The sequence below is a fragment of the Grus americana genome, chromosome 3 (genome assembly GCF_028858705.1).
Source record: "Grus americana isolate bGruAme1 chromosome 3, bGruAme1.mat, whole genome shotgun sequence".
Lineage (NCBI taxonomy): Eukaryota > Metazoa > Chordata > Aves > Gruiformes > Gruidae > Grus > Grus americana.
Genome location: NC_072854.1, coordinates 97964119 through 98036207, shown reverse-complemented (window position 1 = coordinate 98036207; position 72089 = coordinate 97964119). Strand labels below are relative to the sequence as shown.

General features: G+C 41.6%; 1 long non-coding RNA gene across 1 annotated transcript; it reads right to left on the bottom strand.

The window, feature by feature from the left end:
* Positions 1-45699: 45699 nt before the first annotated feature.
* Positions 45700-52430, bottom strand: LOC129204033 (uncharacterized). Its single transcript, XR_008576252.1, has 3 exons — positions 52325-52430; positions 46841-47977; positions 45700-46626 (listed from the first exon to the last, which is right to left on the bottom strand). It is a non-coding gene; the product is annotated as an uncharacterized LOC129204033 (long non-coding RNA).
* Between the last annotated feature and the right edge of the window lie 19659 nt (positions 52431-72089).

The window sequence follows — 72089 nt, the reverse complement described above, 5'->3', positions numbered from 1 at the left end:
CAGTCACATTGAGCAATGCTTTTCTTTTTCCTCTTCTGTAATCACAGTACTGAAGGATAGATCTGACAGGATTTTATTGACAGACTTTTTATAGATCCAGTTAAAAGGTCCCCAGACACTCATTCAGCTTCCTGTACATATAGTACAAAAGCACTGCAGAATCATTGTTAGTGAAAATACATTTTGCTGTGAATAGGCAGGGGAGGAGAGAGGGGAATTCCAAAAGACCTTAACAGACATCACTTCAGTACGGCACACTACCTGTGTTAGTTTGCCATAACCAAACAGAAATACTTTCTCTCATCATTAAGGGAATTGTAAGACATGGCCTCAATTCTTAGCCTTAATCTATCTGATCTTTGGCATATGTCTCCTTCACCTCATTTCCCTATCTCAACAATAAAGACTGGCTCCTTCACTTCATCTATCTTGTCAAATTAGACATGTACACTAACCCTTTCACCCTACATAATGTGGTTGGAATAATGTAAGAGTGCCCTAAAAGCCTCATATCCAGCCACAAAAAGATTCCTGCAGTGAAACACAGAAGCCACAAAGCTACTTACAGAAGTAACATACGACATCATGTAACGGCCTGATCTCAGTTGAACCTCCAGAAATACATGCACTAATTAGATCTGTCATTTCATGGACTTTGAGATCCTTAACTAAAGAATTCAGGCAACTGTCACAGTAACAGCACTGATACTAGTTAAAGTTGGAAAATAATTTCTTCCTTAGCCTCTTGGTTTCACACATTTATCCACTTTTGAAGCTGATTTTTTTATGCTTTAGGGTAAAAACAAAACAAAACACACCAGTACATCTTGCTAAAATGGGAGCAAATTCCCAACAGCTTTTGTGCTATGGAACAGTGGGAAACAAATATACACACACTTTTCCCATTGTAATGAAATTCTAACCATACTTGTTTTTGAATAGGGCAACAGCAAAAACAGCTGAAGTTTGAAATGTGACACTCAGCACACGTACTGTCCTTAATAAGAAGTACATGGTGTGCTGCGTCTGAGGAAGACACGGTTTTTGCGCTTTTTTCTTCAGTACTAATTGGCTGAAAAAAAATCCCTTCCCATTTTAACAAAGCCTATTAAAGCTGTGCCTTTTTGACATCCCAACAGTTACCTCTGCCCAGCTCAACAAGCTCATGGGCTGCTGAAAAGCTTTGTGTGAGGCAAATGTTCGTACATGGATAATATCATATAGTCTGGTTCATAAAATGATAGAAACCTGAGTAAAATCACCTAAGAGTGGTCACCGATCCATAACACAGACCAAAGACTGGCTCTGGCAGCTCAGACTTAACTCGGTTTAAACCTCAGATAAGGTCAGAACATTCATCTCTTCTGGAAAAATTTGTGATCATCTGTGTACTCCACTGTGCCCTGAATTGACTTTGCACCCAGCTGGAGCCCTTCCTTCCCCTTCTCCAGTCATGAAAGATTTGGAAATTATGTTTCTGGATGTCCCACTTCCTTTGCGAGTAAGTTCAAGGCCACTTTCCTACTATTCTGTGTGGAGAAAGAAATGCTGTTTTATACTGGATACTGCTGCTACCACCTTCAACTACCTGCAGAGTGCAGCTGTCTTGCAAAATGGACAACAACAACTTCTACAGTACTCTTCTAGCCTTTAACCTATTTATGGCCACATTTATGCCTTCATCTCTGTGACCACTACAAGGCCACGGCTGTAGTGTATAAAGTCTGATCTTAGTGTGAGAGTGGTCCCAGGGGAACCTCCTTTTCCTTTGGATCAAGAATTTGGATTCAGAGCAGCATATGGGCCATTTACGTGCAGTATATGCCATGTGGACCATCAGGATCCCAGGCCATTATCAGACCAAACCACAGACACTGAAGGTTACATGCAAGACAGCAGGCCAAAACAATATCATGCCTTAAAGGATTTGGAGCTTGGTCATGCGTAATCCAGGAACATAGTCATATAAATCTCTCAATTTATGGGCACCTGCAGGAAGCAGGCTGGCATGGCAGATATCCAGGGACAGATATAGCTTTCAGATGGGAATAGGATAGATGCCCAGGGTGTGGAGGGCTACAGGTCCTGATATCTAGGTCTTGTGTTTCTCTAGAGAGATCAAGTGCAACTCAGATACAAAGGCAGACAAGAGCATTCATTACAATCTAGATGAGTCAGAGCAATCTGTCCAGGCAGAAACAGGAAAGGGGACATATTTACAGCATTGTGAGTGCGTATATCACTCTTATTTGATGTTGGTTTTTAGTCATGGAAGCTTCTCAAGCCTAGTGATGCACCATAAATAGTTGTGATTTCCCCTCCACCCTGCAACCAGTCTAACAACACTTTACAAACTCCCTGTTTTGCCTGCTCCATGCAGCACCACAGTAAAACCTCGACGGCACATTGTCTTTCACTTCCAGATCCTAGCTGGTTAAGTTTTCAGTTTAGCAGATTCAAAAGATTACTAATACGCATAATTTAACATTGCAACAAGCCAAAACCCAGGTTCTAACCACAAAAACAGACACCTCATGCATGCTGTCCTGGATTTCCAGCTCAAATAATTGTTTGTGGCTGCCAACACAGGACACATGAGTAAGACACTGGCACTGAAGTGAGTACTGCAAGATCAGTTATCAGGATTTGCAAACATTTCTCAGCAGCAGGGAAGGCAGCCATCATTTTCCATCTCTACAGGATTTCAGCAGAAACAAGCCTCTGTAACTTTGTGAAGAAGAGCTAGCTTTTCAGCCTTACACAAGATATCATGTATATCATTGTAGTAGTGCTGCCTGAACATAATCGAAAAGTGTAGAGATAAGTGCCCACTACCTCTTCTCTTTCACTTGCTCATTTCCCATCCTGTAGTCACTGACAACTTCAGCTAATTATAGCTACACTTTCTTCTCCTTCTTGCTTCCTTTTGAAACTGTTTCTCAGAAGGTCAAGTCCAACACCACCATTTGGCCGACACCAAAATCCTAGCACCTCCTTGCAGCTCCCAGTCTTAGATGTGTGGCATTGCTGTGAGTCCAGGATAACAGTCCAAGTCCCGATCCTTGCGCTGAAACTTTCCAAACTAAGAGAAAAAAGTACTTTTGTTACTGGTAGGTCATCCAAAGCCTTAAAAATGTTTGTGAGGATTGCATGTCAGAAAAGGATCAGGACTTGAATCTGTAAGGTATGCTCGGACAACTGCATTCTTCATCTGCTGAAACATGTCATTCTGAGGCATCCACTATGGTGCAGTCCTTAGCCAGACTACAGGTTTAAAGGCAAGAAGTGATGCCAGGGATGCTGGCAGGAGGTGTCCCAAGTCTGTGTCTAAGAACGTAGAAATGGCAGCTTTGTGAGATCACGAGGTGATCTTTGACCATTGTCAGTCTTCAGCCAATGCCAGGTTGGTGGCAAAACATGACAAAAAAAATGGGATGAAATACAATGCTGTGGCAAGTGCCACAACTAGCAGTTGACATCATGATTTTTGCCAGCAAAATGCACACCACCTTGATTCTATAGTCTGTAGCTGCACCAGGGATATAAAGAAAGCGAGTAGGCAAGGTCATCAAGGAGAAAGATGTAGTCCACTCACTTCTGTGATCTCTACGAGGCCTGCTAGAAGGGATGTCTATGCAACTTTCCATAGCTACAAACAAGTTACTGAAGCTCAGACATCACGCATTCTACCCTATCTGCCATCACTGAAGGATACAGAAACAGTAGAGCTGTTTTGCGATGGCTCACGGATTGATGGAGAACACCACTCTCCTGTTAATAGAAAACCTCACCAGGTCTACAACAGAGGGACTGTAGACGTGCATACTTTCAGTTCCCCTGGAACAAATGGGTTAAGCCAGATAGGCCACTGCTGGCCCTCACACATCACTGTTTTGCAGATAGCTTAGGCAAGTATCTTTTACAGCTTTCCATGCTTCTCAACAGGCTCCAACCCTTGGCCTCATGATATCAAGTCTTGTCCATAGACAGTTAGAAGTCAGGAACTGCTAGCTTCTGTTGCTGAGTGACAGCTGCATGGTCAATGCCATGAGCACAGTGCTTACCACCATAGCAGATACAGAGTAGGCTGTCATGCACATCTTTCAGTATTCTCAGTAATTATTCCAGCCTTGAAACACAGAAGCAAACTTTACTAGCTAAATTTTCTTTATATCATTCCCAGTCATCTTCACCCCATGATTAAAAATTCAGAGTATAATAGATCCATACCTGTGTTTTTATCCACCACTGGCAGAAAGCTTCATTTTCTGCAGACCTGGAGAGCCACATAAGTGTTACATAAATGGTAAGAAGTATGCTATAATTCTACTGCTGTTGATGATGATTAGTACCTCTGTAACACAGACGGGAATCAAGGAAGTCTCAATCCCAATGTACTGCATAATCTGCAGAAGGCGTTAGTCTTGTCTCTTCCTGGTTTTCCTCTTGTGCTGGCCTTGGAAATAGAAAATTGGGCTGCAGATGCACTCACACTAATCAACCCCGAACTCATAAAGCGAAGGAACACTTCTTCCACCAGGCACTACTGAAGCTCAGATTCAGACATGTCTCAGTTCCAAGCTCTTGCTGCAGCACCAAGCCTCTTTGGTCCAGGAGCTGGACCTATGTCTTGCTTTTAATATCAAAAATGCCCATCAAACTGTAGATAGGTCCTTACATACAGCAGATTTCTCAGAGCCATGGAATCACCTGGGCTTTTGCAAATCAGCACGGCATAGTGCCTTTTGTTTAAAATAAAACACACTCCCTCATTGCTGAAAGACAGCATTTTGATAAGGTCATCTTGATAAGTCTGAATGGAAAGTTCTTAGAAAGAGATATTAAAGACTAATTAAACTCTGGTGCTTCTTCTTGAACTTAGTGGGGGATGAGGATGTTCATCACTTTGCAGATTTCCCCTTATTGTACAGACATGACTGAAGACCAAAAGTGTGCTCACTGAATGATTGTAAAACTTCATTGTTCCTTACAGAGTTTTAACACAGTTTTCACAGAGGGGGATTGAGGGGAAGGTTGTTAGGTTTTGGCTGGAAAACCATATTTCAGAACAATGCTAATCAAACTACTAATGACTATCCCATGGATAAGTGTGGCCAGCATTGTTCTTTGCAAAAAAAAATTTAAAAAAATAAAAAAAAAGTACCAGCATTCTTCAGAGACACTAAACTAGGATTGTTTTGGCTACAATTGACAGCGGAACATTGGTACATAACACCGTTCTGATGGAGAAGGCCTAAAGCTTTGGATGTTTACCTGAATATACTGGTGCTTCCTCACTGGAAACAAAGTTATGAGCAATGCTGCTTTTTGCCAGCCTTTCTTCCTTCCAAGCAAATATGACAGACTGCAAGAACAACTTTTCAGTTCCAGCTAAATGAGCAACAGGTCAGCTCTAAGTATAATAACTATAAGCTCTAAGCATAATAATATAATAAGACATTTCTAAACATCCAAAAGATTGTGTTTCATGAATAAGCTGCTTTAAATGCTATTTAAACAAACTTATCCACCACTAATACCAATGTTGACATTGCCCCAGATTTATAACGCATTTTCAAAGGTCATTAATATTGTCATCATCAAATATCCAGCATTTCTTCTCTGAAAGGAGAGGATTTTTGTTTTCTTATATTTGATCTGATGGTATCAAAGAGAAACATTTCAAAATTATTTTCTGCAAACACTTTTGACTCTCTGTTCTAATTCAGGACAAAAATAAACTACATATATTCTGAAACCTCAAACATCCCACCAGGGAGGAGTTCAGTTTTTTAAGCAATCTTCATCTACTGTAAAGACAAACCATTCTGAATGTTTCTAGGAAGATTTCTAAACGCAAGTTAGCTTGTGCTATCAGAACACTTGGTGGTATGGGAAGAGAATACCAAAGACAAAACACTCAGGCAATTTTCCACATGTACCCTTTTCTTCCCTTCAAGATACGGTAAATGCTTCTACCCTCTCCACCATACTGACACCATACCTTCATTCTGGAGCATATTCAGCCCACCATTATCATAGCTGAGCACCAAAGCAGTTCCTAGGCTTCCTTTATTTGCTCCAGCTATAAAGGAAGGAAACATTATTTCTCCTATGGGGAGCCCACATTGATGTCCCTAATGAACACCCTCTAAGCCACCTGGGAGGATCCCAGGGATGCTGGAGGTGGAAGTGCAGAACACCTGGAGAAGGTTGTAATGGTTGCTATTGTAGCAGGTCTAAGCACAGATGGTGTCATTGGGTTCCTGTAGCCTCCCATCGGACTGATCCTGAACACAAACCTCTTTATGAAGGCAATATGACTTATTTTCACACCAGTTCTCAGTCCCTAATATAATCTCTCCTCTGTAAGAAGGGTGTTTCCATCTGGAGTCCTCTGACAGGTCACAAGGTAGCAAAGGCACGTACTCATTTTAACACTGAAATTCTACAATAAACCAGATGCGCCGATGAGAGCTGTCACTGAGTGGGAGCATCCCAGGCCAGTAATCTGGCATAATTACCCTCGGTACTGTGGGCAGCGGTACCTCCATTCTGATCTCTACCTTGTTTACAACAAGTAATCTTACTACAGTTTGAGAGGAGTGACAATAACATCTACAGAACAAGACTGGAGGTATCAAATATATTCTTAAAAAACACTCTAAAATGCATTAAAGGTGAGATGCACAAAAAGGTGAGAAAATCTGAACAGGGAATCCTAACAAGACTTCAATAACTACTGAAAAAAAATCAGCGCTCTAAGGGAAACAGGGTTAAAATTTGAAAATTTACGCTCTTTCCCTGTGTTTTCAGGTTGTTTCAAAATCAAATTTAAAAAAAAAAAATCTTCCTGATCACTTTGAATAGTTTAAACCAAAACATCACGGGCATTCAAGACTCATGGACACCACCAGTTGAAGACTGGATTCATTTTCTGGTGTTTTCCTTGGAACTAGGATGAAGTTGAAAATTAAATGCTCAACAGAAAAGTCTGTGGGACTTAAAGTCTAATGCATTAGATGCTCAATAAAGAGTTGTAACTGAGATGCCCACTTGACCACAGACCTTTGGCTCACTCAACAGATACTGGAAAAGGTATTACAGAACTTGCAGACTCTTGCAAAAATTCTATTTTGGAAGGCAAATATCTCAGCCTCACACAAGTTTAGAAAAATAACTAGGCCAGTACAAAAGGATGTTTACTGTATTATATTTCCCTTTTAAACGTGAGCCTTGTTTCTTTTATTAAAATAACAGTATGTATGTGCTTTATCTAGGTTAAGTTATCATTTCATAAACAAACAAGTACTGTACATCCTACCCGCCCAACTTTGGAAATAGCCCAAGTAAAAGAAAATAACAGCAATGAAGGAACATCTCCATTTTATTATTTGATTTTTCTGAAGTGCATCTTTTGTGCAACTCACATGCTTAGCCCATAACACCCTTGGAAGCAGACAGGGTGGCTACAAGAATCACAGAATCTGTCTCACGCTTGCCTTTACCCACTTGGCTGTCTCACAGGCAATCCAAGACTTGACACCCCAAGTATACTCATGAAATCTAATAAGCTCAAAAGGGTATACTGCAGCCATTTCAGAAGCTGCTACTCTGGTTTACTTTCAGCACAGCGGGTAAGTCAGGTTTTGACAGTATATAGCACAGAAATATATGTTATGTGTGATATGAAGTTGTTGTTCATGAAGAAGTAGAGGATGGCCATCCACATGGTGCTTAGTCATTCATACCACGAAACCTTCTTTATTCAGAAAGGCATCACAAGGCGAGAGAACAGGAGAGTACAGGGCCACTTCAACTAAAGCAAAAAGATAATGCAAAACCTGAAGTAAAGCTCTAATCTAAAATGCGTAAGTTGGTGTCTAATGAGTATTATGTACATCCTATTGTACGCTACACCAACTGGAATTTTCTTCATTCGGAAGGCTCTTGCTTACTCACATGAATACAGCTCTACATGGTATTAATCAGGGAGGATCACACTTAAGGCAGAGGAACTCCACTGAGGCCATGGAGTTAACACCAGTTGAATTGGGGTGTGAAAGAGATATTGACAACAGGGTCAAGCCTTGTGTTTAAGTCAGTCCACCACAGAAAACCTTGTGCATAATAGCCAAGGGTACAGCACATTAAAAAAACATTGTGAAAGGAGAAAAAATGCTGTGCTTTATTTTGTAGCTACCAAAACCTCCTTTTTCTTCTTTGCCATGTGCAAGTCATTGCTAGAAGAGCCTCTTTGTTCAGGCCAAGAAGGCTGGCATGAGGAAAGGGAGGTGTCTGGTCCCTAAACATGAGATGCCGTTAATATTACTGATAGACTATTCTTTAAAGAGATCCATCTGTTTCTTATTTGGCATATTCAGAATAGTTACATTTTTACAAGAATCTGTGTAATCCAAGAAAAGCAAAACCTCATGTAATGAAAGAAAAAGAGAGAATACTTATTAAAGAATCCCATCCATGCTGTACAACTTAAACATTCATCTCCAAAATGGCTTCAGCCTGTTCCATTCACAGCTGTCAAATTTCTTTGCTTCAGGGGGAAGGGAGTAGAAGGCTACCCATTTCCCTTCAATTTTACAAAATATGCATAAAAGTAACATCTCCTAAACTCCAGAATAAATCTTCTCTCTTCTTGCTAGTCAGTATGAAATGCTGCCCTTCATAGCTGTATTACAAACAACAGGTTCCTTCACTCCTAAGGTGCCCCTGCAAGAATTTAAGCTCAAGGCAGGAGCTGAGGTATGATTAAGTCAGGTCAGGACCAATCTATGATAGCAGGTATCTTTGTTTGGATAACAACAGTTGCAAATATTATTCTGAGCTCAGTGTGGAAGTATAGAAGATGCGCTGCCAAAAGTGGGAAAGAAAAAACTGTCCCAAAGTACAGACTGCATCTTTCTTCAAGTATTAAATATATGATTTTCTAACAACAGAAAGGGCTTGTATTCAGCTTGTAGTATATATAAAAGCTTGCTCAAATGCCTTGAAATAGTCAGGAGCATCATTTCTTAGTGAATGCAGCCAATATAAACTTATTCAGAATCCAGTTCTTCTGTTTTAGCCAAACAAAGAATAAACCTAACTATTCACATGATTTATCAGCACTGTCCCTTCTTCTGGCTGGTACTTAAAACAACACTACAAAATGTTGTATGCCTTCCTGATTTATAAAGTCATTTAATTGTATTCTCAATTTTAAGGATGCATATTTTCTGTTGACAACATCAATACATAAGTAGTTATATACTATTCAAGTACTGCAATGACAGGATGTGGTTGCAACAATCACACCTTCTTCTGAACCAACAGACAGTGAGAATTCAAGACATAAATATGATCAGAGTAAAAAATTAGTACTAAGACTAGGCTCCTGAGAGGTCATTTGATTTTCAGAGGCAATATTATTTTCAACAAGGTTTCTATGTACCATGATGCCTACCACTCGTTTTATGCAGCTGTAGGTTCAGGATACTGCCATGAGTCAGCTGTAAGCAGGCACAGTAGATAATGCAGTTAAATGACATTACCATTAACCTCCAAATAACTGTCTTTTTTAATTGTCATATAACTGTACACAAGAAGCGTTGTTATTCTTTTTATAGAGAAGTACTTATCCCATGGTCATGAAGAAAGATACTAAAACTGATGTCAGATAGAAGCTGCTGAAACTTTCCTGAGTCTGCAGATACTCCAAACTCAAAATCAGCAAAATCAAATAATCATTAGGATTCAGAAACAAGAATTGCCATTGAAACAAATTATTTTAACAGCAGAACCACAAGCTGATGTGCTTCCTTTTCAGTTTCAAAATGAAAGAGCAGTTAGTTACTTTCACGGTGCTCAAGAGATGCACGAAAACCAAATCTCCTCTGCCTTCAACTGCAAACTGCTTGTGCCCGACAGAAAGCAGTGTGCAGTCCTGCCCCCGTCACAAGCCTGCACTCCAAGCACAAAGGGCAGCACCACAAGCCCCCGTTGCTCCCTACTCCACTGCCAAAATCCCTCCATTGATCTTCTACAATGCACTGGTGCTCTGTCAGTCCAAAAATAACACTGGTGTTATGCTTCAAATTTAGGATTTGAAACAATACAAAATGAACTGGATAGCAAAGGAGTGCTACTGATTAGCACAGACAGCAAGGGATGAAACTCAGAGTGCTCTGTTACATGAAGGCTAATACAAGAGTAGGGCATTTAATTTTGGTAATACATTTAGCTAATGGGATATTCCACTAGCTGCTCTTTGTGTGTTGCCAGTTTGCAATATGGGTGAAAGAAGGTCCTGGCACAGAAAATAGAAAAGAACTCTGGTTTCCTAGGCTGAAAGGATAATGGGATGCATCTTTCAAAACTATTACTTGGAAAAAGATGCATCATGAAGCACCATCCCTCTCTGGGACTACAGAGAAGTGCTGATGCTTTGCAGAGACCACTGCTAATTCCTCCAGCGCAGAAGAGTGCTCCTGATAATGTGCAGGATATACAGACACACTGAAATGGAGAAAATGTATTTCCCTTCAGCTGTCTAGCAATGAAGACATCTTGATCCCAGAGACCGTGTTAATCAGTCTCCAGATGGACCTCAGACTATTTGTTACAATTTCAAAACTTTGCTTTAAAAAAAAAAAAAAAGAAAAGAAAGAGTAGAAAGAGACCTGAGAATGCATGTATACATCTTAAAGTGTATCCTTAACATCATCTGAGCTTCAGAATGGGTTGTGCTGGAACTTACTGTGACTGAATAACAGGCTGGAAGCCACACTGAAGGCAGGCATCCCCACACAAGGCCTTCACCACTTTAGATGGAAAACTTGTGATATACGCTATTATGTAAAGATAATATCTGCATTAGGAAATCTCAGGTCCTTCTCAGCTAAGTCTGAAAAAAAAAAAAAGAGTAATGCCATTTTCAAGTCTGAAAAGCTGTAAACATGTACTTAATTTCAGAAAGCTGACGGTTCAAATTGTCACTTTTGGTCCAGCTACGTTATTGTCATACAGCACACCAGAGTCATGTACTTCAAAGTAATACACTACAACAAAGGTAAGATAAAAGGCAGTTTCCAATACCTGCTTTCACCAGAAGCGTGATTCACTCCTGAGAATGAAGGACAGGACCTCTGCCATGAGGAGCCCTTTCCTTCTGGAGTCCAACGCTGCCACGTGAGAATATATTGCTACAAAAGGCTGTGCCTGCTCTATCTGGACACAACGGCAGTATTTCTGCGCACTGTGGGTATGAAGGGCTCACTGCAAACTCTACGCTGGGGTGCAGGCGGGACAGCAGCTCCCTGGAGCAGGGGCACCGGTAGCGCTGGAGGGCTCCCCAGGGCTCCATCAGGGAGATGGCAGGGCCTGTCCCACTGCCCCAGCCAGGAGTGGGCAGCCGGGGGCACTGCGGCAGCCCCAGGCATCAGGCACCTTCCTGGGGAACAATACATTTATGTGCATAAAACACATTTAAAATATTATCAAACAGCAGGATTATGAGCTATTAAAGCTGTTTAAAATGCCAGTCCTTTGTTCATATACAAGGTAACATACATTTACTAACTGGTAGGCATTATACAGTAGCGGTGGGCTGGAGGAGGGAAGGGAAGAACCTGCTGAGTGCAAGGCTGTTTTGGCTTCAGAAAGGAAGAAACCCCTTCTCACTTATTTGATAACTTCCTTATTCAATCCCCGTGAACGAACCCCTCTTTGCAGAGCTCTGAACACCTCAACTTGGATTTCTCTTCTCACATGGGAGAGAAACATAAGGACTTCCACTGGAATAATTTGGCAGTATTTGTGCAGACCTTACCCAGGCCCTGGTGCTGCCGTTCTACCACTGCGGCCTCCTCCATGTCCTGCCTGCAGAGCAGGTGGGTCCTCTGGCTGCAGGGAAATTGGTGCCTTAGCTTCTTCCTAGCAGAACAGACGGTCCATTTGGTCAAATCATGAAAGGAATTTATTTCTAGGGTAATGTAAATATATGCAAATATTGCCATCAAAAGTGAAAAAAATCCAGTGTTCATTTCCAGGTATAAAAGCCATCCAGACTTCTTAAAGCAGGGTTTATTAATAATCCCTCACTGAAGGCATCAAATTTTGTCCCATCAACACAACCGTGGTCATTAGTTATAGGAAAATAATCCTTCTTGACAGATATAACGGAAAAGCACCCTGTATGTTAATGTGTGTTGGGTTTGCGTGGCAGGGTTTTGGTGGTGGGGGGGCTACAGGGGTGGCTTCTGTGAGAAGCTGCTAGAAGCTCCCCCTGTGTCTGATAGAGCCAATGCCAGCCGGCTCTAAGACGGGCCCGCCGCTGGCCAAGGCCAAGCCAATCAGTGCCTCTGTGATAACATATTTAAGAAGAAAAAAAAAAACAGGTAGAGAGGGAGAGCTTTTGCAGCCGGAGAGAGGAGTGAGAAGATGTAAGAAACTCTGCAGACACCAAGGTCAGTGCAGATGGAGGGGGAGGAGGAGCTCCAGGCGCCGGAGCAGAGATCCCCCTGCAGCCCGTGGTGAAGGCCATGGTGAAGCAGGCTGTCCCCCTGCAGCCCATGGAGGAAGGATGAGGGGGTGTAGTGATTCCACCTGCAGCCCGTGGAGGACCCCACGCCAGAGCAGGTGGAGGCACCTGAAGGAGGCTGTGGCCCTGTGTGAAGCCCATGCTGGAGCAAGTTCCAGGCCGGACCGGTGGACCCGTGAAGAGGGGAGCCCACGCCAGGGCAGGTTTGCTGGCAGGACTTGTGACCCCGTGGGGGACCCCACGCTGGAGCAGTTTGCTCCTGAAGGTCTGCACCCCGTGAGAGGGACTCCATGCTGGAGCAGGGGAACGATGAGAGGAGTCCTCCCCCTGAGGATGAAGAAGCGGCAGAAACACCATGTGATGAACTGACTGTAACCCCCATTCCCTGTCCCCCTGTGCCACTGAGGGGGGTGGAGGTTGAAGCCGGGAGTGAAGTTGAGCCCGGGAAGATGGGAGGGGTGGGGTGAAGTGTTTTAAGAGTTGATTTTGTTTCTCATTCCTCTACTCTGTTTGGCCTAGTAATAAATTAGATGAATTCCCTCTCTAAGTTTGGTCTGTTTTGCTCGTGACGATAATTAGTGAGTGATCTCTCCCTGTCCTTATCTCGACCTACAAGCATTTTGTTATGCCTTTTCTCCCCTGTCTGGTAAATGAGGGGAGTGAGAGAGTGGCTCTGGTGGGCACCTGGCCTCCAGCCAGGGTCAACCCACCACATAATGAAATTAATTTCTAGCATACATGTAACTCACGTCTACTTGTTTACAAATTGTGAACTAATAATTGACATGAAACAGTATGCATGTGAAATGTAGAAGCACAAAAAACACAGAACTATTACAATCTCACGTACTTGAAGATGAAGAAGAATCTCAGCTAAGACCATCACAACATTCTCGGTGTTGTCTTATTGCACCAGCGGATAAAGATCGTTGCGCAAAATCTATGTCTCACTCTAATGCATCAGTAAGGTAACTAAGGCAATCATACCTCAGAATTCTGGCAAGTATTGGAAGCCTGAGTGCAGAGTTGGGAGCAAGAACAGGGCTTGCATAGAGAAGATGAGAGATGGTCACAACTGACAATTCATCAAAACTGAAATTATTCCCAGAAGAGCTTCCTGTCCTCAAAGAAATTGGAAAAACAGGTTTTGAAATTCTAGAAATGTGTCATTTCGACATTTTTAAAACAAAAAGTCTTGTTTTTGCGGTTAAAAGCATCTTCTCCCGTTGAAACTTAATTTAGTTTATATTAAAAGGTTAAAAAAGGAAAAAAAAAAGGTCAGCATTAAAATGAAATATGTTTGTTTGTTTGTTTCTGAAGTCACTCATATATTCACTGAGCCCCATGCCAGGCCTAAAATTTCAAAATCAACAGAATCCTTGTGGGACAAGAAAACTGTTTTCTGTATATCCACACAACAAAGGGAACATTAGCAGTTCAAGTTCTTCCCAGTTTCCTTGCAGTGTGGCTCCAAAATTACTTTTGAGAAGTGTCTTGATGAATGGAAACATAGTCTAGACCTCCAGCCTTTCAAGAGTTTAGCGGCTTCTTATTCCCCTCCCCCTTTTTTTATTTTTATTATTATACTTTTAGAAGAGAGCTACACAGTCTTTAGGGGACTAAAACCAAGCAGTTCCTTCAACCAAATCAACTCAAAATTGTTCTAGTAGATTCATGAAATCAAAGTATTAAACGTACACACCTATATTTTACTATGGCCTTTGCACAGCAAATAGATTAGTCACTGTTGATACTGAAACTGTTATGACAAACTGGGTTGTTGGGGTTTTTTAAAGGATAATATATTTGAAAAGTTTAAGAGCAGTCAGAGGCTACTGCTCTTTTTAAGCATCCAGCTTTTCGATCATTTTTTCTCAAGAGCACAAAACATAGTAGCAAGCGAAAGATGAACTTATTTGAATCAGCACAGCTTATAAATTTATGGAACTTAAGGCCAGAAAAGATTGCTCGATAAAGCAATCTGAATGCCTGCATGTGACAAGATATCACATTTCCTCTGGGCTCTCTTCTATTGTCCTCATTCAATGTATCTGAGTAGACACGCTGTGTTTGGCTAAAGCATATCTTGCAGACAGTCCTCCAGCCGAGGGACAGTTGTGATGTTTATTTAGGCACAACGTACATATATAGAAGTAGTGAGCCACAAAGAGAGTTTTAGATACTCACAGAAACAAGGGTAGCTAGCCATTAACTATCATCTAAAAACTAAAAATCTGCCTCTGAAATTATGCATATCCATTCTGGACACAAAATCATCAGCTTTCCCTGAAATAGTTGAAAAGCTATAGCATGTTGTATTTTCAGATCTTTTAGTGTTAGTTAGGACATCCCAACTACGCTGTCCTAGCTATGCTGCCAAACCTACCTCTGTGGGTGGAAAACATACTGGCACAGGAGTAATTTGTCTTATGATTAATGAGATGGTTTAACTATACTGAAGGAACACCTTTTGTGACCATTGTGGTGATTGCTGATAACAGTATACGCTATACATATACTCAAAGCCCTTTGTGGTGTAGGCTACAGGGCTTTTATCAGAGAAACAGTTCAATGGAGTTATAAAGATGATGTTTGAGAGCCATTATGAAATGCCAAGGTCTTTCTTCCAGGCATGTAGTCACTTAATTCCTTCTTTCTTTACAGCAAGAAAAATACGTCTCAACATTGAAGAACTGTTTCTTTTCACGTCCAGCTGTTCAGTCAGCTTTCCCAAACTTGAACCATCCCACCAGATTTAATTTTCTGCAGTGCCCAATGCCCCAAAACACTGGAAATCTGGGGAAAAAAAAAGATTTAGCTGTTCTGAACTGGAGGACTGCTATGGGGAAAAAAAAATAATCTTCTTTTAAGGTTCTCTTTGAAGCAGTGTGCCAGATCACCCTACAAGGAGGAGAAAATTAAAGTGCAGCTTAGAAATGGTCTACAATGAAGAGTATCTTAGAATTTCCTTCATGGATTGTCTTATTTCACTAAGTGAATCTAGCTTGCTTATTTCAGATTTTAATGACTGAAATACATCAGGTAAGGAAGCAGCAGCATACATGCTTACTTGTTTACACACTCTTTCATGAACCAAAGTACACTGAGCTCTTTGGGGGAGAGGAAGGTCTCTTAAGTCCTCAAAAGGGAATTTCCAATATTATAAAATTATGCTAGTAATATGACTTATAGTGGCAGAAACATGTAGAAATAGTAGTACAGTCTATAATTTTTTAAAATACTTTGGAATAATCTACCCCAAATCAGGAGATGGGTTCACATTGCTGCTATGGTCATCATTACTTCTAAGGAGTTCTTTGTAATGGTATTTATGAAATTATAGACCTATAGCTCTTAAGGCTAGAAAGGACCGCATAGAATATCTCATGTTCCCTTCTCTTTAGTACAACCATATAATTTCACCCAGTTGTGTCTCCATTGTTTGCTAAAGCATACCATCCACTCTCAGTCTGAAGACTTCAAGAAATGGTAAGCTCACTGTTCCTCTTAATTATTTGTTCCAAGGGCTGATAACTTCATTGTTAGCAACTGAGGAGTATAACACTAATTTAACAAAAAAATACTGGGAATAACTCTACCTGTTTAAACTATGGTATTTGAGATAATTAATGTCCTTCTTGCCAGGTCTGTTCATCATAAAAGCAACAGGGCTTTAAGAATATTTTTTTTTAAGCAACCACTACTTTGTGAACTTTTCGCATTTGTTTCTCATCATTTGAGTTTCTAGAAGCTTATAAAATTTGGAGGCAAATCCACGTTCTGGTTTCCATCTCCATAGGCCACAATGCTTTCAAACAATGACTGATACTTTCTTCTGCAGCTTTCCGTGATTTCCACGCAGCCTTTTTTCATGATAGAATGGAAGCCTTCTTCTCACAATGAAATTATTCCCATATGGACTCATTGCTGAAAATTCATGAGAACTCCTGCACATGCATAAAAAAGGAATAAGAAATGTGAATACTCTTTGGGATGCTACAAAACACATTTCCAGATAAAATAACAGTTTGCATTTTTGCAGACCTTTCCATCTTCAAAGCATTGGCCATACATTCATCATCGGAAAAGATTAGTGAAATTAAATGTCATAAATGTTATTTTTCTAAGGTTTTGCTTCACCATCACTGTCAGATTTAGCTGCCGCAGTTCAAGGGGTGATAAAACTATTACGTACGACTGACAGACTTAGCCTCTGTAGTGCACCCAACTTTGACAAGTACATCGCCAGCAGAATTCTTGGAAATCTCACTCCCTGGAACAGGGTTAGGATATGGAAAGAGCGTGTCACACAAAGGCTGACTGCTACCATATATTAAGACCAGGTGGTCTTAATGGGTGGGCTACAACCCTCTTATCTGCCCTCCCTCTGTAAATCTGTACTTACTTTGAAGCTTTACCCTTACAAGTTCTGAGTCCTTTATTAGAAGCTGAGGCTCAGCATCACAGAGGATTAGCCTTTATTGTCTCAGGCCTGTCTGAAGGCCCTTTTTTCTGTAAGAGGTGCTTATTGATGGCAGAAGTCCTGTGGAGGATAATTCCCAGAATACATCTGTACACGGCAATGGACCACAGCGCAGAGACTCCTGAGCAAACCTAACAGCTGAGATGATAGTCCCACAGCGTACTGCAGCACGATGCAGAGAAGCTGCTAAGGTCCCAAAAGCAGCTCAGCCATGTCTTTATGGCCCTGCACCCAACAAAGTCAGCTCTAGCTCTAGTTCAGAGTCACCTTGATGCAGCTCTACCAGTTCAATGCCCACCTCACCATGACTGCAGCACCTCCGTAACAGTGACACATGGCTTGGAACCGCCCACTGCAGTGGATTGTTATAGCAGTCAGCACTTCAGAAATGAACTCATGATAATGCTGAAAAGAAAGCAAGAAAGTACTTTAAAGTTTTACCTTTATCATCTGTTACACTGACAGAGGGAAGCCTAAGCTTGACTGATTTTATCAAACTAAGCAATTCAAGCATCTTCTACCTAATTTTAGGCCAAAAAAATTGCAGCAATGCAGAAGCAGCTGATAAATCAAAAGCAGAAAAATAGGAATTAAAGCTCAAGTTCAGGCCTTTCATCTTTATTACCCTTCTTTATGTGCATATGGTAGGTGTTCAACACTTTCTAAGTCCGTATGATATTCCCTTGTGCTTCAGGAGCTGTAGGGCTGTAGTTGTCTATAAAAAGGCAACCTAACAGTTTCCTGTGACCGAGAGTTGAATGTGTTATTTGTTACCAGCTGGTTCATGGATAGATTGAGCCCAAGGCTTGACTTTAAGCATTCAGACTTACTTTAAACCACTCGCTCACATGGTGAATTCATGTATAGAGAGAATTCTGGCACAATATTTTATTTCTGACTTATGGCGTATGACTCTTTTTTCCCTTTTTTTTTTTTTTTTTTTTTCCTAAACCAATATTAAAACCAGAACCTATAATACTCCAAATGCAGACTGCATTTTTTGGAAAGCTGATACCAAACGTAACAGTAAATGAACCCTTCTGAAAGGTTAAAGTTGCTTTCATATAAAACATTTTCTACCAGGAAATGGAAGTGGAATGTTGAACTAAGCATTTAACTTGAAAGAACTGTGCAGAGACTCCAATGGTTGCATTATCCTTTAAAATAAAAAAAGCAAAAGGTTTTTATGAGCATACATAGCTCTAGATTCATAAAAAGGGTATTACGGTGACAAGGTAAAATGAATTCCAGTATTTTGGATGCTTCTTTTAACCTTCCAACAGCTCCCTCCCTGTGCATTAACCATTCTAGGGTGAGGTGCTGCAGTATGGCTGAACCGTTTAGGCTGGAAAGGACCTTTAAGATCATCAAGTCCAACCGTTAACTAGCACTGCCAAGTCCACCACTAAACCATGTCCGTAAGGACCCCATCCATGTGTCTTTTAAATACCTCCACGGATGGTGATTCAGCCACTTCCCTGGGCAGCCTGTTCCAGTGCTTGACAACCCTTTTGGTGAAGAAATTTTTTCTAATATCCAATCTAAACTTTCCCTGGCACAACTTGAGGCCATTTCCTTTCATCCTAAATGTTCAGCTCCTATCCAGGACAGAGTTCAGCTCTATGTAAAGGATGTAAAAGAAAGCTGCTGAGGATAGAATCTGCAAAGAAGATTCCCCAGCAGAGCTGACTGTAGGAAACAACACAACACTGCCAAGAGACCAGCAAGCACTAGCTAGGAGACTGCACTGCTGGGGTCTTATCTTCCCCACAAACACCCATGCTAAATAACGTGATTGCCTCTTACAAATACACTTACCATTTGAGATTGTTGCACTAGCTTCTGCAAGAAACTAATGAAAGAAAGTAATCGTACCAAACAGATTTACCACATACAGAGACAACAAAGATAAATGGCAAACAGATGTACCATAGGGTCGCTGCCCAGTCTCAGGAGTAGACGCTCCTGCATGAGGGCAGGGACCAATGCATCTTTACATTAAGTGATCAAAGACTGTCTCTTTACTGGATACAATCTTCTGCTTCAAGGAGAAAAAAAAAATAATAAAACCCCAACTTTACACTTTTCTTGACTCTTGATTTTAATTCCTTCATCATTTGGGGGGGATGGAAGCCATTTAAATGAGCTTGGCAGATTGAGCTACTGCTGATTTGCCAGATTCCAGTGTCCTCAAGTGTGACACAGCATTATTATTCAGTGTCCTGTATTTAAAATCAGAAGTGATTTAATCTGGCGCTCTGCCATCCCACTTGCTGACATGTTGACACCATGTAAATAACGCATAGCTGTGTGACCACACTGCTTTCATGCCACATGCTGAGAGAAACAGACAACACCTGCTATTATTATCAGCCCCATCTTAGATACCTTGGAAATCTGCAAAATGAACATCTAAATTAATTGAAACATGTTGTGGTCTCCAGCTCCAAATTCCTTCATAAGGACTCAAAGGGAACCTGTGCCTCTACTGCGATTAAAAACAGAGATTGCTGATTTACATCTCACACCCTTTAAAAGTCACCCTTCTAAGTCTGTTGCTAAATAACTCAGTTTGTTAACTGACACAAGAATTTCAACCAGCAAGATTTTTCTCTGTACAGTGTTGACTAAAAAGGCCACCATTTTAGAAGAAAGCTCAAAGAGCAACAAAACCCCAGTTTTAGACTGCAAAATTCTAACTCCTTAATTAATATCAGGCACTGCTCCCTGCTAACATTAGCCAGTCTACTTCTACTCTTCTGATCGTGTCAAAACGTAAACCTACCTATGGCATCAGGACCACCAAAGTGAAATTGTGGTTTTCACTGGGGAACAGTGTAAAGCAAAGATAACCCATCTGATATGTCACCTACTTCTTACATGACCATCTTTTATCATGTAAATGTCATACAACCTCATTCATATTGAGAGCAGACAGCAATATATACTGCTTTTCACAGGGCATTTAACAAAGTTGAAAGTTATTATCTCTATCACTGGTCCCCAGCTATCGCTACGTACACCCTCCTTTCCAATCTTGTGACTGCCAAGCAGAGAAAACAGCTGATTATATTTTTTACCTTTCCATGGTGTACAACAGTAGAAAACTTTCTCATCTTCTTCATTTCACTGAGCCCATGCTATCAGAGCAGGACCATAATATGCACTCTTCCTGTGAAGACACACACGAGTAACCGCTAAGTCAGGAGAGACAACAAAATACAGCAAACAATGAAAAATAAAAATGAAGTCTTTATGGTTTAGAAGTTGGGATGGCTGTGATGTTGTGGAGAACTCACCTCAGTCCTCACTCTGTGGCCAGCACTAGGGAATTGCACCTACGTAGATACGCAGTTTCCTACTGACTTTAGATTCCCAAAACCTGAAATAAACAAGTATCTGGCTCCAAACCACCGAACTGTGCAACTAGATCACAATTTCTCAGGGAAAAGCAGATATACAGCTCAAAATGCTTTGCCCAAATAAATTCCTTCAAAAACTTTGGAAACAAGCAAACAAAAAAGGAGGGGTTGGTGGGGGTTTTTTCAGCTCCTATGAGACAGTGAGAGCACACAGAAATTTGGTTTATTTCTGCTCAAGGATGAATACATTGGACAATATTCTGTATTTGTCCACATTGTTCAAAAGGATCAGCATTTTGAGTGTCCCAGACTGAGACCAATTCTTTCTGTTTTCTCCATTAAGAAGACCAGGAATCTTGTGGTCTCTTTTCAAAGGAATGTCTTTGTCCAGAATCTTGCCTCAGAGATTTATTTGCACTATGTTATTTAGAACAGAAAAGAACACTGGAATGACTTCCTAATTTCTTTAGTAAATCTGTTTTCAATCTACTTTATTCCAAGCATTTTTATAGACAGTTTCTTACATGATGTTCTACTCTGAAGCTCTGTAATTACACACACACTGGTCAAACTTTCTCTTGACCAGAAGAGACTTGTTGTAACTCCAGTAAACTGAAAGGAAAAGTCCAGGGGAAAGAGTAGGATGGTTGAAAACACAACTTACTGCTCGAGATGTTCTGACAGTTGTTATGGATAACGTAGATGCCCCTCACACAGAAGTGAGAGAGCCTGTCTTGCGGAGGTTTTGTACAGTTTTTGTTTAGCCTGGGGTTTGAATTTCACAAGGCTAACTAGATTGCCCTTGTCTAGGAAACCCCGGGGGTAAAGCCAGATGGTGTCTGTGTGCAAGCTGGAAAGAGAAAACTGGAAAAGGGTAGTGACTGAAAACCAAGGAATAAAACCCACTGAACTAGACGAGCGGGTAAAATATAAAAAGTTAACAAGAAGTTATGAAGTGGCATGACAAGGGTAATGAAGTGCACTCGCCACAGGCACAAACGTGAGTATTTTGAGAGGAACGTCAAATGTATTTGGACATTTTTTTTGAAGTTCATTCAAAGCTTCTTTCAGCAAGGTTTTCTCTCTCTCTCCTCAATGGAAGTCTTGTGAGAATACTATTAACTTCAGAAAATTCTTCTAAATTCATGTTGCTAGATATATACCTGTATATACAAGAATAAATGAATTATTACAAGCAAGTCCAGTGCTAGACAAGTGGCAAATAAAAATAGCGCAACTTGCACATTCTTACTAAGAACTAGCTCAGCAGTCAGCAGCACTGCCTGAATGGTCAACTATAAAAGCTCCATCACGTGGTAACCTGATTTGACTGTTTCCTCTACCAAAATGCCCTGTTTAAGTGACTTAAAATGTACAGGTAAGTCTCATATTTTGTGCAGCTGAAAGTGCGTCAACACTGAAAGAGATAAATCTGGTAAATGTGAGCTACTGACAGCAGTAATGAGTCTCTTCGAGAGGAAATGGTGCGCTCTTCCTGTCGTCGTGGTTTCTCTCTCAGTGGTGGAGGGGGAAAGAACGAGGAAAATAGAGACTCTGCCACATTCAAAGGCAAGATCTTCCGATGGTGAGGCTTTCTTGCATTTTATCTGATGTCCACATTTACAAACATGAGCACACGTGGTTTCACAGAGACACTCAGATGGGAAGATAGAGGCGATGAGCAGCACATGCACGACCTGTTTCCTGTGGTGGCTGAGAAGGCAGGGTGTGCTGGATGCCAAGGCCAGGCTGCTGCGGCAGCAGCGAGAGCTGTGGCACAATCGGTGACACCGGAGTTGCGGCAAGAAGCTGGGTGTGAGGGCGCAGGATGCTGGGTGTGAGGGCGCAGGATGCACGTACGTACAGGAGCCCAATCGGGGTCCAGTGGCAGTAAATTTCCTTGCTTACAAGTTGTGTCATTTGCAGACCAGTTTCAAGTGACACACAAAATAGGATTTTTTTTTTTTTTATACACATGACGATTATTGCCCCATCCCATACAGCATTTTGAACATTTTCTGTGGTAAACAGTGCTATCTGGTTTTTATTTTCGACTATCAACATTTCAGTTTTCACATCTAAAAAGCTTGCAAGGTTGCACACAGAGGTATAATCTCTGCTTGATTGTTTACAATTCCAGTGTTATACCCTTTCTTATCTGTTCACTTTGGCTAATGTGGCTTGATGATTTCACTCTGTGTTTTCCCTTTTCAATTGTATACATCAGATAGCAGATATTCATACTTCCCTTCCATCATGTGACACATTTTCATAACACAGAGTGACAACGTGGCAGACTTACTTTTGCAAAGAATTAGCCTTCATCCACTCTACAGCATTTCTTAGAAACTAATTTTTACCATATAAATTAGGGAATGCAAGGTATGGACGGTACTGTGCTTGCAAATATTAAATTCTGTGTGTTAGATTTCTGCAGAAAATCAGTACCTGCTGAATTAGTCTGAAGATTCATTTGTTATTTAAGGCTAATTCTATTTCTGAAACAGCCTCTTCAAAACCGTATTATCTGCTGCATCTCTGTGCTAGCCTGCTGTCTCTGATATGACTGATGCTTTGGAAGACGTTGCCGTGAAAGGAGACTACGCTTGCAGCAGTGTACTTGAAAGCCAACAAATTGTCATCCATCTTCTCTTTTACAGTACGTGCTGGTATAAACAATGGGGAAATCAGAGGCTTATTGAGGCTGCACTGAAAAGTGGTGAATCAGAGTTTCATTGAAAATTTGTTGAGGGTGCTAGGTGTTCAGTGTTCCAGATAAATGTATGCTTATCTTCCTGTAAAGAGCTTAGCTACCTTAACTCCATTTACTTCAGCTCAAGGTGAGTGCTTTCAAACTCCTCAAAATTGCAATAGGCAACTACTTGAATGCTAAAGGCCTGGATACCCTTAAAAATCTGAACCACGGTTCTTGCTGACCAGCAGTCGTAGCCTGCCAGCTCAATTCAGTCCTGAGCAGTGTGCTGTATGAGTGCTACCTACCTACCCACCCACTAGAACTAGGTCACTGCCACCCATCTGGACAGTAACTCAGAAGTAATGAATGAGAAGTATCCCTCTTGGCCTGTATTTGAAGTCGTGACATAGAGGTAAAAAGCTAACTATACCATTATAGCCATCTTATCCCTGCCATCTTACCATCCTTCATACCTCTAATTAAGCATGCAACAAATAAGTATCTTCCTGACAGTCTTTCCTCAGGCTTGCTGTGAGTGATCTGACAACATCCAGAAAATTGCTACAAAAAGATGTCGTGAAACAAGTTTTCATTCTAAGAGCTATTTTTTTTTTATTCTAAATAGATTTTTTTTTTTAATTTTTGGAGTATGTAACAACTTTCTAAGCTAGGATGTGTCTGAAACTACAGCAAAACCTACACACTCCAGCTAAATAAAATTTTTTTAAAAGTTGCTAGCAATACTTTTTTTAAAAGACACAAGAATTTGTGCTTTTAATATCCTATCAGTTAAAGATCTAGCAAGCCAATGTGCTTTTCTTTTCCATTCCAACTAAATCATATGCTATTTGGGGTAGAAATTTGGCAGGGAACTCTGTTGGATTATACCTACATTGTGGCTGGACTGATTTCTTCATCCTTTTTTGATAGGTGGACGTCTAGCCAGGCCTTGAATATCTTCAGTGGTGCTGATTCTAAAGCTTCATTTGACAGCTGAGTTCCTTGGCTGTAAGTCCTTTTGTTTATAAACTTTTCCGTGACATATAAACCTAATTTTTCTCCCACAATTTTTCCTTTCTTTCTTGTTAACTAATGAGAATAATCAAATATCGTCTCTTTCTCATTTCCTTTCCATTGTGGACAATAAGAGAGGTCACTTTAAACTTCCTGGAATTAACATGATTAATTCTCTCAATTTAACATCATACCGTGGGTCTTATTTTGCAAGTCTACCATCACTTTTCTTATATAGCTCAAGATTTAGCCAACTTTTTTTTTAAGCAAAATATCTCAAACCAGTTACAGTACTTCAGCACATGACCATAAATGACTACAAACAAGACTAACGTTTTCTCATTATCTATATTTCCACAGATTACATTGTATAAAAGGCTAGAAAATGTAAGACTGTGTTGAGCTGAAAAATATCAGTGCTGCAAAAAGAATGATGCTGATCGTTGAGACAGCAGTTGGAGAGACTAATTCTAATCAGCAAAGAAATGAAATAGTAGATCAGCATCAGCGTTAATCCCACTGAATTGGGAGGCTGGTATCTCTGTAACCGCTACAAGACAGTTAAGTAGGTTCAGAGGAGGAGAGATTTATTTTAGAGGGAGTAAAGAAAATGTGAGAAAAGGAGCAGTGGGCTGCAAATTAGCACTTTGAAAAGCTGCTGAAAAGGAGACTCTCTTAGGCGCTGAGGCCTAAAACTGTCTAAAGAGTTTTGGGGAGCTGTTTGTACATTGGGAAGCTATAGAAGATTATGTTAGCCACGCAGTGCCAAGCTGCGTCACTCAACAACAGTTCATGGCTGGGGATCCCGGGAGGAAGGAGGCTGAACTGCATCCTGAATGCAGAGAAAGGTTAAGGAAGCTAAGCCCTATCTATCTTTCTTCCAAACAATTCCTGCGTGCTAGCAGTTCCTTCCTCGGTATGTGCGGAGTTTTGTGCATTCCCTCCCAAGGTGCCCGGGCATGCTCCTCAGTGCAGTATAGTAAATTTTTCTCTAGATAAATTACATTAGGTGCATTAGAACATAGAAGTTCTTTGGTGGACCTAGCCCTGGGTTGGATTTCCACAAAATCATCATTAAATCAAAAGTAGTAAGTATCTGGTAGCTTCTGGCAATTCCACTAAACACCTGTTTGCCCTAAGTGTCTTTGAACAACTGACTGCAAGTGCCCCAATCGGTCATTGCAGCTTCATGGATCAGACAACAGGATGTGTGAACACACACAAAAAGACAGATCACGAGTGTATGACTCTGGGAGTCTTTTCTATTAACAGGATAAGCACTTGGTTCAGACTGTGTTTGCTCAAGCTTCTGGACACATCTCATTCTCATCAAACATGCCCATATGACTAACGGGAGCTTTACCAGAGTGACTCCCATGCGGTCGTTAATCTAATTTGCCAAGACATTCTCACACTACTAACCTGGCATGCATCTTTCTAGTTACCATGTAATCATTTACATTGTCAGTAGTTACACCGTACCAAACATGCCAAGACCAGTCAAATATTTTTGACCATTTCTCTAGTTCAGTTCCAACCATGAAAAGTAGCTGAGCCAATTCCAAATATAAAAGAACTGCTTCATCTGGGTATTCATCACTTGTAGTGACAATTAAATAAGTTGGTTTAGAGTAGGAGTATTATGGCCACTGAGCAGAAAACTCACAACAGCCTCAGAGCTGACCTTGTTTGCCAGGTAGCTTTTAGCCACTATACTGTTTCCTCTGTGAACCCTTTAACCCCCGCATGTGCACCTGGATCAGCGTGTTCAAGGAACACTTATTTCTGCATCTCACTGACCCCTATCATCAAGCTGAGGATTACCACGTTCTTTTCACTATAGGACTGTCGCTTTTAGGACGTGGGAAATGTGGTTCCTTTTTTAAATACAGGAAGTCTGAGTAATTCTGTAAAGCCACAAAGACCGAACTCTGCATACACATTTATTCCAACACCTCACGTCATTTCAGCTTTTGAAGTTCTGATGTCCAAAATAACCTTATTAAAATCACAGAGCTTTTAAGCAACCAAGTCGAACTAGGGGAATTGTTTTCCTGACACCGAGGACAAAATTCCCTAAATCAGAATACTGCACTTGCAAGTTTTCTTGAGCCTATAAGAATTTGTTGTGACTCCATCTGTCTGCTCAACAATTTGCTGCTAAGCATTACCACTGTATACAAACCATTTGGCAGCATTGCTTCCAGGTTGAAGAGCCACTAGATTCAGTCAGACATCAAGAAAAGTTCTGCCTTGCTGGAATTCCTCTTTTTGCATTTAGAATTGCATCTTCCACTGGCTTGCTGCAGGATGCCACATATCTAATTTGCTATCTGAAGCTTGCAACCGCAGTCTTTGATAGAAGTAGATGGACAGGCCTGCGCTCTGGTGGAACTGTTCCCATTGGCGTGCCGTCTAGAGGAATGCCGCTTTGAAATCATTGCTGCATAAAAAGTTGGCACGGCCATTAGGACAGCTAGCGAGGCACCAGGAGACCTCATGCTCTTGGGCTGCTGCTGTTGCACGTTATCATTCAGGTCCTATCTGCTTCAGCCAGTACCAAAGCACTGAAGCACGGGCCAGAGCAAACTCCCCAGAGTTTAACGAAAACAGAAGTTGAGCACAGTGACCCTGAGGAAGCAACTGGGGATGATCTGCATAGCTGTGGACAACCTTCTCATATGTGGCCATATGAGCTACCCTGAGCCATCCAAAGCAGCAAGGTACCTGCTACACGCCTTAGGAAGCCAACAGATGTATGGAAGATCCAGGATCAATTAGCAGGAGGAGATAATCAGCTCACCACTGGTCTATAGACAGATATGCAGATGCTGAACCTGTCAAGTCGTGGCTTTGATGGCTTGTGATGGCAGTGATGGCTTTAAAGCCAGAATCCCTTAATAAACAAAGGGAATACTGTCAGTGCTTTTTGAGGTTCAGGGACACTGGACCTTGCCACCTCCAGATCAAACCAGTTAAATACAGTGACGTTTCAGGAATGAACTGCTTTTTTAATATGGCTTTGAGGATGATGGAAGATATGTTTTTAGGTGGATGAAAGGAGAAGAATCAGGCCAACGAAATTAATTGCCTGAATACTTCCTAGTGCAGCTCAGGAGAATCAAATTCTAATCTGAATGAAGAGTCAGGAGGACTAGAAACCTTGTTAATATGAATACCTACATAAAGTCACTAATTTAAATGAAAGCAATTGCTGACGACAATACTTAAAATCCCAGCTATAAAAAGCATTGTAAATTTAAAAAGAACTTAATCTAAACCTAACTCTGACCATTTAAGTTCATGGTAAAACTTCCACTGAAACCTGCAGAAGCAGGCTGAGGCCTCAAAGAAACTTTTTTTTAAAATATTTTTAAACTTTGACCTCACTGCTTTAAAGTATTTTGCAAGCACATACACCTCAGAGGTTTTATATAGCTGGTAAGCCAAAACATATGAGGAAGAAATAATTTGTTCTAAACCACAGAAGAGCTAGAAATTGGACTCAGAACAGTTGATATCCTCTTCTCTGTGGCATGGGAAAGTCTTCTCACTGAGCTTTCAAGTGCACAGGGCAGAAATGATACTATCAGTGAGTTAAAGTTGTCTGAGTTGTTTATAAAGAAAAATAGCCATGATGATACCTGTAGCTCTACAGTTTTCATTTCCTTATTATAAAACGGAAGATAATTCTTACTTTAAAGCATGCATTCCAGCTTACTCAAGCTGAGTTTAAGTGCTTAATGCAGTTTAAGGAGAGACCATAGGAACTGTAAAAAACCTAACATATTTTATCAGATCCTTTCAGCTGTCATAGTTAAATTTTTAAGGAAGAAACATAATCAATGACAGAAGCATACAGAAAACATTTCAAATTCTCTTCCTATTTTATCTTATAGAAATCAGGAAGACAGATTCTTCTCCCTGAAATGCTTACACTCCCCTTGGGAAAAAAAAAAAAAAAAAGAGCATGTATAACTACAGAGCTGATTTTCAGCATGTGACCTCTGATAAATGTCAGTTCTTTGGGGAAATGAAGAAACGGTTTTTAAAATAATAATTAAAATGAAAAAAAAAAAAAACCCACCACCCAAAAAACCCCCCAAAAAACCCAGAAGAAAACCAGAACTTAAGACAGTGACAAAACAGCATTGAGGCAGATTTCAGGAAATATATTTTCTTTTCCAGTGTTACATTCCAAGATATTTTTAAATCACAGCTATTGAAAACAGATTCCCATACAATTCTTAATCAGTTACAGTAGCCACCAGGGTTAGTGGTTCCTAACATGTGGCAAAAAAAATATAATATTTCTAACTCAAGCCATGTCATGCTGGTATTTCACCAGCATTCCTCATGCTATTGTTACAATTCCACTAGTTTCACAGCATTTGATTCTTTCCGAATGCAAGAATCTAGTATCTCCCTTTCTGATATTAACAGCAAGCAATATAATCATAACAACCATGGTTCTTCTCATCCCACTATCTCAAGGTACTTTGATCCTTACGCCTGATTTTGTAGATGGAGAAACTCCAACTCAGAATCACGAGGTGACTCTATGGAGTCAGCCAGCAGTAAGCTTGCTGTAGGGCCTAGAATGGAAAAATCAGCAAAAAGCAGCACTTCCCAAACTTTACAGAGTCTATCTGGTCTCGCACACGAAAGGCTTACATTTGTAATCGCCTCCCCTTCATTTGCACCACAGCAACCCTGCTCTCATGCATCTCCAGGGCAGTATTGCTTCCTCACTCTGAATTTGGGATCCCAACCCGCCAGACACAGCTAGTACACAGCTCTGTAATCCCCTTAGAAGAGACAGCCTCTGGGGGGGGGTCCCTGAAGAGGGATGACTGCCCCCCACAGAGGCCAGGGAGAGGGATGCTCCCCCGGCAAGCTGACGCCATGGCCCTTCTGCTGCCGATGAGACTGTGCCCCTGGAGAGAAAGGGGCACAGCGAGGCACAACCTGGTGTGGGTGCTCCTGCACACAAGCCATGACCCACCACGTCTGGCATGTGGGACATGCCAGTTCTTACCCCTGTGATCTGCATCAGATTCAGAGGTCAGGAATCCACATGCATTGGGGCAGCACCTTAAGTCTTATATATATATATAAAAAAATAAAAATCTATAAAAATTATTACTCACGAGACACACGTCATTATTTAAACTTACTGTTTACACAAAACACATCAAAATAAGTCACATGAACAAAACCTACCTGATTTCATAAATAACTTGTATCCAATATGTAATATTTTAAAATCCATTAAACACTTCATTTAACAACGGAGTAACTAGAAAATTCTGAGATAAGAGCTATAAAAAGAGATTTGAACTATTCATTGAATGGCGACAGTAAGAGATTCTGAGAGAATGCTAAAAAGCTTGCTGCAAAGCTCTATGTCCTGTTTTCAGCTGGGGTAGAGTTAATTTTCTTCCTAGTAGCTGGTATAGTGCTGGGTTTTGGATTCAGGATGAGAATAATGTTGATAACACGCTGATGTTTTCAGTTGTTGCTAGGCAAGGTTTACACCAAGTCAAAGACTTTTCAGCTTCTCATGCCCCACCAGCGAGTAGGCTGGAGGTGCACAAGAAGTTGGGAGGGGGCACAGCCAAGACAGCTGACCCTAACTGGCCAAAGGGATATTCATACTCAATATGTAACTGGGGGGAAGCTGGGGGCTTATAGTACGGCTTAGGAACTAGCTGGGCATTAGTGGTCTGCGGGTGGTGAGCAATTGTGCTGTGCATCACTTGTTTTGTATATTCTATTATTATTATTATATTCTCTTCCTTTTCTGTCATAATAAACTGTCTTTATCTCAATCCACAAGTTTTACTTTTTTTTCTTTTTTTTCTGATTCTCTCTCCCATCCTACTGTTGGGGGCGAAGTGAGCAAATGGCGATGTGGTGGTTTAGCTGCTGACCAAGTTAAACCATGACACTATATCAACGTTTTTAAGAGAAATAATTCCTAGTTAGCTATTATAAACCAAAGCAAAGTTACATATAAAAGTTCAAAACAAGAGTCGCTGTGATTAATGCAGAAAATTCCAGAAGAAGCTGCAAAATCCTGAAGAGGTGCCACTTACAGCACTGGATGCGCTTTCTGTTCTGCATCAACAGTGCTAAGCACACATTTCCCCATTCAATTTCAGTTTAGGGATGACCAAGCATGATTATAAAGCTGGACAGAAAAGATGGTGACGGGTGAAAGACATGAAATCTGGAAAAGCTGGATAATTATTTTTCAAAACTGACATACTATTTTTACACATACACACACAAATTGAGGTTTTAATTTCAAGTTTATCTGAAACTGTTTCTTCTTTCAACAATATCACTTTTCCTTTCATTCCCTGAGGTTAGAGGTAAGAAAAAACAAGCTGCCACCTGATGAACAGTAGGGAAAGGCTCATTCCAGGACACACAGGGATGGTTATCTGGCTCCTACATAAAATACAATACAACAGGGGCTAGCAAAGTACTGCTGATTTATCTGATGCAAGTGCTGCAGGCAAAATAAACATTTTGAAATAACCTTACAACAGTTATTAATGCACGTCAAATGCAAATTTTATTTTTCTTAATCCAGAATAGCAGTTCCTGGAGAGCATGGTATGTACCTGGATTTAAAATTGTCAGTTTTATTTGTACTAAAAATGTATCTTAAAAATTGAAAGGCTAGATGTAAAATTCAACATTTGATTAAGATGATCTGATATTTGCCAAACTTTACCACCATAGTCACAAATGCAATTACAAGAATTTAGCCTCTCTCTTTACAGAAATTATACCAACCCTATGCTAACGGTGCCCATTGCCCTTCCAAAAAAACTGATGTCCAAGCTCAGTGCATTTATTTTCTTGCAAGGACATCAGCAGTATATTTAGCACCAGGGTGGAAACAGGGTAGGTTAGACTAAAAGACTCGTATTACATATTGCAGGTCTCATATTCCCACTCTTGTGCTGCTCCTGGATTTATGGCCTGCTCATTTCGTGGTTTCTTTTGGAGCATTTTGACAGACAATTGCTTCTCTGCCTAAAACTCAGTAACAGCTTTCGTATGATAAAGTAGATGAGCAGGCATTGTGATTCTTAACAAGGAAGGAGAGGAAGCCTTCCCCAGAAAGGAATATTATTTTTCCAAAAGAAAGCGGTGGGAGGTTTTTCGTTTGTTTGTTTTGAAGTCACAACAAGCAGATGAAGCAGCAAATGAAAGGAGAATTAACTGCATATACAATAAACATGATCACTTCTGCTGCATATATTCAACTGAATTGTAATACCGAATCACTCTGTATGAGAGCAGGTGAGGCTCTAGACACATACACAGTTAAATATAGAGTCGCTGTTGAGATACTAAAAGCTGAGATATTGCTGCTGACCACAGAGAGCAAATTACAATTAAATACACATCTTTCCGGGAAGTTTGCCAAGGAAAAACCAGGGAGAGGCAGTCGCCACTGCTGCTTTGCCTACGCTAGGGAAAAATGGAGATCTAGCTGCTCTAACTCTGTAACCAACAGAGCAATTGCACTCAGAGTACAAAGCAAATCAGTGCTAACGAGACAAATCAGGAAACCAGCCCTGAGAAAGGGTTCAAAGCACAAAAGTAGAAATGCTTCAGCACTGTCTGCATCATCAGCTTAGCACTGGGGCAACTGCACCACTGCTGGCTGTTGCAGGAGCATAGTGTTATTTTTTGCACAAAACCAGCTTCACAGACTAAAGACACAAAAGCAGGAGAAAAAAATTCAGATGCAGACTTACAACAAAAGAAACCAGGGAGATTGTAGAAGAAAATAAAAAAAAAAGTTTGAACAGCACTTTTGCTTTTGATAAGAGGACACCAAGAAGAACTGAAACCATGGAGGCACAGTGATGACAGCAGAACGCAATCAAGAATAGTCGTATAGAGCTGAATTTCTTCAGCAGGCAAAGCAGAGGGAAAGGTAACAACACTGGCCACAGGGTAGCCCATAATGAGAAAAAGATGAAAAAGATCTCAGCCTACCGCTCCCTGTATTGGACTCAAAATTGAGATTTATTCTACTAGGGGACACAAATTGAGAGGAAGGACAATGGTAAAAGCTAATGGGAGCAGGAAGATGTTACGTCCTATGTTATTTTAGTATTTCTTTGCTTCGTTACAGAGAAACTGTCTAATCCACCAAGAAACAGACTATTCTGACTTTTCAGTGAGGTCAAGATATCTTTAGAAGTTTTCTACTAGTCTTTGCTGGTAATACATAGTACTACAACACCTATACCTAAGATTCGGAGAAGTGGCTGTCACCTGCAGCCTGAGCATGGTCAGCAGCGCTGATGTATTTCTGCCATTCGTTCTAACTGTGGCAGCTTCTAAACAGAGGGGGGGGGCTCTTCAGCACCAATATCGCTTGTACCCTGGCAAGCAGCTTATCCCCACAAATGCTTTCCTGGTTGGCTGGTTTTGTTCTGGGGCCAATGTTAGCTCCGATGCTCCTCTCTACCATCCTGGTTGTTACAAGATCTCTCTTCTGTAATTTCTCATTATCTTTTCAATGTGCAAAGTTACCACTTACCAAACACCGTAACTTAGACTCCCCTCTACACAACACTTCAGTATATCTTTATGTCTACCACTTTTTTTTCGTGTGAGAAAAATTCCTTTTGGTGTGAAAATACTGGGAGTTTCATCTTGCATGACTTCCTGAGATCCTCAGTAAGCAAAGAGCATTTATACTACTGTCTCGCATCATCCTCTCAGCCTCTCACAGGGCTGGGCATCCAGGCTGTACCCAACCATGTCTAATCTGAAAAAAATTCAAAAGGAACAAAACAATACAGATGCAAACCCCCAATTTCAAGCATCATATTTCTATATAAGTTAGTAATTCTCTCCTTTGTCATTTTTGGGGTGATGAGTTGGACCTATGGGTCTTCTCTTGAGAGATTTCCCTTTCTTATTCCAGTCTCTACCAAAATGTTGGTGGCGGTGGGGTCTGTGGTGCAAAGCAAGCAACATCACAGGCACGCTATAGAAGCCAAACTCACTCATTCATTAGTCCAAGGTGTCCTTTTAACTCAGATACTGCTTGATAATGAAAAAAAGCTTGGGACCCCACATTTCCTTAACAACAAAAACCAGTATTTCCACGTGGTTTCTATAGATTCTCAATCCAGGAACAACATTCGAGGGTTTAATTGCACAAAAAGCAACATCACCAACCTCTCACTCTTAATGACCTGTATGAACACTGAGTCTCAAATCACCTGCAAAAACAATACCACAGTGAAAAAGTAATCAGTCTTGACCTTAGTGCACATTTGTCTGTGTGGTATTATCACAGAGTTCAGAAATTTGAACCATCTCATAAAGAAGGCATTAAAACCATTTGGAAGCCCCCGAAGTACACGAGGAAGCATGTGCTCCGCTGCTCTCTGGCAGTAACCTTTTCCATGAGTCCTTTGCCAGTCTGACCATGCACAAGGCTGCAGGACTGAAACAGAAGCTGATTAAAATATGCACGGGCACGTGTACGTGCGTGCGTTTATACGCACACATTTCTAAGTATGTGCTAAGGAAAGAAAGGAAGCAGGGAGGACTTTCAAAAAGCTTTTATGCAGGGCAAGCTTAAGGAAGTCAGGGACAACTGCTCTCGGTAAACTGATGTGAGATTAAGAAAAAAAGGAAATGGTCCCCTTTGATGAAGGAGTTTAGAATAGGTACAGCTGCATTGTGCAGGAACAGGAACTTGATAATAAAAACACTCTGATGTGGCATTTACCCCAAAACACCAGTGAGTAAAAATAAATACACATCCACAGAGCTTAGGCTATTCTGGTGCAGCTTAGATCACTTTAGAGCATCACAAGAAGATCTGGGACATGCTGCAAATTAGGCTCATAGCAATTATTTAGGGTTGCTGCAACCAGTTACTGGACATTTGTGTCTTTTAGGTAGCTGTGTATAACATGAGTGGGAGGCAGCATCTGTGGGCGACAAAGTTCTGCTTTCGGAACCAGTTATTTAAGGAAAATGAGTGCCCTGAGCCAGGACCTGTATCACACCCATTCTTTGTTGGGTTCATCTCTTTTGCTTATTAAGGCTGTTTGCATGGATTGCTACTGTCCTAAAGTCACACAAACTGAGGTCCCCTTGTTCTTACTCATTTGGGCTACTTCTTTCCAGGCCAGTACAGCTGTCAGTCAGGGTGCAATCGCTTTGAGAGCAACAAATGAGCCAGATGCATAGTTCAATGGCCAGACACTTCAAGTCATAACAAGCTAGTGAAGCGAGCTAATTTTGCTTGCAAAAGAATTAGCCTTTATTAGCCACTAATACTACTTTTTGCCCTGCGTAGCCCTTTAACCAGCTGCAGCTCCATTGACATCACATTTTGGAAAGATTACTAGTGGCACGTCTGGTTATGGAAAGCTTAGAGGGCTTTCTAGAGCAGCTACCACTTACTAGGACAGCAGAGGAATGAACTTAGATTACCACACTGCAAGCATTCATAGGGGATAAATCTTGTCATTCGGATCACAAAATCTGCATGGCATTTTTGCCTGCATCTAATTTCCATCATATGTTTATCACCTATATAGATATGTAGTATAAGGCATGCATATTAGTAATTTAATGAATTGAGGCTGGAGCTGATGGAGAACACGTACAGCATTGCATATATACATATCTATGTTTTATATATATGTGTATATAGTCTCATATATATATATATGTGTGTTTATGTCATCATGTTTAGTCCCAGTTTTGGAGACAGTGATGGAATCATCGGTACTTTGTATTGTCCTCTCCTCCATTTCTGTGGAATTGAGGAGAGTCAATAGCCTAGCTGAACTCAGAGACTCCAACTTAGATATATTTTGTATGAATCACTATGATTTACAAACCCTGGCTAAACCCAGTGTAGTTACATTTTTTTTCCTATGGAAGTGTCAGACTGCAGTGACACCTTACAACTTTGCGATACTGTTGTAGATCAAAAACAATCTACAAATTAACCTGCTGATCTAGAGGATTAGACAAAAGATCAAATCTATTTTAATCAGCTATGGCACTTCCTGCATAGAAAAACAGCAGAAGCTCTTAGGATCCTAACCAGCTGAATACAGGCAAACTCACTTGATTTCATTTCAAAAGGTTCGAAGTCCAAATAAGGAACAAAATTATTTTTTACTCTGAATAATGTTTAAAGAAACAAAATACAAGGAAGCTGCACAGGTTGCAATGCTGAGATGGAGAAGAGAAAAAAAATCTCAAAAAAATAATAGTGTATTAAACAAATCGCTTGCAAGTTTTCATTAATCACAGTTTAGCTTTGAAGAAGAGGGAGACCGGCAGTATCATAGGTTCTCAGTCAAGCTGTTCAGGTAGGGAACCCAAACCAGTTGCATTTTTCATTAACTACAATCATAAAAAAAGATCCATGAAGGCAACTGATGCCTACAAAGTAGTAAAAAGGCCAGTAAAAGACAGGCAGGGAGATAACCTTACTTTCAGAGTTGCCTACCTCAAAAAAAAAAACAAACCCAAAATCCAAGGTCTGGGCCCCCACACTCTGGGAATGTGCCTCAGTCACTGGAAATAATAGTCCTACCATTTTAAGAAGCACGGCATCACCACGCCTCTCCTATAGCAGCAAGGAGTCTCCCAACAGATGGGCTACAATTTCAGACTCATGTCTTTTATATTTTATTTTTCTAATCTAATAAATAAGGAGTAGGTCCTGAAAGGATGTGTTTCTCCTGGAATATAACCATAATAATGTACTGCAACAATTAACATGTTCTGGTATAGCTAGGATGCTCAACACACTTTAAACCCAAATCAAGTAAAAAGAACAAAGGAAGTTGAATTATTTCCTGTCACACCAGTGATATTTTCTATGGATCAGATGCATGGCTAGCAGCATTCCTAACATTAACTTTTCATTGTTTAGAAAACTGTAAGGAAAGCCTCCCTGGGACCAAACTGGAAATTCTGATGGACATATTTCAGTATGGAGCAGCTGAAATACAGAATCAGTCCATGATTTAGCATTCATGGGTAGGATGTATGAAAGAATCATAGAATCATACAATGGTTTGGGTTAGAAGGGACCTCAAAGACCATCTAGTTCCAACCCCCCTGCCATGGGCAGGGACACCCTCCACTAGACCATGCTGCCCAAAGCCCCATCCAACCTGGCCTTGAACACTTCCAGGGAGGAAGTTGCTTCTCTGGGCAACCTGTTCCAGTGCCTCACCACTCTCACAGTACAGAATTTCATTCTAACATCCAATCTAAATCGACCCTTCTTCAGCTTAAACCCATTCCCCCTTGTCCTGTCACTACACTCCCTGATAAACAGTCCCTCACCAGCTTTCCTGTAGGCCCCTTCAGGTAGTGGTAAGCTGCAATTAGATCTCCCTGGAGCCTTCTCTTCTCCAGGCTGAACAACCCCAACTCTCTCAGCCTGTCCTCATAGGAGAGGTGCTCCAGCCCTCTGATCAGCTTTGTGGCCCTCCTCTGGACTGGCTCCAACAGCTCCATGTCTCTCCTGTACTGGGGCCCCCAGAGCTGGACGCAGTGCTCCAGGTGGGTCTCACCAGAGCGGAGTAGAGGGGCAGGATCACCTCCCTCGACCTGCTGGTCACACTTCTTTTGATGCAGCCCAGGACATGGTTGGCTTTCTGGGCTGCAAGCGCACACTGCCGGCTCATGTTGAGCTTCTCATCAATCAGTACCCCCAAGTCCTTCTCCTCGGGGCTGCTTTCAATCCACTCCCCGCCCAGCCTGTAGCTGTGCTTGGGATTGCACCGACCCACGTGCAGGAGCTTGCACTTGGCCTTGTTGAACTTCATGCGGTTCACACGGGCCCACCTCCCCAGCCTGTCAAGGTCCCTCTGGATGGCATCCCTTCCCTCCAGCGTGTCGACCACACCACACAGCTTGGTGTTGTTGGCAAGTGAGCTGAGCAAAAGGGAGCCCTTTCTCAGCAAAAGCATACCCAAGCAGAGGAAGCCAATCTGACCAGATTTAAGGCTGTGCCAATAGAAATAATAAATAAATCCCTTTGGACAGGATGAGGAGCGGTGTTCTCCCTCCTTCTGTCACATGCCAGCATGGCTTTGATAAGAAAACCGCGGGTATACATCTTATCAGTGGTTACAACAAAGACCATTTGTCTTTGCCTTTCCTTCTGATCACATTCTACAAAGTCTATCATAATGGATTCTCAACCTGGAAGTTATTAATAAATGCAGTTGCAATCACCCTCTTTTTATGACAAGGCTGGACAAGTTTCTGCACAGTACATAAAAGAGCAGCCCCTTCAACATTTCTCTTGCATGGTATAGGAAAAGTAAAGAATCCAGCAGACAAAATCCCCAAAATCTCATGGAAATGCAATTCCCCTCCCACCTTAGCAACACCAATTCTCCTCAACAGTGCCACAAGCAATATCTACCTTCGTATTTTTACTTCACTTATAACCACAGAAATACTAACATGAACGCAGGGCTGGTCTCCTAACTAGCTAACTGCTTGCATCACCCAAAGCAAATCTGAACAACATGGCAGCTCATCTGGCAGCTCTGCTGCTCCCGTTACCAGTGCTACCCAGAGAGCGCAATAAGGATGGAGAAGAAAATGTTATGCAGGAAAAGCTGCAAGGAAATACCTGCCTTGTGAATTCCCCTTGTAAACAAACAGTAGCTATTAAAGGCTATACTTGCTTTGTACAGCATACAGAAAGAAAGAACACAAAATATTCTAGAAAGGACATCTGCTGCAGAGTACCAGGAACAGAGACTCCCATCAACTCCAGTGAAGCTGGCTAAGATCACTGGTGAAGAAGGAAAACATCTTTTTAGGAAAAGCAAAACAACAAACAAACCCAATAACATGGTTAAAACTGAGGTGAAGACAAAGAATGCTTCCTATCAGTGCAACACATCTATAACAGAGGGGTGCAGTAGAGAAGCAGGGAAGCCACACTGATACCGTGCCCACAGCAAAGACTGGCCCTGAGAATACATTTGCTATGTACCACAGTCAAAATAAGTGTCATCGGCACCGTGTGATGCTGCCAGGGATACTGACAGTCTCAGCAAGTTTCTGGATTTGATACATCAGGCGTTGAGTTGCCATTGACCCACATGGAAAGGACAAACCTGAAAGGAGGGATTATGATTGGCACAGGCCACTTGGATTAAATCTGTACGATGGAAAAATCAGGCTTAGATTTTTGCTTATATTTCCTCACCGTCCCCAGCCCCCCCCAAGCTCTCATGATTGAGAGACTGGAGGACAACGTCAGATCTCACACAGAGTTAGCACGGCATGAGACAGGGAGTCTGCACTAAAGCAATTTTATGGCTATATGCTTTCAAATGAAATCAAAACTTCCCTAACACTGCAGCCCTTCTGCTCCCAAGGCTTTCCCAACTTCTGGGGGTTGCTGGCAGTTACCTAAGGACTTAATTTTCAGAAATAACTGGAAAATTGCAGTAGTCTGGATCCGTGATAAACAACCAGTCACAGTCTATGGGACACTGCACTGCTGGGCACCCAGGCAGTCTGGGAGCAGAGGCCCTTCGGCTGGAGTGATTTTGCAGCCCCCTTATCTCCCACGCAGTCAGCTCCTGGCCATAGCAAAAATGCAGTTGTGCTTAAATTGGGGATTTAATTTGGGGGGGGATCTCTGTAGAGAGGGATCTTCCCCACCATCTCCCCCAGGAAATGAGTGTTTAGAGTTCTTTGTCCCAGGTCACACTAGCAGAGCAGCTTGGCTATCAGTTGCAAGGGCCTTTGGGGGACTTAACAGATTGTAAAATACTGAAGTGTGATGATTATTCAGCAAGTACCCTCTCCAGTCACCACAACCATCATCTGTGGCTTACCAGCCAGAAACTTCGAGTCATGAAAACAGAGGCTGTTGACTAGTGAGCCACATGCGCTCATCTCCAGCCCACCAAACTATCAACCACAGCAGAGCTGCAGTGCAGCACTGGTGCACCTTAACTTTCAGTGAGGTGTAGCAGTCAGACTGTTGGATCGTGTTTGGCAGGTATTATCTTGATGCTTATGCATCTTTCGTAAATTGTTCAGTAAGGGGTTTTGTCAATGGTTTCATGTTATAAGGCTTCTTTTTATATCCCCCGCTGCCTCTTCCAGGCCCTATCCACCCATTCGTTGCAACTATTAATAAAGTATCCCTTCCTCCAGCTGCAAGAGCAGGCTTTGCAGCCTGTTTTTAAGCTATTGTTGCACTTTTAACAATTAAGACTTCACAGCTTACACTTCATTATTTTATTTCCTTGAATCCAAAGTGCATTTTTAAAGGAACTATGTCAGCTGACATATAGTCCTAAAAATAGGCATTCAAAAAGCTAAAACCTATAGAAATGCTTCCAGGACTTTTTTTTTTTTTAACTCAAAGTCAGCATTTCTTTTAAATTAACTTTCTTCCGCAACCCAAACAGTACTGCTCTGTATTAACGAGAAACAAATTGTGGGAAACATTAACTCTAAGCCAACTATCCTGACAGCACCCGTGCTCATGCTGTCTTTTTAAAAAGCCTGTCTGCCTGTCTCCTTGCTGCCCCAAGCATTAGCTAGATTCACAGAGTCAGAGAAGAGTAGGGGTTGGAAGGGACCTCTGGAGATCATCTAGGCCAACCCCCTGCTCAAGCAGGATCACCTACTGCAGGTTGCACAGGATCACATCCAGGCAGGTTGTGAATATTTCCAGAGATATTCACCCACACAATGGACATAAAGATGGAATACATAGGTTACATATGTATTAAAATATATATTCTCTAGCTGTTACATCTACATGGTACAGTCAGCACTGATCTCACCACCATCTTAGCAGAACACCACATGTAAATCTTAGATAAAGCCCTAAAGCAATTTAGGAGGTTACAGAAGAGAAGTGCAGAGTCAGGGTGCTGTCACACTGCGCAGCTTTGCTTCCTTTAGCCTGGGACCATAGCAGGTACACGTTCTGGGTTCCAGCACAGCGGTACCCAAATCTGCTCACCTCCATTCAGCAAACCAAAGATCAGACAATGAAATGATGAAGACTCAACAAGGATTTTGATTGCCTCCTTTTTTTCTTCTTTCATTTGTCCACCCCATATTGACACACCACACATACAGTTTTAGAAGACGTGTGCTCTGCTCGGCTTTCGAGGCTACCCTACTCTATAATTTCTCAGGTTTGTACCCGTAAAAAAAGGAGGGGCTCAAAATAAACAATCTCTTTGAAAATCTTGGCCTATATCCCAGTAGGGAGTAAATCTAGTCACGTACACAACATGCTTCGAACTTCAGAAAAATTAAGCATTAGAGCAGTAAAACCACAACAGGCAATATGGAAACAAAAAACTCAGTATGATGCAACAGCTAAGATCACGGAGCTCTCACTTATCTGTTTAAATTGTAATTGATCACTACTTGGTTTGTTAGTCTCCGCCACAAACCAGAACCCCATTGACTTTCTGCTCCTTGAAAAGCAACCCAAAACACAGTTCTTATGCCATCAAGTTTGAAATATGTGCAATAAGAGCCAATACTCTGTGTTATTTTACCTGTGCTGTTTCCTCTTCCTTACTGAATATGCCTGAAGTCCCAGATTTCTCTTATTGACAGCTGCCATTTCTGTCTTCTTTCAGTTCACTTCATCTTTCAGAGAAGCTGTTACCTCTGCAGTTCTAGTGTCATTTTTAATGTAATGAGAAGGTAAAGCTGTAAGAAAGGTATATACTCGATTAGTATTCTTGATTAGTATTCTTCTTTTCTTTAGGCATACTCGTTCACAAAATCAAAAAGCATGGCCAGAAGTAACAGGAAGCATCAGTTCTTGAACAATAAAACCACTGAAAGAAAAAGTTTTACAAGCCAGCTCTGGTCCACAGACCACAATGTAAAAACTGTTAGATTAAATTATTTTCATTGTCAAGGGTGGAAAAAGGAAGGAGAGAAAGAAACAAACAAACAAAAAATCCCTGTACATCATTATCATAATTAGAGTTGAAAAAAGGTGGAAATTTAATCCTATAAAATACTTTGGTAGTCAATATTTTTTTTTCCTAAAATGGTATGAATAAGTAAATATCTATTTTTTCAATTTTTTTTAAAGCATTTCCAATAAGAAATAAAACTTTGAGGTTATTTTGGGAAGAAATTCCAATTTTTAGTATTCATGAATTGAAAAATTTTGTTTCAATTTGCTGGACTCTTTTCCTATTGCATTCCTCATGAGAGCTAAAGGACTGACTGTCTGCATCCCTCATCCTCTTCTACGGGATAATGACTGCCATAATGTACCAAGCTGCTCAAAGAGAACTAGGATTCTGCTGCTTAGTGGCAAATACCAGTTGGCAAGCAAGCTCAGACCAGCAAAGAGACTGGGAGCAGTAGGCATGCAAACTATAAATCGACTAAAGAAATACGCCACAAAAGGGAAACACAGAATTTACTCAAAACTAAGTAGTCTCAAAATAGAAAGCTCCATTTTCCTCTCTGAAAGAAAAATAAAACAGCACAAAGTTAAAAAATTACAAGTGTGGGGGGGGTTCTCATAATGTGTTACTTTTTCAGAAGCCACATTATATCATCATCATGATGGCAGATTCCTGCCCTGTACAGATTTGTCCCTTTGAATCCCTGGTATTTCATATTCCTTAAAAGATAATTCTGTTATCAAAATGACTTTTGAATATGAGGCAAAAAGCAGGTTAGGGCACAAGTGGTAGAGAAGCTATAATAATATTTTCTTCAGGTCTATTCAGGAAACTCTCCGTGTTAGGCGAGAATACAAAGTTTAGGCTTCCGAACTTGTAGTTATCCCATGTTACTGTAATACAGGGAAGCAGGCCAGTTTGCTAGTTAATATATAGAACTGGCCAACAGGTCTCCTAACTTCTTTTCCAAGCTCTGCCGCTGACCTACTGTAACCTTGTAGAAGTCACTTTGACTATATTTGAAAGGTCTAATGGAATATCTATTTCCCTCTACAAGATGCATAAGGTGTAACTCACATCTACGTAATACTATAGAGATCCACAGTCAGAAATGTACTAGGGAAATGGAAAGTGAAAACAAATGCATATTTGATGCTGTTCTCTAACCCTCTGTTTGATTAAATAACATGCCCTTCCTCCTGTAGCTGTATTGAGTGGTTCATGCTGCACACTGTAGGAGTTCTATCACATTGGAATTGCTTTGTTCTAGCATGATTTAACATTATTTTACTTGTAAAGCAATGGTTTTAAATAGAAAGATAAAACAAACTCATGAGAGAAGCTTTCAAAATAAATATTCCTCTTGGTTTTCTCATGCATTTTCTTCACACAGACCAGACTGCTGCACTCCCCCCACTTAGCACAGGAATTGAAGAGAAGGACAAGAGAGGAGACAGCTCACACTCTTGAAATGCCCACAGTTGTCTCAACCTGGAGGCCTGTCTGGGCTCAGGGCTGCTTCATTTCATGCTCGGATGAAAATGCTGCTTGAAGCTGGGCAGGAAACAAGCTTCACGAGCCCAAACCACAGATGGCACACTTGCCTTCACCATACGATTCACCAGGGGTTGAAATCTGGGAGACACCATTTGGAAGCGCCCACGATGCTGCTTCAGAAGCACAAGCTGTGTTGTCCACCAGCAAAAGGCAGGCAGGGTCTCTGGGTGCCAGCATACAAAAGGAGCCTGTATGCATGAGAGCTCTTATCACTGGCAGACTCTAGGACTTGCAAAGTCAGAGCAATGAAGCCCAAAATACATATATACGCAGAACGAGCCACAAACATTCCACCCTGCTGAAAGCACAATGAGGAAAATCTTTCCGACGGATTCACAGCTGGTTTCAATCTACAGCCTAAGCATATCTAATGGGCCACCTTTATCAGAGAAGCTCTCATAGGGTTCTGGCTGCTACAGAGGGCAGTCTGCCACTGTGCAGACCCCTCAACAAAAGTCAGAGAGGACACTGTGTACTCCCTACAGGAACTGAGACATGGGGTAATAGAGACCATCTGCTACAAATTCTGGCCCTACTTGCACCTTTATTAATCCACGCCGGCTCCTAAGATCTTACTGCAGTCAATGTAGCTGCCCTATTAAAGTATCAGAAAAATGCAAGACATATCTCGAGAATCTTATTACTTATATCACTCTTAGAGGTAAATTACAGGATTCTACTCATGCGAACACCGAAAGTAACACCTGGTCTCAAATGATCCTGGGTGAGACTCCGGCTTCTCTAGAGACGGGAGAAGTTTTTCTGTTCAGAGAGGTTAAGAGAAGCTAGCACATTCAGTAAAATCAGGACCTTTACTTTCTTTTACAGCATGCACTACTTACAAAAGGAGAAAAAGTTCAAAACTCCACATCCATTTATGAAAATTTGCACGCCAGGGACTTGTTGAGAAGTTATTGTGTGCGTGTCATGTAGTAAGTAAAAAGTACTTCAAATATACATGACTTTATTTTTCCCCTCAGTGGTTTACAGATTTGTCCTGGGACAATAGAAGTTTACAGGGAAGGGGGAGATGTCTGTGATTAAGGCGGCTTTCAGCTCTTCTTCCTACAGATACCCCGTGGATATTGCTGTATTCTCCAGAATCTAAGCTTCCACTTAAAAAACAATGAAGTTTCTAGCCCATCTGGGTTTGCGGAAGCAGAATGTAAACAGATGTACTGTTGTCTTATTTTAGAAGCTATAGCAAGCCAGACTGAAACAATAGCACTAAGAAATGTCAACTGCACCCATTCATCTCAGTGGGGTGGGGTGTTAACTTTGAAGCCTAATTGTGACCACTTTAAAGCCAACCTTTTAACCATTTCGCTGCTATTACCACACCAGAAACTCCAAAGTAATGAACTTACCCAGCTTCTGTATTTGTATGCATTACTCTGAGATCTTCCATTCACTTGAAAAGGACACTGCATTACAATCGAGCTAGTCTGAATATTCTTTCACTTAAGAAGTTAGCTGAATTGTTTGCTACTGTCTTTCAAAATTAGGGTTAAAAGCAAGTCAAGGGTGAAAGGTTAGCTTCATTGTTGATGCTCTCAAAAGTGCAACACGTGGGATTTCAGGCTTTTTGCTTTCATCAGGGTGCTCAGATGGCAGTTCATTTCAATAAACTGACAAACAGCTACATACAAAACTGAAAATAATTACTAGTCAAATAACACACCACCATCAATTAGGAATAAAAAAAGAAATCCTAATGACATGGTAACACATACTTGCAACCACAAAAAAGAGGAAAGAGGGGGAAAGGGTCTTCGTTTTCAAGAACTTATGACTGCACTTACCTTAAATCTAAGGTGCATTGGGCCTGGTTCTGAGCATAGAGAGAAGTTGCCCTTCTAAACATGTTTTACATCCCATTTCTAAGAAGTTGATGTAGTCTTCATCAGTGGTCACTCTGAAGTCAGCATGTTAATTTTCTTATGGGACCAACAGTTGAAGACTAGCAGCTCTGCACACACATTTTTGTAAACATGCCTTCAGATGCTATGGGAACTCATGCTGAAAATTTTTAGGGCGTGCTACTCTGGCTCATGTTTCTGAGCATCCAGAAGCCCACTGGCATGCAGCCGACTGGGTCCCAGAAACCGTGGTGCTGCAGGGCACAATGGAGAGGCACCGGCCCTCCTGCCCATCTCCGCTGCAGGACCTGCCTGCAGTGTCTGCCATCACGTCTGCCACGTGTCACGGGTGGCACAGGACTGCTGCAGAACAACATGTGCGTGATGTTAGTAACTCTTCCCAGCTCCCATTTCAATGGTAACATCTACAGCGATGATCCAGCCACAAGCCTTTTTACTTGTCATTTTCTTCCTAACATCACACATATTAGGCTAAGAAGTCAACGCTAACACCACCACAGCACTACTCTGGCCATTACTAGTCCGTCCACATTACTTTAACCAGATAATGCTGACATGTCTCAAGATGCCCTCAGTGCAGCTACAGCTACCAGTTCAGTGGGAGTAAACAGGCAGGGGTGTTATCATCGAAGTCAGCTACGTGGCAGAGCTAAGGGAGTGGTATCACCCAACAAAAGATCTTGAACAAGCAGCTGGGACAGGAGTAACCTCTCCTAGCTCCCAGAGCAGCAACTGGAAGAAGGCAAAGTGGAAGGATCTGCATAACCCAGGCTACATTTTACAGCAAGGTAACTTCTTGAGCACACATTCTCATTCCTGAATAAAACTATCTTCACTCAGGAAGGTCTTGAACTGGTATAACAGTGCCTACATGTGGTAAGGAATAGGGTTATTTGAGTAGAAGGGGGAAACTTTCCTGTCTCCATAATACCTAGGTGTTTGTGGCAACAAAGCCCTGATTCATGCAGTTCAGGTTCTTTCGCCTGCTGCACCAGACAATACTCTGATGTTGTTATTAGCACGTCATGAATGCACAATCCTTCCATGTGTAACTGCCACTGTAAGCTGGGCATTAGGGTGTTTGGAGTTTGCCCTAATAAAAACACCAAATCCAAAAACCTCTGTTATCAAGTACCTGCATTTCCTAAATCTTGATCTTGAAACCACAACAGAATATTTGTGAAATGCTCATGATAGAAAACCGAAAACAAAATTCTGTTTTCACTTAAAAGCCTGCAAACTCTGACTTCACATGCGAAAGGCCTGGTATGGAAAGACAGACAGACACCTTCATTTTCTATTGACTTCAATCAGCTGCAGCAGGGTGATCAGTTCTCTGCAGAAGGTGTTGAATAAGGTCGCACATTATTTCACAGAAGTGTTTGAGTGCTGTTGAACACATTTTCTACAGATGCTTAGAGGTACAGAACAAAGGCAGCTGAAAACAGACTTGGTAAGTTTACAGTTTGACTTTATCACTGTATTAAATTCCCATTCAACATCAATAAGGCACCACACACTTGTTATAAAAGAATAAACAGCCTCATAAAAACTAGACTCTCCACTCTTTGCTTTGCCTTGCATCCCTCTTCTTTTCAACCGCTAACAAGTAAAACATACCCCCCCACCCCCCGACAGCTGGATGTGCAGAAGCCTGTGCCGGCAGTGTCCCGGTCCGGAGCGACGCTGCAGGCTGGAATGCTGACGCTGGCAGGGCTGCCACCGCGTTTACTTAACACTCATTTCTCTCAGTCTGCTTCAGACCAGAAATGCAGGCAATGAAAACCTATTCAACCTCTGAGAACCTCGGCCGTAGCGGGTTAGCAGAGCGGTGTCTGTGCAGGTACATGAAAGAGGCATTCAGAAGACGCTCCCATTCAAGGGAGGTAAGAAAGAGAGCCCCCAGCTGTCTCTGGTTACCTTTTATTGGCATGAAAAGGGGAAGGCAGGAGGGGCAAGGTTTCAGGACAAATGAAAAACAAGCTTTCTATGATTCGCTGTTAAACCTCAAAACAAAAGCTCTGCAAATTTAAGCTAAAGGAGCTTAGTTCCATTTCTTTCAGTTTAGTAATTTATTACAGTGAAGAGAATGAAAAAGCTGTTTCCAGTAGTGGATTAAACATTACCCTGAAACAGAAGTAAAATGGAAAAAATATACGTTATGAACTCAGCAAGTTTCTCAGGCAAATAAATAGCAATTAGCAAACACATGAGAAAGTGTACCATATTAGTAGGTATCCAAGGATCTTTGGGTAAAAACATTTACATAATGATGATAGCTGGACAAAACAGCTGCCATAGAAGCATTATTAAGTAGAGGGTATAATCTGTAAACACTCACCACCCAAATTAAACCAAGGTCTGTGGAGATGGAGGAGAAATTGCTTGTGTCAAGGGACAGGCACGATGGGTGCAGACAGCCCGGTGCTGCCTTCCTGAAGAAGCCAGCCCAGGGCGAGGTGAGGGCACAAGAGTGGCACTGGCAGGAGCATCACTCCCTGGAAAGCCACCAGCAGCTGGGGAAGAAGGCACACTGACCAGCAGATGCTCCTGCCCCTCTCAGCCCATGGGGACAGGCAGCCCACAAAGCCCTGCACTGTCCCAACCTTGCTACAAACCTGGACAAGACCCAATTTTGTAAGCCTTACATGACATGGCAGACTCTCCCCGAGGCGTGGTGGATGCCCAGATTAATTCTGGGTTCGGTTCACTCCATGCAGTGCCTTAGGAGAGAAGACAGATGGGCCAAAGCTTCCCCACAAGTATTAGAAAACCCAGTGACCCCCATACAAGCACGAGCAGTTCATCTACCACCCAGCCATGCTGCATGGAGGGACGTAGTGCAGGGACCCCAAGACAGCTCCTGGCACTACATCCTGCAGCCCACAGCACAGCACGGCACCGCACCGCACAGCAAGCATGGCATGGTGCTGCACCAGGATCAGCATGCATGCTCGCTCGTGTGGGGTGAAGAGTTAAGCCTTGCCACAGCATCGAGTCTCAGTTCTTTCTATGAAATGAGGACAGTCCCGTGTTCCTGCTTCATAGGATCTTTTAAAGAAACATGAGGTCCTCTGACACTTTGGAAGAGGAGACCTCACAAGTACAGATCAGGAATGCCTGCTAAATACGTTCCAGAGTGAATCTAACAATTTATCAGATTGTGTCAGTTGGGAAAACATAATTAATAACCATAATATCTAATATTTACATACTTCTCTATACAAACCTGTTATTTTTCTGTAGCGGTGTACAAATATTACCTAATCAGTCACCTGAGGACACATGGCCAAAGCCTTGGCTTCTTGATGAACTGCAGAAGTCTTTTAAATTGTGACCACACGCTCCAAGGTTTGTTGCATTGAATCTAGGCAACGCAAGTTTAGCTGCACTCGTGTAAATACCTTGAGATAACTCAGAGCCCTTTATAAATTTAGGTGCCCTTCATGCCACCTAAATTTAGGTGGGTTTGAGAGACCTGAAAGATTATACAGACTGTTATTAGCAACTTTAATAATTTTTCAAAGACCAGTATTTTGCATAACTTACAACCTAGTTATAAGTTTTTGCTACAGTTTTAATTTCACATCGGCATGTCTCTTAGAGGTAAGTTAGCCAGAGACCAAACTATCTGGTTGAAGCAATGATCTGATCATTATAGCATACTAGCTATCACCTTGATACACAATGAAATATAGAAAAACAGGAAGGATTTATTTGGAAATTAATTTGGCAGTACTGTAGGATTTGCTGTAAGGGAAAATATCCAGGAGTTTATGTAATTCCTTAAATCTTTGAAGAGATGAAATGGATGATTTAGAAAAAGTTCTTAGAAACACTTCAGAAGAAAAATATTTTATTCATTACAGTAACTTCTTTTTTTTTTTTGTAGATCATTCTTTTAGTCTCTTAACATATCTTCAAGCAAACATGGCCTGCCAAATATTTTAATCAGACTACTTCTGATCTGCAATCTCTCTGATATGGATCATATCTTAATAAATCATTTCACAGTCTAGAAGAACCATTAGGAGCAAACCACAGCACCTGCAGACAGGGCATACAGTAGTCCTTTGGCATTACGGTAGGTGATATGAGAGGATAGAAACAATGGTCAAAATTCAGTGTTGATACCTGAATATTTAAAAATTGGTGGATAACGCCTTGATTCCTGTAATTTGTCAAGCAGCGCTACTGAAGCTGACCTTAAAAGCTAACATTAAACATTATGAGAGAATATAATGAAGTGCATTCTTACAGAAACCTTACTAAAGTTATTTAAGTCATCCCACTGACACAAGTAGGATTTGGTCAAATTTTTGGTAACATGCACACTGAGGAGCGAGAAAAGGTCAGAAGCAAGAGGATTTTAATCTCTCAGGCTCAAAGGCTAGATATATTCTTTTGTCTCAGATCTTCTTGCAAGACACGCAATACATTTTGAACACTACATTAAATAGAGGTAAATAAATCAGTGTTAGTCTTACTTTCCTAAAAAGAGCAATTACTGGCACCATCCTTTCATCTCTTCTCAGATTCTACATTGGTGGCAAATCATGCAGGTGGTAGGATACATACTATAGCAGACATCTGCTAAACACAATGCAGTTAGATTGTTATTAAAACTGCACTCTTTCTTGTGTTTTTGGTGGCATTCGCTGTTCTGTGTAACATTCTGCTTTACCAGTTTCCCAATGCATATGTCCCAATCAATAACCAGCCCATTTTTTATCCAGGTTGTCCTTGCCCACCTGACTCCTCACTTGCAGAGTTCTTTTAAGCACATTTTATTTGGGCAAGCTACACTTTCCTTTCTATTTTAACTATTACAGGCAAATGTACGCTAGCCCCTTCCAGAGAACGAACACTGCGCCTGCACCTGAGCTCCTACCTCCATAAACAACATTGGCAGAGTGTTCAGGAGAGTCTTCTGGTTCACATTTCTGTTACTGAGCCAAGTTCAGTTCTGTCATGTGCTACTTGACTCCTCCTGTTTTCTCCTTGATCCCATGCCCTTTCCTTCTTCTCCTCCTCATCACCCCACCCCCACCCCCCCCGCCCCATGAGCAGAAAAAGGAGCTGGTCCCACGGGGGCCAGCAAGAACCTGTCCAGAGGCTGCTACAAATCTGGTCCCACGCTACCACAACGGCCCTACCATAAACTTGGAAGTCCTAACCATTTCTGTGGAAAGTCTACTGCTCACATAACACATTGGCTCAGCAGAGAAGTAGCAGTCTTTAAGGGGATTTAGCTTTATTCAAAATGAAACTTTTTTTGCCCATTTAAACATATGAACAGCTGCACCCCTGTTTTAGCATCCCCACTAGCCAGGGCAGGAGAACAAACAGAAAGCTTTCCAGGAGTGGCCTTCAATGAAGAAAACAAAAGTGACTTAAGAGGCTCAAAGCCACACAGAAAGACTCTTCCCATCCAAGGACTGGAATAATGAAAAAGAACAGTGCTTGCAGCAATATTATTTGCTAGTGAATGGATCCAAGCTCCGTGTGATTCCTGACATGTAGTAGTAAATGCAAGAAATGACAGTGTCTTACTTGCAGGAAAAAACAACTGAAAAATTTAATACTAAATATGATTAGAAAACACCAAAGAATTTGAAAGCTTTGCTTCAGATACCGTCACCATTCATTACTGATTGCACAGGGAACTTACACGAGGAGCTTGCTAGGAAGGTTTTATAATCTGATTCCCAAGCATTTGCAATAAAAGGCCAAGAAAAAGGTTTAAAATAATGAAATAAAGCAAGTTACCATTAGTGACATTGAGCAATGGTATTTACACACCATGAGATAGTAGGTATTTAGGGATGTTTTGGTAAATATTTTACTGACTCACTTCTTAAGGGCATTTCTCTTAGAAGGAGCTCTTGAAAAGGAGACAGTCGACATGTTTTAGAAGAGCATGCAAAGGTAGTTGCAACAGAGGCACAGAAACAAGAGATTGATGAACAAGATTAATGAAACTTTAGATATCATCAGTTGTTTATCTGAATGTCTACAGTTTCCTTTGGTTTAGACATTAGGCTTACAAGAACACATAGTATCTGTCAAGCCAGACATAACCACTGAACCCTCTCACTGTATCTTGGCGACGACTCCTCTTTTCCTGTATTTGAATGCTACGCTGTACATGAATAGAAAACTACTACTACATTTTTACAAATCGTGGGAAAAAGTGTCTCCCAGTTTAGGGAAATCCTTTTCTTATCTGGACACATTTACACAGCATCACTAAAATCCAGTGTGAATACACTACTGATACTTTATGCTGCTGCCACTGTCTCACAGAACAGACTGAAACTAACCTTGTACACAATCTTAACTCCTATGAAGTAAACATGGGTTTATACAAAAAAAATTCCCTTCCCACCACTGCGACAGAATGCCCTACGAATTGCACAGTGCATAAAACCAGAACAAAACCCATTGGAAGAGGAAGCAACAGTTACAGCATAACTATTTGATGCTGCAGGGGGAAGAAGGCATAATTTAACTTGTTCACAGCACCTGGGTGGAACACTTCATTCTTATCATTTATTCCATGTAACAGAACTCAGCCAATTGATCTTTATTTGGATAAGTAACTTTGATGATGTCCGGGTGGGTCATTAAAGCATTTCCCCCTTCTATCTACCATTATACAGACAGGACTGCAAAGTTTTATGAAGTTCTTGGAAAGGGGTTTTCCTCAAGTTTTAAACACAGCCAAAGTATTTCGTTTTCAAAGAAGGTGCAGTGAACTTTCATGAGAGACTTTGTCTGCTTTGAAGTGTTGTGGGTTTTTTCCTGCAAGGTGACGCTATTTTTTTTTTCTGGAAAAACACCTGAAAATGCTGTGAATGCAGGATAATATAAAGTAGGTAACACCGAGGAACTTGGGAGATTCAGCTGCACACAGGACTCTGCACCACTTTACAGACTTTGCTGGGTTACAACTAGCAACGGAGGCCTGCATGGTTTCTATTTATGGTTATCCAAAACCACACTGGAAGATAAAATACGCAGCTGTGAGGTACAGTGGGATGGGGTTTCAGAAAAATAACTCTACTTTCATATCTCAGTCGGGTCATGCTTACACAACAGGAACAAACGGTTTGAAATTGAATCAGCTGAACTGGACTTGTATAAACAAGACATGCTGAACTTAAGTTTTGTCCAGCAATTTTCAATATTCATCTGCAGCTTTTTCTAAGAATTTCCTGTTCCTGGCAATTAGGAATCTTTCATGAGGCATCTGATGAACTGTGCGGACATAATGAGAGATTAGGTGATTGAAATGAATTCCTGCGTCCAGTTTGGCACTTAACTACCTTGGTTTCAAACGTTGAATTGGCTATTAAATGTGCTAAAGGTAAGCTACTCTAAACACTAATTAAACTATTTGTAAATTGTTCTAGGATGTTTTAATGTGTTTATATGCCTTGCTCACAAATGTTTCCAGGATTTTAAGTAGTTTAATTTAATATCCCCAATAAAGGCTAAGCCTAAAGGTAATACGTGTTGATGTGATCAAAGTCTCTCTCTTCCTGAATGAATATACAACTCAGTGCAATGTAACTAACACGGTGAATAAGTTCTGTAAAGTGATATAGGCCAACAAATCACAAACCCGGGAGAAGGTCTACAGTTAGAAGACCAAGCCATTCCTCTCAATGTTATCCCATGCTTCTGACTAGAATTTCCACACACACACAAAAAAAAAATCCACGCAAATCCCCCTTTTGCCCAAAACAAAACAAAAATTAGTCAAAAATCATTATAAGAGGATGACATGAATGAGTCATCCATCTATCATTAACACACCTACCAGACTGTCTAAGCAGAATCTCACTTCATATGAAGTCTCTCCTCTTTTTTTTTGTCCACAGTAGCATTATTAACATAAGTATTATGGATTGATTTTCAGGGGGGGAATCCACACATTAGAAATTAAAATGTCAAAGAAAAGTATTTCAATATTTAAATTAAGCAGTCTTAATACCTATATTAATAAATTCTAGGCCAAAATCTCTCAAGGTTCCGTAGAAAAAATATGCATATTTAAAATCCAGGGGACAAGGAAGGGGTGGGGGATGGACAACTCTTGGAAACAGAAACAGAGACTTTGCCCTAAAGGTAAGAAGAGGAAGAGTGAGGATGTATCCCAGAGGCTCTTCCATTTCCTGTCACCACTATAGGAAAGGACAAGAATTAAGACAGTCCCTGTCTGCTCCTGGCTTACTTTGTTCACTGGTGTTTCACTGCTTCAGCCTAGGGCTCAGTGAGGGCTTTCTCACCCAGGAGTCTGTATCAGTTATTACCAGCACCACCACAGAGAGATAAATCAGCAGCAGCGATGCAGTTCTTTCAGCAGTACAGGAGAGAAGCTACGGAAAACAGGGAGATGCCAGGCAAAATCTCAAGCCACTTGTCCATCCACAGTGAAAAAAAAAAAAAATCTGTGAGGGGTTAAGTGGCCATTTTTTCCCCCTAACAGAATAAGCAGGACATTTTCTAAATTGAAACATTTCTGACAGCATCACACTTGATACTGCTGTGTTGAAAGAACGAGACCATGAAATCTGTCTGTGGACATTTCTGAGAACTGTGATCAACTGTCCTTCAACTGGCCCATGTCTATGTTAGCAGCCTCTCTCAGCCTGTGGAAGTGGGTGGCTGCGTGCAACCTGCCTGCTGGGATGGTCCCTGGGATGCCCTGCCTCCAGAGAATGCTCTGATGGGTCACAGGCAGAGGTGGCCATGTCCCATGGCATGGGAACATTCCCAGGCACAGCTTAACTAATTACTGGTACTTATGCAACACTAAGGTCTTTTTAAACTACCATACAATACCCTCTTCTTTCAGGAGGCAGTCACAAGTGACCAACAATCCCCTGTTATTAACAAGCAGTATTTGCAAGGAAAACATAGGTGTCCTCTCTGTTGAGCCCAGGGACAAGTTGCAGTTTTTGGGGGGTACCTGAGAAGCAGGTACAGCTCCACATCATCAAAACAGACAGATACCCTAGAATGGACTCCCTATACAGCGTCATAATTTTGTGTTATAGGGCTTTATGGTAACAATCCTTTAAGATTTTCAAGCTCTAACACACACGCATGCATTACAGTCTCTCACCAGCTAAATTTGCATTCATTGTTACTCCTTAACCCGAAACCTCAGGTTTAAATAACTGCCAGCTGATATTATCAATGTTTGGTTTATGAGTCATCCAGCCAGCACGATGGGCCAAGGAAGAAAACAGAACCTTTACAAACATGTCCTAATTTTTCTGCTGCCATGGGGAGCAGGAGAAGGCACAGGAAGGATTTGAAGCCTGAACCAAAATATACGTCCCAGGCTAGAGTTCTACCTGTTAGGCACACGTAAATTTATAAATCAGGTCACGAAGAGAACAGCAGGAAGACAGCTCTGGGACATTAGACCTAATGTTTCAGTACAGTTTCAAGTTTCAGCATGAAACTTGCTTCCTATTTAAATTTGTTCCTTCACATAAACACCAGATTTCTTTAAGTATTTATTTTTTCCTCAGTGAGGCTCCAGAAATTTGAAAAAGGAAGGGAGAGAGAAATCACTGCTTTGGATTTGGCTTTACACAAAGGAAGGTCATTTAAAGAGGAACTGTCCATCCTCACACACACACATGCTAAGGACAGTTTTGCTAAAATCAGCAGAGCAATCTACTGATAGAAAAGCAAAGAATGGAGTTGTTCTCATGAGTCTTTTTGTTCTCAGCAGAATTCTGCACCATCCTGGAGCCCAGGGACTCAGCCTTGCCAGGTGCTGAGCACCTCAGCTGGCCACTAGCTCCAACAAAATAAGCAAAGTCCTAGCAGCAGAGAGCAAGGCACAGTTGCCAGCCTCGCTCAGATTGCACAGATATGCAATACGCCCAGACTAGAATCATCTGGGATGCGTTAGGCTGGGAAATCTCTCATCTCTGCTAGCATACCTGCTTTTTATTCGGGCGAGTGTTGTTGCAACAAAAGTAATATGTTAGACTGCACTGATAAAATTGTCTGTCAGAATCTGGGTTGGTCACTCTTATCTCAAAACTAAAATTAAATATTTCTGTGAAAATTGTGCAACAGAAGTCAAGGCTAAAGTAAATCAAAAACCATTTGTTTTGTTTAAACTGGTGGATTGCAGATATCAGAATAGAACATAAGGAGGGGAGTGGAAAATTTTGCATTATGGCACTAGGCGATTCATTATGTTTTATCTGTCCTGCAAAATCATTTTCAAGGGTATCACATTTTCTGTAAATTATTATAGCTTCTAACACTGATCACAACTTCAACTGCAACAGACCAAAACCAGCATGCAAATGCTGACTTCATATCTTGTGTTCAGATCCTGCTAGCAATTGTTCAAGTACAAGCACATTTAAATTATGAGTGTTTTTCTTATCTGCATCCTTTATGCAAAGGTGTGGATCCTTACTTACACTTTTGCGATGGCTGGTCAATGTTCAGGGCTTCAGCCTGAGAATAGCAAACTAACAGCTTCTTTCATGTATTTTCCACTATTTCCTTGCTTCAGCCAAATCAAAAACATAGGCAACACTGCATTACTTAGACTGCTGCCATGAACAAAAAACAGCCCCAGAAAGTCGCCTGGCCTCCCTATGTGGTCAGCTGGAGTAGGCAGGCCCTTCTTAGGGGCACTTATTTCCACCATCACCACCCCCACCTCTCTGAATTAACACAGGTGGGATGAATTGCCCTCTGGACACGCTTATTTAGCCTCACTGACTATAAACAGGGCTCAAGGTGACTAGATGCATTGCTCCAGATAGGCAAGATGAATGTGTTATTAGAAGTTAAGCCCCAGGAAAAAAAGAAAAGAAAAAAAAAAAATCAAGTTCAGTAAGAATGTGGGTGCCTCTTCCTTCAAAAGCAGTAGCCCTACTCTGCTTATGTCTCAGACTGGGCTCATGCGGACACTGGGAACTCTGCAACTGCCCTGGCTTCCAGCTATTTCTGGTTCATGTCTTGGTGTTGATTTTTGACCTTTTGGAGACCTCTTTGTGTAAGGTAACACTGCTCACTCACTCCCCAAACCGCACAGGAGACTGAGCAAAACAGGAAAGTGAAAGCAATAGCAGCATTCCACCAGGCAGGCAAAGAGTTAAAGATATGAGGATCAGGAAAGCTGACTTTAGGAACTCCTACAGTTTCAATCACTTATTAAAAAAGGATTTATATTTCTGAAGTAAGGATCTGTACTTCCTCCCTCTTCTGAAGCTATACATTTCTCTGCCAGACTGTGATGAAAGGGCCCTCCCTTGCCCATCACAAGCCAACACTGAAGTCATCCTGTTATTCTTTTTCACCTTGCACACATGTTGAGGCATCTCTGTGGAAGTCTTGCTGAGACACACATCTCTTATTGTCTCTTGTTCCTCTTTGCTTATGAGGCCTTTTTATAATCCCACATTTCTTCTGCACATACTTCAAGCAAGAATGTTTCTGGGATTTCAATGAAGGAGGATCCATACATGTAAACAATGCTGTTTTCTAACTGCACATGATCAGCCGTTAAAACCAGAAGGCATTTCTATGAAGAGAGTATTGTAAAGAGTTCTTACTAGAAGGTCTTGCTCACCTCTTATTTGAAAGCCCACCTGCCGCACCCTAACTACAACAGATCAAAGCAGTAAGGTCAGGAAGATGGGCCCCTTCCACACTACAGCAGGGTTTGATAGGTTGCTGCTTTTGGCAGGTGGATGTGGAACCAGCCACAGAGTGATTTGGCTGCCAGAGACTCCCCTCCTGCCTGCATCACTAGAGAAATTCTTCAAAGGCTCAGTGTCACTCACAGTACTTCTCCCTGTTGGAAGTGAGAGAAGAAGAGGCTACCCCTCCTCTCTATTTTAGGTAATGTTCATCCTTGAAGTTGAACTTAAGGACATAATTAGGGACTGTCTAGATTTTTTTTTACCTGCTGGTAGTCATTCTGGGCACTGAAGGGCATAAATGGCTGCAGAGGGACTCCAGCAGCCACCTCCCTTGCCTGACCAGGTCACTTCCGTGTGTCCAGTCTGTCCTCCCAGTAAAGAAAGGGTCTTTCATAAACGGGCATCACCATCATTTGACAGAGGACATAGAACTCACAGGCAACCTTAACTCTATGCAGCAAAGGCATGATGAGCACTGCGGGCTGCAGACCACTCCCAAGATCAGTTCAGATATGATGCAGGGTAGCCACAGGCTTTCCCTGTGGGAAGGAAAGAAAATTGGATAGCTGTATGTTATGTATCTTTGGGGTTGTTAGAATGCTGAGAATAAAGCAAAGCAAGATTAAGAAGTGTATTAGGCCATCTCTGATAGATCTTTTCCACTTTTCAGGAAGAGTTTCCCACTGAGCTCCTGGGAGGTGCTGAGCCCCTGAGGACTCCATGCAGAGGCTGGAATTTGCAGCCCCAAATGGCATTGTTTTTCTGTGCAAGGCTGAACTATCAGGGAAGGTATCAGTGCAGCCTGTTGCTACCGATACTGTAAGCAGAAGACAGACACAGTGGGTCTTTTGTTTATCAGTTCTCTGCAGTGTACAGCCCCTTTGTCAATAATAAGCCACCTTCCTGCAGCTCTTGTGTAGTGCAATGCAACATTTTCAGGTCAGCTCTGCTAAACTGAATCTGCAATCACCTGATATCCGAGAGTTAAAATTGTGCTGATAAGAAAAATGTCAGTACAAGAAAATTCTGAGGAGCATGGTGCAAGAATAGGTTAAACTAGAGAGGACACGTTCTTTCTAATAAACACAGGTTACTTTTGGCTGGTCTTCGCATCTCAGATTTACTACTCGTACTACTGGAATCATTGTATTGCCTCATCACAGGGCTCATGTGAAGCTGTGCTTACTCATGCTTGCAAAGCACTTCAAGATCAGAGGGAGCAGGGTCTGTAAAACCATGAAATATACTTCGTTACCATTATTATTTGACCACAGCAATGGGAAATATGCTTTAAAAATGCTTCAGTTCATTAGTTCAGGACTATCTTTTAGTAGATATAAGTTTAGCTGAGAGCCTAAAAGCAAAAAACCAGCCAGCTGCAAGGCTCACACTTCACGCACCTTAATACAGGCCTATCTTTTGCCTCACTGAGCTGGTGCTTAGTTTTAATGCTGTTTTTAATCCAAAGGTAACAAGTAGATGCAGAGGTAAAGTAAATGCAAATGAATCTGGGACTCACCCTAAAACATCTGTCTCACAAAATGTTCCCCTCTGGCCCACATCCTGAGTTGCTATCCTTCTCTCTGCATAAGCTTATGGGGTCTCATTAACGCACCAGGCAAGTCTACACAGCAAAAGGCTGTTAGAGATCCTGAGGTAGCTTTGAGGGAACTGGCTTGTCTACATGGTACATTGCAATACCATGCACGGATGCTAGCTTAGATCCCAGAGGCACTATAGCTGTGTCTGTATAGCAAAGCACCCACGCTAATTAGCCCTGCCCCTGAGGATGCTGCAGGAATGGAGCTAATTAGGTATGCTGAGAGGCACCCCTGTTAATTAGCCCAGGGAGAACACAACAACAGTAACAGAGTTTCCGATCATGGCATCAGCTCAGGGATCTCTATAGCGTACTTGGCTGTGTAGCATAGCTGAGCCCACAGGCTCTTTTGAGCACCTACCTAAGACCCTAAATATCTTCTTTCAATCCAGTCTCACCATCTGACCCTGCTCTTGCAAGTATTCATAGGGTTTTTTTTTCCTTGATGGTAGGAAAATTAAGTAAATAAATAGATTCAAAAGAATGAAGAAAAAAGCCAGTATAAACCACACTACAATAATCTAGTATTATTAAATTCAGCTACAGGTAGTGACATGCCTGTAGGGAAGCACTGGATATTCCTAACCTATCTTGATAAAAGGCATGCTTTGGCTAGTGGTGCATGTTTTGCAAGCAGTGTATCTCCAAAGGTATTGTTAACTCAAGCCAACTCAGCCATAAATACAGACTATGGTATATTAAGTTGTAATCATGCAAGATTTTCCATTACAAGTTCAGGGCTGAATGAAATCATTTAGGCACAGGCTCACACCTAGGAAAGATGGAGCTCCCAAAAGAGCAGTTTTGTCTCCTTCCTTCTCCCCTGGTTGCACCAGACAGGAGAATGGGGCTGTTCTGGCCGGTCCTTCTGCCTCCCCTCTCCATCAGACCCCTGGCTCAACAGGCATCACCGTCCGTGGCTTTGCACGGCATACGTAAGACTCTCCGCACCACTGCGGCTATCTGGCCCGGCTGCCAACGCTAAGCAACGCAAGCAGTTATGCCTCTAACTTCCACGGGTTGCTATACAACGACGCAGGGGTAAATAATAGTCTGTCTCCACTACAGCCAGCATAGATACGAGGACAGTGACGAAAGTCTTGTTAAGGAGTGCTTCCAAATGCCATTCCAACCAACATATCATAGGTACACATAAAAACACTAAGTTAATGCCTTTCAAAAAGAAAACGTGCGTGCTTCGTGTCATTCCAGGAAGGGGGGTTTTTTTTATGGTTCTTGGTTTTGAAAAACAGATCACAGTGATTTCCAATTATCTTCTAGGCGCGTGCATAAAAGCACTCAGTTCTTTCCCATATGTTACAGAAAAATTTTTTTGCATATGGGTAACTTCTGAATAGGACCTAAGCCCTTAAGTCCTGGCTTGAGTTCTCTATCACACTGCAAAAATGCACAGTGAAATTTTAAAGCAGCCTCCAGAGCTTATATTGTGGAGATGCTGGAACATGTGAGACAATCAAAATTTTTAAGAAAGGGGATATTATGAAATGATAAATACCAGAGAAGACAGAGGTTTCTTCTGGAATTAATCTGGTTCCAGTAGACATAACGCTTAGGCTTCTGTTAAAGATGGCTACATTGTAGGTGTATAAAAGCAAAAAAAAAAAAAAAAAAAAATCAGGCTCTTACCTTTTAGGTTCCCAAGAATTTACTATTTAGGATATAGAGGTTGGGGGGGGGGGGGGGGGGGGGGAGGGGAGCGGAGCGTGAGCGGCAATATATCTGAAAAACAAAGTTCAGTATTTAATCTTTACTTCGTATTCTTTAGAAAAAAATAATCTTAAAAGTAAGGTTTCTGTTTACATAGCTTTATGATACTTATCAAAATAATATAGTATGCTATAGCATTTACTAATGCAAACTGGGATATCTCATGCAACCTTGACTTTACAACAGGGGTTCTGGATGTATACCAGACACACAAAATGGTCATTAACTTGATATGATATGAGAAAGGTGTTGAAGTGAATAACTTATATAGTAGTAATAGTGGTTCTGTCTATGGACATTTTATCTTGCTCTTGCACAGCAAAAAAATACTTTAACAGGCCTTGTCTCTAGGCAAGTTTAGAGTGACCTAGAGATTTCTCAGTTTCAGAGTTCAAAATCTGCCCCTCCATTTATACTTGGCCAGTGTTCAGACCAAAGCTGCAATACGTCACATCATCTCACAGAGACCTAAAAAAAAATAGAAGAGACTGAAATTGTAGGCAGGAGCACCTCCTGATTCTATAAAAGCCGATACTATGCGCCAAAATAATGAAAATACCCCAACTCTGTTCCCAACTGTATAAATAGCTCAGATTTTCAGCTATACTGCAAGAGCTTAGCTAATACCCTTCAGTTTGTCCGTCCAGTTTTACATCTACCAATGACAATTTTCTTCTATCTATTCAAAATAAAACCTGAAGCGCAGAGGTTATCAATTTCCAAAACCTCTCGTGCATAGACAGACCCATAAAGTCTCTGTCAATGAACAACAGCTCATCATTCATTCTCATTATACTGGCACATAAATCTTCTGAGTGACCACGGAAACGGGAAGCTTGCTACCCTCATAACATTCCTTGCGTGCCTGCTAAAGGCATTGTGTCTATACATTGCCCGTGATTCCCAGAAACAGAGAGTTAAGAATAATTCAAGATATGTAACAAGGAATAGGAGGGAAGGATGTAAACTTTGTCAAAAAGTCCTCAAAACTAATTGCTTAGGAAAATACAAAAAAAACCGTGATGGTTATCAGTCTTATTTCTCAAAGGCTGACTGGCCTTAGCATAGCTTTGCACACCATCTGGAAAAAAAAATATATATAAAATTGTGGTTAACACTAGAGCCGAGGCTCATACTTTTATTCAGTTTGGAAGCCCTTAAAAATTTTCTAATGGAGGTGCTACGTAGACAACAGCTTCACGTTTCTCGAGTTAGCCTGCACTGACCTCTTCCAACAGTCCACAGAAACAAGAGGTCCAGCAGACAACAGGCTGACTGCCACTGAGCTACAAAGTCACCTGTGAGACAGAAAGGCTCATCGGGTGAGCAGCAGTGTGTCCGGGGTGCAAACATGGCATTTCCCAAAAACAGTACGCTCCAGATCTACCTGACACGTCCACACAGACGTAACCTATTTCTTTTGTACAAAGGAAGAGCTGCCATTTCATACAAAAAAAAATAAACATCTGTCTGCTCTCCAAACTCCTAGAATTATAAATAGTTTGAGTGGCAAATACTTCTGTCACAGTGTTCAGGATACCTTCAAAAGATAGCCCTAGCACTGTATGTGCTTAACCATCACCTCGTAGAATTCACTCTCATATTCTGGATAAGCTTGTTGGTTTGAACAAGAATTTGTGTCTCTGTGTCTAAAGGAAGAGAAGCAGGAGGAAGGTAGGTTGTATCAGTCACTTGTACATTTTTCAAGCTGACTGGTATAGCTTGATATCTGTGCTTTGACAGTAATAAGAGCATTAAATTCCTAAATGTTGTGTACTACGTTGCTCAACAGGTTTTATCACAGAAAAACTGAGTAGTCTTGATGAATGAAGTTTCATACAGGATAATGTTAAAAAAAAATTAGACATCATTTGCATAGATTGCATTAAGTTGCTTGTTTCCCACCCCTCCCAAGCATCTCAGTACCTTAGAAATTAATTATAGTCAGAGAGTTATTAAAATAAAATTTAAAAAAAAAAAAAACAAAACCTGAAGTCAATCTCAAACCACAAGACAAAGCAAACAGTACTGTAGTCTATTTTCAGACCTCCTCAAAGTTATTCATATTCTAGTTGTCAAACAACCATGCATCTCCCAGCTGTCTTTTTTCCTGAAATTCTGCTATGGTGTCTTCCACAGACACATTAAATTATTTCCTCTTCAATATGTTAAGAAAAAAAACCACTGCCCTAAAGTCACATGTGTTTCTCTTTAAGAAAAAGGGTCTCCCCACTTCAACTTAATAAGGAGACTAGTTCTCTGTTAATGAAGTCATGCTGTGATTTCAAAAGTACCTAGATTAGGAAAGCGGTAGTATTGGTAACAATGTCATTGTCACACGAGGTAGAAATATTCCTTCTAAGCCTTTTTAATTCCACCTTTCCTGGGACAGCGTTTCAATCTGTACAAACCAGATTCTTTGCTAAATTTATAACTATGGTGAGAAACACATCACTTCAGAGAAGCACAAGGAAAGCTGTGCAAAATACTAAGGTTTAAATGCTCTTTCAAAAATATTTGTTGTCATTCTGACCCAACGGGAAGAAAAAGGGAGATGAAAGGTTTGCAATGGCAGCTTGCCTCGGTTGGTAGAGCCTGAATATGGGATTTTGCCTGGTTTATTTTAAGTCTGAGCAGCTAGCAGCTGGAGTATGTCCCACATGCTAACAGTTGGAATTCCCCCGGAGGAGGTTTGTTTCAAACGTAACCGGCCCTCCAAAGCTGGTCGTCTCTCTGCTTTAAGTTTACGTAGTCCATCATTGCCTCAACTCTCAATGATAATGCGCATATTCCGAGTGATCGAACCTCCTCACCTACTTCATATGCACTGTTTTTTTGATTTAAATGCAATCTACTAACAATAGCTACTTGCACACACATACACACCCCGGCCAGATACTGAACAGACGCAGTCTTGCAGACTTACACAGCAGCTGTGACAACAACTGATGTCACCTCCTTTGCAGAAATTTCCACAAGCATCTTCCAAAGGCCAAGTTAAACGAGATAGAGCTTATCAGTTCCTTTAAAGTGCTCTGGATGGGACCTGTCCATGTGACCCCCTTCCCGGCCGCGGGGGTGTGGTATGTCACAGCTCCCCTATCAGCTGGCACATGGCGGTGGGAGATATGAGACAGCAGAAAAGTAGTAGTAACAACATCACCCGGACTGCCGAAGACGGAACAAATACGCTGAGCAACTTCAGCATGTGCACGCTTACTTTCCGAAAACAGGTGGAGGTTTTTCAGCCCTGACTTCTTGCACATCCCACTCGCACAGATGGGTGGTAATGTTGCCAACTACGCGCTGGAAAGGTTATGGTTTGTTAGCATCGTATTAACGCCTTTAGCCGGGAGTTGCAATTCTATTTTTTTTTTTTCTTCGCAAAGTTTTCCTCTCTTTTGGGTATTCTATGAAGAAAGAAGAAATTACTAGCAGGGATATTTTTCCAAAAGCAATTCCTTAAAATAAATTCCCTGCCTCTGTTCTTGCATCTGAGATATTAGAGACTTTCAGAAGATACCTTCCACAGTTTTACTGCTGAAACTACCAAATGTTTCAGATTTCCTTCACTGCCTTTAATTATGATTAAATGGCCATTTGCAAAGAATTAATTTTTACAGCTTTCACAATGATTCAAAATATTAACTAGCCAATAACATACTAACAAAAACATATATTTAAACATTTGCAAAACATCTTACTTAATGCTTCATCCTTGCTAGGACAAAAAGGCACCTTACAGTAATTTCAAACCATAGCCATAGTATTGGACATTGCATTCAGACAGCTTGCAATTTTCACCCCAGGGCCATTCCAGTTTGCCTACAGTGGCCTGTTAGCACAGACGACAGCCTTAGACTCTTACCTCCAGCTAGTTGCCATCTTTTAGTTAACAAATGTTGGTAATGCACCTTTTTTCCTTGTGAACGTGCTCTTTCAATTTCTGAATTTATATGCACTTACCACTCCTCTCACCGTTCTGCTAAGCTTCATTAATCGTTTCCCCACAGTAAACATGTCTGATTTTTAAAAGCTAGAAATATGCAGGGAAAAGTGAGATCTGCTGAGCAATGACACAGACCTTTCAGACTTTTTTATTTTTTTACATTTCAGAAGTTAGGGGATTGCCTTCTTATTTGCAACACAGCACCACCGGATATATATTCTATTCAATATATTCTCCTTTGGTTTTTTCCCCCCTTCAGGTTGTCATGCCAATCTGCTTCTACAGATTCATGCTCTGCATGACTAAGAATTCACCTTATATAGGGACTTCTTGCACCAGCATAGTTACAGTCACTCTCCATCACTTGGGCACGTCCCTTGTAAATTGTGCTATTGGTGCAAGATTAACAGTTTCTGGCATACAGCAGCACAATGTACAAATTCTGGATCTAGCACAGCAGTAAAATATAGGTATATAGTATATATAAGTACACAAGAATTTGTGGCAAAAATATTGAGAAACTGAAATTCAGTCTTACCCTTCATTCCTGAGGTCCTTCTAGCCCTGCTACTGAGTGTGTATTGACACAATTTCACAACTTTTTTTTTTTTTAAATAAATTCAGATTTTCTGCAGCACTGCAGATTGTTCCAATCTTACTGCAATCTCACACCTGTTAAGAATCTCACTGACTGGTCTAACCAGCTCATATTGGATGAAAAAAGCTAGGTCACCTTTACCCATTTCCTCTTTCAAAGTTAAGTGTCTGTAGATAGAAAATAAGCTTTCTAGGGCACAGCCAGCCTCTCGTATTTCAACACTAGTGTGCCCAGCACAAAATTGTGGCTGGAACCTAGATGTTAATGGCACCTTAAATGAGAATATTTTTTCAGGTGCTGGTCAGAGTTTTAAGAGAGAGTTCCAGCAATGAGTATACTGGAGTAGCCAAGACACAGCTGCTCGAAAGAGCAACATGCAGCAGTTGTAGTGAAAAAAGTTGCAGTGAAAAAAGGCCTCCTTCAAGAAAGCTATTGAGGACAGCTGCAAATCAGTCCTCCTCAGGGTTCATCAGCTTTTTTCATCTTCTGTAAGCCAACCCTGGGCATGACTTTAGAAGATCATTAAACCAAAGATTTGTGTGTCATTACACCCTCTTCAACTCCAGCTGCAACTTTTTATCCATGAAAGTCCCAGGATTCATGATCCAAGACAGGAGCCTTCCTATCTCTGATATTTCCTTGGCATGCTGGTTACGATCACTTCTCCCACCATCACCTATTTCTGAACTGTCTTTGGTTAAAGAACCTTAATCCTTGCTGGAACTGTATAAACAGAAACATGGATCACCAGCCACCTAAAATCACTTGTGAGCCCTGGGCTATGGCAGACAAAAGGCCCTTCAATATTCTCCCCAGCAAGTCTTCCACAGATGTATAATGACTTCTGTGCCTAAGTTCACTTTACCTTTATGCTGTAGGGATGCTCTAAATGGTCCTGTTATGTACAGGACATATAGATTCTATGCAACCCTGCCCATACAGATGGGGAGATGTCAGCTATGAATCAACAGAATTTCTAAAGTTTTACCAAAAGGTACTCATAGCTATGAGCTGCACACATGGGTGCTTTAAGTGCTAAAGAAGAAGGGCCTGCTTTCTTCACACCTGAAATATGGGCCCAGAGCCCCTACACAATTCACAAGCCAATGCATGATAGCCTGCGCACAGGGTATTTTAAATGCAGACACATGACCTCAGATCCCACTCATAAAGGGTGATCTGTACAGCAATGTTTGAGACTTACAAGTGCAAACATAGCAGAGGCACTACAGGGCTTATGTGAAAAAATAATTATTCCATGTAGAAAGGAAGTTGGCTTGCTTTGAGCAGAGGTGTTAATAGACTAACATTTTTCCCCAACAACAGCCTGCTTACCTGAAAATATGAAAACATCTACTGACGCAGTGTTGTATTTATTTGAGATGGGTATCATATCCCACACATGTTAAATGTCTTGCTGCATTTCAGACTAAGATGGTAGTTAACCTGAATGCCAGTTATAAGAGTCATTTACTAAAAAATAAGCCTTCGACAACTGTGCTGCAATTTTAGTAATTTGGGGGCAGAGAGGCATGCAGATCATAGTATACAAATAGGGCTGAATTTAAAAGAGCAGCTTCAGAATAGATACCTTCCCTCCTTCCACTGGGTTCAGGATAGTTAATAAGAGCTGGATCTTGAATGACAGTAACAAGACAGGGACTTGGCATAGGGAAGACTTGCTTCATCTCAGAGATCCACCATAGTAAGGATAAAACCAGCAGCAACTGGAGCAGGGGAAAAGGTGGAAAGAATATAAAGATCTATGGTAGAAAAGGTATTTGGGTCCCTCTCAAAGGCAGCATAACTTTGTTTCCTAAACAAGGTTTCTTCTCCTCCTCCTGTCTCCAATATCATTCAATTGCAATCAGTGGTAATTCCTTAGCAGTGGCAAAAGTGAGAACACTTGGGTAGACATGGCATTAGCAACTTAAGCACTGGGCCATCAGCTGCTCTGGCTGCACCTGAGTTACATCCCCCTAACCTCCTATCTTCCTCCACCAGCAGCAAATTAATTTCCTCTACCAGCATAAGCATGCATGTAATAAGTCCCTAACCCTATCAAAATGAGTCAGGCCTGAAAATGGGGAAGACAAAAACGTATAAAAAGTGTTTAAAATTAAGCCAGACCCTACTGAGAGAACCAAGCAGTTGTGCAGCTATGCCTACAGATTGGGTGGGATCTCAGTGACACACTGAGGGTGTGGGACAACCTCCTCACCTGCTTTCCTTCCAGCCAAAACTGCAATAGGCGTAAACCAGAAAAAAACCTCACCAACAGCAATACAAATGTTAGTGTCTAGGAGTGAATCTCTGTTGATGCAAAGTAAGTAGCAGTGACCAAGGGCACTTGTTCTCCAGCAAATCCCTCATGCCTCAGGGAGATGCAGGACTGGCATGGATGGGCAAGACACAAAGGTCTGCATCTCTTACCTTGCAGTAGCTACTCCTGCTTGGTTCTGAAGTTCTTTTGGATAAACTTTGTTGTCTCAGGTTGGTTACACTCTCCCTTACATTTTATTTCCAGCCTAAAGGGGTTTAGAAGAGAGGCAATGTCTAAGGTCATGCATTTGTCTCCTAAAGTAGGAAAGCAGACATAAAGCTAATAGGACACCAGTGGAAAATGCTGCTTGTCAGCTGTTAATCTATGAGGCAGGGCTCCCTAGGCATCCACACCTCAGTGGAAGTCCTCCCATAACTGCTTCCCTCAGGACTCTTGTCCCTTGGTTTAGCATCTCTGCAATAACCCAGTGACACAAGAGAGGAGAAGAGAGGAGAAGAGAGGAGAAGAGAGGAGAAGAGAGGAGAAGAGAGGAGAAGAGAGGAGAAGAGAGGAGAAGAGAGGAGAAGAGAGGAGAAGAGAGGAGAAGAGAGGAGAAGAGAGGAGAAGAGAGGAGAAGAGAGGAGAAGAGAGGAGAAGAGAGGAGAAGAGAGGAGAAGAGAGGCACTTGCATCGTGTACTCCTGTCTGTGTAACTCCTACATCTGCTTCCGTGAATTGATCCATCTACTTTGGTCCTCCCAGAACTGAAACTGTCTGCACTCAAGGGAGGACTTTGCTTTTGCTCTGTTTGTGGAAATGGGTGTGTGTATTTGGGTGTGTTTGGGTTTTTAGTGTTGGTTTTATATGGTCTAAAATAAGCAAGTTACAAGGCTGCTTGCTTTATGGAGCTACACAACAAAGAAATAATTTCTCACCAACAGCCCAAGGCAGATCATGCAAGGTCATTTGCTAAGATGTTGGAGTGCCAATACATGGTATGCATGGGCACCTTTTACATGTATTGCACACACCTACTTGTCGGGAAGAAAAATCAGTAACTCCCTACACCAAAGCTTGCATTTGTCTGCTTTTACTGGAGGTGGGATGGTGCCCTAGGGAGGGCCACAGGCATTCCATTACTTAGGATCAGTGCCTGAGCAAAATGGAAAGGCTGCTAAAAATAAGCAACATTTGCTCATTGGTATAAATAACAAAAGTGAGAGAGAAAAAAACAGAAAGAGAACAAGACGAAAATGAAAACTGGCCCCAGACCAGGCCTTGCAGAATGACTAGTCAGCCCCTCATTGCCAATTCTGTCACCATCTCCAGTATGGGCAAGGTACTTTCAACTGCCAAGTGCCCTCAGCTTCTTTCCTGAGAGGACCATTGCTTGCAGATTCACAGTGGGCCTGAGCATAGGAGGTAGCTCCCACAGCACACGTGTCTTGCTCTAGGAGTTTTGGGGCTTGGGCATATTGAAACAAGGATGGCAACACTTCACAAGCCAGCACACAATGCCAATGTGATCCCTGCTGTAGCTTGTGAAGCAAGTATTTGGTTTATCTCTGTTTTGTTTATAAAGGGAATTAGGGAGGAATGGGGGGGAAGGGAAAGGGTTGAACTTCCATAAAGCTATCATCACTAAAAACTTTATCCTCTCTTTATTAAAATAGAAATAACTTTTGGATTCCCATTTTTCTAACAGACTTCCCTACGAATAGTTCCCAGAGCACACTTGGCGGCCTATTCTCAAGTACTGAAGTTGAGAAAGCGAAGAAGTGCCTATCTATATTTGGAGGAAAATAAGACGACTAAGCTAATTAAAAATTCACCCTTACCCTGTATTCCTAAAAGCACTGTACACCCCCATGGCACCAGACGTTTCAGGGTGGGCTGCCTTTTTATACAAATGGAAAGTTTAAAGCCAAATATGCTTCTAGTTACTTTTCATTTTAGGGTCTCGTTAATAAAAAGGAATAGTAATTGGGCACCAGCTCCCAAGTAGCACACTCAATTTTTCCTCTACTTCTATTTCATGTATTCTATTGTAATAAAGCGCACACACACAAAAATCTATTAGCCCTACAATTAAACAAATAATGGTATTAACAACTCCCACTCACCGCCTTAAGCAGGTTTAGCTGGGAGAGCTGAAGCAGCTGTCTCTGTCCTGTGTCTCTGCCAGAGGTCACCATCCTGCAGCAGGATCAGCTGATCCTCCTGGATAAACTCCTGAGCAAGTGCAGTCTACAGGCTGCAGCATTAACATAAACCACCTCCAATTTCAGTTTACTCTGGCAGTAACCTCCCAGAAAAATAAAAGGGAGGAAACCCAAGGCTGGTAACTGTTTCATCTCTTAGTATCAGATAAATCCACCTTTGATTACATTTAAAAGCCCTAAAAAATGAAACAGTCAAGAGGTTTATAATAATGTCCTGGCTTGCCATGAATTAACATGAATTCTCATAATGAAAAAGGTCACTAACATAACCGTCAAAATGCACTGCTAAAATAAGGGCTAAGAAATGTCCTCTATAATTTATCCAGGTATGCACAGACTTTAAACATTTTCAAAAATAGCTATAGCTGCTAACTCGATGCAATTAAGCTATTTCCAAACCGAGGACAAATTTGGGTATCTCCATATGGCTCCAATAACGTTGCAATATCCAAACTATCATAGCTACAACATGAATTCTTAAATAGTAGGAAGATGAGAGAAGGACAAGGTTCCTACTCCAGTGAGGATATTTTTGACATTAGACCAAGAAATGATTGGCTCTAATCTATCAATGTCTCTTTGGCATCCAAAGCAGAGATACAAATACTTATAGTGGATTTGCTTACTGATAACTATAGAGAAAATGGCAGGTCATTACAGTTACGTTTCTGGTGCACACATTTCACACTGTCAAATTCACACGAAACAGAGGAAGATGTTGGTTTTGCATAGTAATGCAAATGTGGAGGGTGCTAAACAGTAGGTATAGCTTGAAAGCAGGAAAATCATAGAATGGTTTGGGTTGTAAAGGACCTTAAAGGTCATCGAGTTCAACCCCCCTGCCACGGGCAGGGACACCTTCCACTAGAGGATGATACAAAAGGGTACAAATGGAGTGCCACCATCTCCAAAACAGGGGGAATGCGTACAACAAGGGAAGATTAAAAAATGAGGGCAAGATTTCTTAGGCTTGGTCTAGAGTGTGATGCTAACGAGTTTGAGGATGGGAGGTGGGGGAAGATTGAAACAATTAAGAACTTTCAAAAGGAGAACGATTTGTGATATCCAGAAGGGTTTTATTTTACAGCCCTTGAATCACACTCACGTAGTTGCAATACCACAAAGTCGTGGTATAGGTGCATTGTGCTGAGATGAGAGGATCTTCTTTTGTGGCTTTCGCCGCACTTGTCCTAGCCTCCTACGTATGGTTTGTGCTGATACGGCTCCAGCTAGCCCCAAGAAGTAAATTCAGAGCAGGGACACCTGTACAGGGATGGGAAGGATCTAGTGTCTAACACGTGGACCCTGCCCAAAGTCAGCTTCTAAAACTGGCACGCTACATTTTCAGGATTGTCCTATTTAAATGATCCAGAAACACTGCGAGTAGGGGAGAAAGGAGGAGAGGGAGCATGACACCACTGGCTGGAGGCACACGTGGCAAGGGCAGGCACGGAGCCAGCCAGCTCCCTGCAGGCAGGGGAGCCAGCCCCGCTTGTGCCCAAAGCAGCTCTCCCTGCTATTCCTGTCACAGGGCGCTCCGCAGAGCCTCTGCCAGCCCGGAGGAGGCACAGGCACGTGATAAGGATAAGCGGGAACTGAAACGAGATGGCACCGAATTAATTTCCCTTTGCATGACCTATGCACTAGATTTTCTGGCATCTCAAAAGGTGCAAAGAGAAACCCACTGGAGTAAGCAGGGCCCTGTGTCAGCAAAACACTTCATTTCTCACCTGAAACACTCAGGCTGGCGGAGCTGTGAAGGTAAGGATTACTCACTGTTTCCAAGCACGGTGCCACATGTCTGAGAGATGACTACGAAGGGGCAGGGACAGTACTCATCTCGTTTTACTTTCTTCCTTCTTTAAAATAACTTAGAATGCGCAATGAAGATGTGAAAGCTGCCTGTTTCTCCTCTCAAAAAAATCAGTACAGGGAGAGGGAGTCCACTGGTTCATTACCAGGCAACACTACTATGAAACACTCTGTGGATGACCAAAGAGCAAATACAATGACATCATCACAAGCATCACAAAAGAAAAAACTGAACAGGAAAAGGATTTATCTTCAGCTTGCCTAATGTAAGTAGTTCAATCAAGCAAAGAAAAAAGTCTTGACAATTGTATTCAGTTAAGAATTGAGGAAGATCTGAAAATACATTTCAAAATGAAGGTCACCAAATCTGACCTTCTGTATTGTTCAGCCAATGAAATTTCCCCCACTTACACTTTTGTCCATGGCTTTTGTTTGCTGTAACTCTTTCATTAAATATTTCAGCCCGCAAAAGGAAATAGCAAAACCAGAAAGGAGACAAGACATTCTTTTTCAAGGAAACTGGAAATTAATTTAGCGAAGTGGGTCAAAGGAAATGCTGAGAAGTACAAATCCATCCTACAGTTTAACTTAAGCCAGAAAATACTAGTATACACAGTTTTTGTAGCACTTAATAGATAGCTCAAATTTGGTTTAGAAATCGAGAGACAGAAAGCAGAACAGTCACCCAGTGTCAATAAATAGGCCAGCATTTGGGACTCGGGAAAAGGCTATGCTAATAAAATAATATAGTGGCAAACACAGGTATTTGCCAAAGGTCATACAGGTCCTTTTCCAGCAAGAAAGACCTGTACTGAGAAATGCAGGAGCCCGTGATCTATTTATCCACTAAAGGTGCAGGTTAAAAAGAGGTACCTGACAGGAGGGGGCTGGAGGTCAGGAGAAACTCCAATGACAAACCATCTCCCTCCTTTAGATGAAGCTGATGGTGGCTTTAAGTTGCATTACAAGGGACCACAACAACGAAAGAGGCCCTACCTCACAGCTAGATTAAGAGAGATTGTAAACGAGATGGAATTGTGCACCTGTGTAGCCCTAAGAGGAGGAAGTAGCTAAACCAGGTGAAAAGAAGAATAAAAGAGCAGTACCAGAAGGGAGAAGGGGAAAAGGGTCGAGAGCAGGGCTTGCCTAGTCCAGGAACATACAGCTCAAAAAGGTCTCTGCTGGCTGAGTGTCACCACCTTCTTGCAGGGTGGCTGGTTTGAGCCAGGCTCTTCCAGGGAGCACTGCAAGTAGCAGTAGGTGCACTGGAGAGGTGGGGAGGCTTCATCGCAGGCTGTCTTGCTGGTGACACTCCATGGCCACGTCTTACGCCAGGTTTCCCCCTCACGAAAAGTGAGAAAGAGTTTACAGCAAGTAAAACCTTTGAAGGGAAACCACAAGCATTGAGAAGGATTGTTTGCAGTCATCAGACTTGTGCCCTATTTTATGTCTACAGATGCAAAGTAAATGAGAGGTGATTTGGCAGTGGTGTGAAGAGGCTGTCACTCTGAAACTCCAACCTTTCCCTCAGTTTCAGGCCATGCCATGCCTCCTATTTTACTTTCAAACAGCTAACTGGCAGAGAAATTCATGATGTAAGCTAGTAACTACATAAAATTAGCTCTAGCCAACTGTGAATTCATTTGTTCTTTCTATTTGCAGTCTCTCCTTTGCTGAAACATAAAACTTGGTACAAGTCAGCATATTTCACCACATTTAAAAT